General features: G+C 42.5%; 2 protein-coding genes, 1 long non-coding RNA gene and 1 pseudogene across 3 annotated transcripts; 1 reads left to right on the top strand and 3 right to left on the bottom strand.

Annotated features, from left to right (window-relative positions):
- Positions 1–1558: 1558 nt before the first annotated feature.
- LOC136546794 (uncharacterized) lies at positions 1559–5552 on the bottom strand. Its single transcript, XR_010781431.1, has 3 exons — positions 5330–5552; positions 2252–2319; positions 1559–1815 (listed from the first exon to the last, which is right to left on the bottom strand). It is a non-coding gene; the product is annotated as an uncharacterized lncRNA (long non-coding RNA).
- Positions 5553–15864: 10312 nt separating this feature from the next.
- Positions 15865–18846, bottom strand: LOC136544350 (ubiquitin-ribosomal protein eL40 fusion protein-like; annotated as a pseudogene).
- A 19396-nt stretch (positions 18847–38242) lies between these two features.
- LOC136546793 (uncharacterized) lies at positions 38243–42239 on the top strand. Its single transcript, XM_066538765.1, has 4 exons — positions 38243–38601; positions 38700–39968; positions 40847–41180; positions 41975–42239. The coding sequence occupies exons 2-4, from the start codon at positions 38924–38926 to the stop codon at positions 41988–41990; spliced, it is 1395 nt and encodes a 464-aa protein (XP_066394862.1). The 5' UTR covers positions 38243–38601; positions 38700–38923; the 3' UTR covers positions 41991–42239.
- A 2381-nt stretch (positions 42240–44620) lies between these two features.
- LOC136542339 (protein CHROMATIN REMODELING 4-like) lies at positions 44621–57898 on the bottom strand. The gene is made up of 11 exons (XM_066534725.1): positions 57328–57898; positions 55920–56165; positions 54992–55093; positions 54216–54896; positions 53479–53529; positions 50731–53358; positions 49999–50153; positions 49341–49455; positions 48117–48184; positions 47389–47995; positions 44621–47084 (listed from the first exon to the last, which is right to left on the bottom strand). Exons 2-11 carry the CDS (start codon positions 56136–56138, stop codon positions 45078–45080), a joined length of 6633 nt encoding a protein of 2210 aa, XP_066390822.1. The 5' UTR covers positions 56139–56165; positions 57328–57898; the 3' UTR covers positions 44621–45077.
- Positions 57899–72089: the final 14191 nt, after the last annotated feature.

Here is a 72089-nt window from a genome sequence, read left to right as displayed (position 1 = left end):
TCGGCTAAGCTAGGACTCAGTTATTCTGACTAAGTGATCGTTGTAATTCTTTGATCCTAACACCAGATACATTCTTTACCTACTGTCAGACTTGGGGACTACAATTTATACATTACACCTTGAGGCGCATGTATCAATACTAACATCCTCTTTGATTAAGTCATGGATGATGATCATCTGACTTCGCCAACGAAGCCTAAGTGTGTACACTTCACCGAAGGTCGATGTCTCTGGTAAGCTCCGCTGCTGTTTTCTCCGTCGATCAACTGGTCGGACTGCTAGCTTCATGACCTTCGTCGCCAACCAGCTGGTCGGACTGTTCGGCGCTCACTTCACCGCCGACCAGTTGGTTGGGCTACTCAGTGCTCGATTCTTCATCAACCAACTGGTCGGATTGTCCGTCGCTTCATCATTAGCTGCGCTGGGGGCTCGCCAACTAAGCTGGGGACTCCTCGGCGTTCAGATTGTTCATCGCTTCATCGTTCACTACGTTGGGGGCTCGCCAGCTAAGCTAGGAACTCCTCGGCGTTTGGATTGTTCGTCGCTTCATCGCCAACTAAGCTGGGGACTCAGCGTTCGGATTCTTCGTGCAAGAGTCGCCAGCTAAGCTAGGGACTCCCTTGGCAGTCGGATCTTGCTATGTCTTATCGGTGTGCTATCAGCTTGCTCCATGATGTTCGGATCAGGGTGCTGATCTTGGGTAGCACGTCTAGGTCTTGATACACACATGTCAGATGATGTCGACAAGCTTTTAGATTTATTTTCTTTGACCCTGCTACAAGATTCATTCTTCATCTTACAGCAGGCTCGGGGACTAAGTGGCTACACTTCACCTAGCGGTGAATGTAGTGCTCTTTTCTTAATTTAACCTCCTTATTGATTAAATCATGGATGATTCCTCGCAAACGGAGTCTAAGTGGCTACACTTCGCCTAAGGTGGAGAATTTTTAAATTTTTATCTTGAGCCCCTTACATCTTTTTGGCAAGCCTTATTTGGTTAAGTCCGATATCTGCGTACCAGTTAAACTGGTCGGCACTTCATTCTATTGATTGGATTACCAATTAAACTGGTCGGTACTTCATTCTGTTGATTGAATTACTAGTTAAACTGGTCGGATTGCCAGATTTACTGTCTGACTCCAAGTTAAAATGCTCGGACTTGCTCAAGACGACGTTGCTCAACGGATACAAGACACTCGATGACTAGCTGTGGTGTGTATAACCCTAGGTACGCACGGCAATAGACATGGGCCGCACCACCAGGGGAGGTTCAACCCATAAGATTAAGACCTACGGTGCTCGGCTCTGATCGGCTGCACCGCAAGGCAATCAGAAGACAGCTTAGCGATGAAGGAAGATCTTTTCGGATATGATAGATATCGTATTCATTGTAAATACTTACCATATAACCGAATAGATCTAGGCCTAAACCAACTTGTAACCCTACCCCCCAAACTATATAAGGCGGGTAGAGACCTCACTCGAATGGATCACATATTTAATATAATCCACCAAAGACACAAGACGTAAGGGTTTACGTCGATTAGACGGCCTAAACATGTCTAAATCGCTTGTCTCTGTGCTTGTGTCACCATCTGGCTCCTATTAAGCGCACCTTCACCGATTCATCTACTATCATGGGTATACCTCTCGGTAGACTGCCGGTCCTATATTTCGTCGACAACACCTGTGATAGAAATGTTTTGACAAGGTGATTCAACAACTGATACATGACGCTTTCAGATGGCACTCCAGAATGTCGCTTTCCAAAGCTCACATGGTAAACTTGGAGATGAACTTCTTCTTTGACCTCAGCTGAAAAGTAATATTAGAGGGAAAATCAAAGAATGGACAAAAAAAAATCACTACACTGTATGGTTCAACAAATTGTTCTAAAACGGACATGGTTCAAAAGAGTAGATTTAGATAGACTAATTAAGAAACTAGAACAAGCATTACATGAAAATAAATGAGCTTGGATAGTAAAATCCATTTACATCTAAACTGGTACAATGCTATTGATATAACTTGGACACGGTGATGCCATTTTATATCCACTCTTACACCAGCATCATATGATGACTGAGATCATAACATGGGCGATGCAACAAAACCAATAACATTTTTTTCTCGAGTACGCAAAAGTTTTGTGCATCATTGTATTAAGGTAGAAGAGTAAATCTAAGAACATCAATAATGTTCGCTTACTTATAGAACACTTGAATGGCAGGGGAAAACAAGGGTTAATTACCTCAATTGCTGCGGCCACACTCCTTCTTGCGGCAGTTTTTGGACCTGGGGGGAAGGCGCGCATAGCACCTGCGAAGACATTACAGGCACAGTTTTAAGCTAAAGAAATAAGTTGAAGAGGCACATATCCTCAAGTGCTAATGAAATATGAAAGCATAGACATAATAACACACGAGTAAACAACGCAAAACTTAGTAAATGAAGAAACATGTATAAATGGTAATAAAACAGTGAATAGATAAATTTGCTGTGTTTAACTAGAAGCAACTGTACATGTCTTATGATTCATCACTAGATTTGACAATAACTATACAAACAAGGCGTGGCTGTGTAATAATGAGATCAACTATCTAACTGAAACAAACAAGCCAGAATCAAAGGGCATGCATTGAGCTCCATTTTGCACTTATCATATCATACATTTCATTGCATCAATCTCATTACATTTACTTCATTTGCATGCAGTGAACACAGAGGACCGGAGTACCGGACCATATACATGAAACGCTCGGTTACCTCGATCTTAAACAAGACATGAAGACAACGCACCACACATACTGTGCCAAATTATATCATTTATTTACAGAAGAGATCAGTAGAGTTAGCAGAATTAAGGTCTCAATACGTACTTGCGGCAGATCATCTTGCTCTCATTGTGCTTGCGGGCAAGGTTGATGAGGTCCCACGGGACGCTCATGAGGGGATAGCCTCCTCTGCCGCCGCCGCCGCCGCGGAGGCGGAGTACTAGGTGCAGCGTGGACTCCTTCTGGATGCTGTAGTCGGCCAGGGTGCGGTCGTCATCCAGCTGCTTCCCGGCGAAGATGAGCCGCTGCTGGTCCGGCGGGATGCCTGGCGTTCGACGCGCTTCTTCACTTCCGGACGTGGCTCGCGCTCCTCCACTTGCTCCCCTTGCCTTATCCTCATCCACCTACCTCACGTCGCTCAGCCCGCTCCATACGGAGACGCTCGCCGCCGCTCCCTCCCGAGCCGCTCACGGTGCCACCCCGCCCGAGCCGTGCGTCCCCCGCCCGTCGCCCCTCCCTCCCTCCGCGACCCCCATGCCACCGGAGAGGAGGGCGATGGTGGCGGCTTCCGGCGAGCTGCCCCTCTCTCCCTCCCCACCTCCTTCCTTCCCTCCGCGACCCCATGCCACCAGAGAGAGGGCGACGCCGGCGGCTTCCGCGAGCCGCCCCTCTGTCCCTCCCCCCTCCCTCCTTCCCTCCTCGACCTCCATGTCCTAGGAGAAGACGGTGACGGCGGCAGCTTCTGGCGAGGTAGGTGAGTCCTTCTCTGGATCTAAGCCCTCCTCCTCCACCTCCTCCTCTAGATCTGAGCCCTCCTCCTCCTCCTCCTCCTCTGGATCTTAGGGATACGGTGGTGGCTAGGGTTTCGGCGAGCTCTCGGGGTCAGATCTCGTCGTGTTGCAATAGTTTTTTTTGGATGTTGCAACATATGATTTTGAATATTGTAATGAGATTTTTTTGGGTTGTTGCAATAGATGTTTTCGCGATGTTGTAGTAGTACTGCTTGAGATGTTGCAGTATGTTTCAGTTGCTTCAATTTTATGTTGCAGTAGTTGTTTCATGTTGTTGCAAGTGTTTTTATTTCGAGCGTTGTTTCATATGCTTTCACACCAGTGTTGCAATAATATGTTCTAAATGTTTCAGCTCGTTCAGCCTATTGTTGTAGCAGTTAGTTCGGTGTGGTTGCAATAATATGTTCATGTTGTTTCAGCTACTTCATCCTAATGTTTCAGCTGTTGTTCCTTGTTGCAATAAAATGTTCATGGTGTTTCAACTGCTTCATCCCAATGTTGCAGCGGTTGCTCCTTGTTGTTGCAATATATATGTTTCATGGTGTTTCAGCTGCTTCAGCCTAATGTTGCAGTAGTTGTTTCGTATTATTGCACGTGTTTTATTCTAGGTTTCTATGTTGTTCGGCCGGGGAGGGGCGAGCCGGGACGGACGGGGGCGCGTGGTTCGCCGGGGCCTAGCGGGCGGAGGTGCTGGGGCTGGCGGACGCGGGGGTGCTGTGGCCATGGGGGCCGTTGGGCATGTTGCATGCTTGTCGCGGGCGTGGGGCGGACGCGATGGGCTGCGTGGCGATTTGGGGGCGTGCGGACTCACGCAATAGAGAGGCTAGCAGGGCTCTTCGTAGGCATTGCGGGTCGCCGGTTCATCGGTGTTATTGGGGCTCTTCGTTCGATGAAGACGCAGTAGCGGCAGTTCGCGCGGGCGCGCGATCTCAGGGCGGCGGCGGGCGGTCCATGCTGCTGCCCCGGTCTCGTACCATCGCTAGCGGGTCCGCTCCTTGCGCGCGTCGCCGGGGGGCGTGCTGGAAGCATCCGGTGCCGAATTGGGGAAGGGGCGCGCGCTAGGGGAGTGCGAACTGGGAAGCGGACGATGGGGTCGAGCGCTGAGGGGCGTCCGGACACTAGCGCCCAGATCGAACGTCCGGGCGCTAGCAGTTCCGAATAAATTGGTTAAACAACAGTTTCCATGGCCGGTTGGTTCGCTACATTGATTAAAATCCGAGTTGGGAAACAGGGATCTGATCAGTTCAAATAATCTGTGGAGTTGCCAAGAATTCGATCATGCCACCCCCGACTATATTAGCCCCAAGAAGCGCAAAGTAACTCAAAAACGCAACCAAGCCCTGTGCTTGACCGGATCAAAAAGAAAGTTTTGGTTTTTTAGTTTAATCTAACCAGATCGAAACATCAGAGTGCTCTGTTCTAACCCAAAATCATCAGGATCGGACACGGCGCACGATCAGTAAACCCAGAACATGTGAAATTCCAAAGCGTGCAAGGGAAAGTAATAAACATATGAAAAAAGATCAAACTTTCAAGCATTAAATGGAGGAAGTTGCAGCCGCGTAGTCACACAAACGGAACACCGAAGAGAGACACAGAGACGAGGGCGCGATCAACCCAACCACATGCTGACATGCACATCGATGATCAAGTAACTGGCTACAAGAACACATCGAGACCACAGAAAGGAGCAAGCTTTCGACTTTGGAGCAGCGGATAGGAGACGCTGAAAGGAGCAAGCTTTCGACTTTGCTGCGAGTTTACCTTCCTTTCCTGGATCTTGGCCTTGACGTTGGCGATGGTGTCGCTGCTCTCGACCTCCAGCGTGATGGTCTTCCCCGTCAGCGTCTTCACCAAGATCTGCATCTCCGCCGGTGGGTTGCTCGCTCGCTCCCTCCTGCTCTCCCTCCCCTACGGCCGGGGCGACAGTTGTGTTGTGGCCTGTGGGGGTGGCGGCGGTAGCGGAGTGGAGCGGTGAACTGGTGATGGCCAGGGACGGACACGTCGTCTCCTTTTTGTAGGGAGGGGAGAGGGATGGGAAGAGGGTAACGCGGCCTCTACGGAACAGTAGGCTCCCCTCACGGTCACGGCCGGGGAGTGGGGGAGTGGGGGGGTGACAGCGCATGGCGGGAGTAACGCGCGCGCAACGAACCCCCCCGGAACGGCATGGTCGCCGGCCGTAAGTAGGCAACGCAACGGCATAGACGAAGGCTGTCCGGGCTTTTCTGGGGCCGGCCTGGAGCAGGGGCACGGCCCAGGAAAAACGTGCTGGCCCAGTAGAGCAATGTAGTAGTAGTTTGTACACACTTCGAACTTGCGTCCGTTTCATGCCATTTGTCCACGCCAAAGTATCAGATGTAAATCAACCAACCTGTATAAATTTGAAAACTATCCATCAGAATCACTAGATGTTGATCTAATGGATAGAGTGAGAGGTGAGATTTTTTTGCGCTTAAGCCCCCCATCCGCCGACCTTTTTTGCGTTTAAACCCTCTCACCCCATCTATTGGATCAGCATCTAGTGATTTTGATCGGTAGTTTCTAAGTTTACACATATTGATCGGTTTGCACTTCCAACTTTGTCCACTCAGGTCTCGGGCTCGGCATATATTTTGCATTGTTTGAGTTGCTAGCTCTGGATAAGATTTGGCACCATTTCACCACCAAAGACAATAACCTCCTACGTACTAGTTGCTTGTTCTCAGAACATCTTGAATCCTTCAAATGGAGTTGGCGCCGCACATGTGCTAGCTCTTGAGCAAGATAAAGGATGAAGCACGAACTTGGGCGATTTTTTTTTTGATAGGACGAACTTGAGCGATTACAGGTGCACAACATCTAACAACTTTGTTTATGTAAATGTATTTTTTTTATTTAAAAGAACTATTTTGTCTTTTTTCTAATACCCGCTTATCAATGAAATAAGCACCGTCACGTACTTGTTGTTGTTGTTTTTTTAAAAAAAAAGTACATCTCGAACCCCCCTCTTTCTCGACGAACTAATCAGCCAGCTCTCAAATAAGCTTAATATAATTACCCAGAGTCGAAGTACCCTTGTTGTGTACAAAAACTCTACCAAATTTGGTGCCAATCAAAGATCAACCAAAGTTGAAATCCTCCAACCCTTTTTTGTCTTTCGTCTATTCTCGCAATGCAAGTTGTCTGCGCTGCTCCGTGTAGCTCGCTCGCTCACTCACAGATAACAATTGTTTTTTGTAGACTTCACAGCATATACGTACTCACATTGATGGTGTTCGCTGGTTGGTTTCTGGGCTGGTTTGGACTGGCTGGTGCTGATTTGTTGTGAGAAGAAAACACTGTTGGCTGGTTGAATAAGCCTGGCTGAAACCAACCAGCGAACAGGGTGTTGGAGTGGAGCCAACCAAGCTGTAAAAAGGACCTGTTCCACACCGGCGCTTGGGGCAAAAAGTTTCATTTGATTAGATGATCCTCCAATCCTGTGCGTTACACATCAAATGTTATGACCATCCTATGAAAGAACACAATGACACTATGCATTGAAAGTTTTGTTTGATTTATCAACCCAAAGCACTTTACATAATGTGTGCAATTCAGAAATTATCATGGTTCAACAAGTACAAGGCTTGCTTTCAACTAGCCGATTATGAGCCCCTTCGTCCGTCCCTGGAGGCCATGATCTGCCCAGATCCGTCTTGTGAAGACAAAGCCGCCGTCTCAACTGCATTGAAGTGCCAGCCAACATGAGATATTTGATCCCGATGTAACTGATACAATGGTTGTTCAGCTTTATTCAGTTTGTGAACTGAAAGAGGAAGGAACGACCAAATACATGCGCAGGGAACAGGCCAACAGGGGCTCACGCTCACTTGACAAGGGCACACCTGCATTAGTGATTCCTATTCATCTTTGCATCAACCAGACGTCCCAGCAAGTGCTATCTGAACTCATGTACAAAAACGAGCCATTGCGTAGTATTGATCGGACACTTTGCAGCCGACCCCGTTCGCTCGGCTGAAATTGGCTGAAAACAGTGTGTCCGGATGAATTGTTGTGAGAGAAAAACACTGTTCCGGCTGAAAAAAGAAGCCGAATAAGCCGAATTATAAGATAAATCGAACGGTGTGTAGTATTGATCGGTGTAAACTTGTGTGGCGTGTGCGGCCCCTCACCGTGCCAGTACAACATTACCTCCACGGGCAAGTTCTTTGTCAAGGAACTAGTGCACTACAATATAATGATCAGACAACTCCAACCAGCATTGAAATCACATTCGGGTGAGAGTCATTGTTATTATATTTGAGAGTAGTTGTTGTTATATTAGCAACATACATGTTTGGCAGTGATATATATACTAGGAGCTAGCTATGACAACGAGGGGCGGACCCAGTACACAAGGAGCAGGGGCATGTGCCCCTACTCAAATTCTGGTTTTCAAAGAAAATATACATTCTATTTGTAGGTGTGGTGCTAGCACAAGATTTGAGATCACCAGAGACAGGGTTTTTGGTTTTGGTCGATCTAATTCCTCAATTCTGTGCAGCTCGCTGCTGCAGGTAAAGCGAAGAAAATTTTCACTCGCTATTGTTTGGACACCAGCGAAGAAAATTTTCACTCGCTGTTGTTTGGACACCACAAATGGTGGTGGCAAGAAACGTGGTGCAGCCCAACATTGTGAAGATCAGTGGTCTGTTGCTTAACATGTACATATGCAGAATAAGACATTTTTTGGAAACCCGAAATTTTAGTGGGGGCATGTGCCCCGGCTCCTTATGCAGTGAGTAGGTAGCCAAAATAATGAATGAATGAGCGAACAAGTATAGGAGAATTCAAACATTTCTTAACATGTTTCTGCCATGCAACAGAATGGCATGAATTTTTCGAATAGCAAAACAAGGTTTGATATCAAGTGGGAAATAAACAAGGTAAACTAAAAACCTGGTAGCAGGTGTCGACAATTATTCAGCTGACGGATGGCACTTTCGGACTTGCTAGCTTTCCAAATGGCTCACATGAGCTTCTTCTTTGCCGTCAGCTGAAAAGAAGAGCAATGTTCCGAAACTATCAGATCAAAGGACTGATACATCATTATCATTATTGATTATTACAACTTAATAATTAATGCTGTCGGCAGCTAATTATTTAAACCTGCCTATGCACAAACTGTTGTAAAACGCAATTATGGATACTGTGTAGCATAGTATGAAATGAAAACTTGGACTAGGGATTTTATTTTATTGATGCCGATGTATTAATCAACTTCTAGACTAGAGTTACCCTAAGTCAAATTATTTTAAGACCGACCAAATTTATGGAAAAACATTAATACTTATGACACTAAATTAGCATTACTAGATATATCATAGAATATACTTCATCTGTTTTAAATTATAAGTCGCTTTGACTTTGTTGATACGTCTAGATGCATAGCAAAATGGATGTACCAAAAAAGTCAAAACGACTTATAATTTGGAACGGATGGAGCATATTCATAATATATACTTATTTAGTATCAAATGATGTTACACTTTTCTATAAAATTGATCAAATATAAGATATTAATTTGATTTAAGGTGATTCTAGAAATTGATTCATTTTTGGAGAGAGGGAGTATAACCGGAAGGACCACAATACCAACTCAGAAGTACCGGGCATTTTTTTGGTCAAGGACAACATAAAGAAGATGCTAATGGATTGAAAGGGACCGTGACGTCTAAGAGGGGGGGGGTGAATTAGGCAACTTAAAATTCTACTTCTAAACTATGGCCTTTAATTTCACGTAGTCAAAACCTATGAAGTAAAGTAATCTATCTAAATGTGCAACTACGGTTTTGCTATGTGTGTTGCTATCTCTATTGTAAAAGGAGTTATACAACCTAGGTTCCAATCCTATCAACTAGCCTATCACTAAGCTAGGAAAGTAAAGCACACACCAAGATTGCAATGTAAATGCGGAAGCTAAAGACTAAGGTAGAGATATGCAAACTCCCATCGACGACTCCGGTATTTTTACTGAGGTATCGAGAAACGCGCAAGCTTCCCCCTAGTCCTCGTTAGAGCCCCTCGCAAGGAATCCATCGCAAGGGCTAAGCTCTCGGTCGGGTAACTCCGTGGATAGCCTCGGGCCTTTTCCACGTGCAAGTGGGTCTCCGACGTGCCTTCCGGCAACCCTCTCCCAGATGCTCCCCGCCGTCTTCACAATCAAGCTTCTGGCCGAACCGTCGCGGGCCTTGTTCCCTCCGGTACACGGTGGTGGCCACACCACAAATACGATTGGTGTGATCTCGCAAGACTACAAGCCCCTCCGATATACAACAATGGTGCGCGCAAGCACCGAGTGGTAAGAGGTATGCAAACCTCACTAAACACTAGGCCTAAACCTAGAGCAAGCGCATAAGCGGTGGTATAATCAACCTAAGCACTTCGCAAAGCACCTACGCTAATCACCTAATGAATCACTAAGCACTATGCAGGTGGAGATCGCTAAAATAGTGTATCAACACCCTTGGTATGTTTTCTCAACTCTCCACATCTCAAATGGCCGGTTGGAAGGTCTATTTATAAGCCCCACCGAGAAAGTAGCCATTGGGGCAAACCCAACTTTCTACTACTGACCGGACGCTGCTGTCGTCCTGACCGGACATGTCTGGCCGTCCCGACCGTTAGAACATGCGTGTTGATCGGACTCTAGGCCAAGTCCGGTCTCACTCGATCGGACGCGTCCGGTCACGCTGGCGCTACTCTGGAACCTCTCTAGACTCGATCGGACGCTGTACTTTGTGCATCTAGTCATCCAGTGCCACCACGTCCGGTCACGCTGAAAACATTGTCGTGATGAAGAACAGTGTTATTGGTGCGTCCGGTCACTGCTTTGCTCAGCGTCCGGTCACAGCTGCTGATGCCTGCTGTTGCCGAGCAACTGATCGGACACATCCGGTCCCTATAAGGGCCACGTCCGGTCACCTCTGTCGAGCTTGTTTCTTCGTGATCTTGCATCTGGCTTGGTTCCCATCTTCGTGCTTGGACTATGCTTGATATCTTGGTTCTTCTCTTGTGGTTCTAGGGTCTTGCTTATGGTGTTGATCGTGGGATCATCATGTCGCCTTCGTCCAAGTCACGTCTTGTACCCTATTGAACTATAAAACAATTACTTGCAAATTTATTAGTCCAATTTGGTTGTGTTGGTCATCAAACACCAAAATCCAAAGTAAATAAGCCTAGGGTCCATTTTTCTTACAATCTCCCCCTTTTGTGATTGATGACAACACGACCAAAACAAGCAAATAAAAAAAAATTTAGAACTTAAAAATTATTTACTTGCTAGAATGCAATGCAAAGGGCAAGGTGATATGATGCTAAAAGATACCATATGTAAACATCTTTGGAAACTTATCTTGCCCTTGCAAATATCCCCATGTGGCATTATGGATTTAAGCCTCCCCTAACTCCATAATCCACTATCCTTCCTTTCTCGGACCATTACCACTTGTAAATTATTATGATTGGGCTTGCTTTTGGTCCTATAAATTCTCCCCCTTTGGAATCAAACACCGAAAAGGAAGATATTAGTAGCACAAGGGAGGGTCAAACTTTGTGATCCTTTGTATGTGAAGTGGAATAGGTCACAAAATTTGACTCTCACATTACATAGACTAAGCCCCCCCTAAATATATGCATACATATGATGGAGAATGTAGTTTATGCATAATTAATAAATTAATGCTCAAGGGAGTTTAATCTATATAATGCATGGAGAAAGCATATAAATACCAAAGTAAAATCAACATGATAATATCGGTTTAGAAATACCACATGTGGAAACCAATTTGATTTATACCACTTGCAATAGGTGGTGGATATTTGAAGTATAATGCTTAACTCCGAGGACTCTATTTTCCTTGCAATGAGACTACTACACACATGATAAGCTTGAAAAGGTGTTAGTCTCAAAGTATCCAACTTGTAGAGTAACCTCTCCATAAATTTGTGCACACAAGTATGGAATACTTGTAGAAGACATGCACATTGATTTTAGAATAAAAAATACCACTTGAAAGATGATATCACATGAATGTGAGAATCATTTTCGAAAGTGATATTCGGGAGAAATTATCTACAATTTGGACTTTGGCACATATTAGATGAACAATTATAAAACAAGCTATGTGCCGTGCTCCTAAATAATTTAAACCATGTAGGTTTGCTCTAAGGGTTAAGAGTGAGACCGAGCAAGCCTACCATAAGATATACCTAGTGTATGCATGACAAAGGATTTAAGCATGCAAATACAAACATAGGCATGAAAATGAACTAGATGCTAATTGAAATTACAAGAATTTAAATCTAGTTACCTAACATGAGAAGGAGAATTTGGGTCCATAGTATTCACTAACCCACTTGGCAATTGACATGATCCAATCTGATGCACCCCATGAAATGCACCCATACTTTGCCAAGTCTCCAAATTCCTCGAAATCCATGGGACTTCTCACTTCTCTTTCGGGATCCAAACCTTCTTGGTGCTCTTTATGTTGGAAATGATCTCCTTTGGCACCCAAATACATTTGGCCCCATTGTTAGCTTGCTTGTTCACCTTGATGGCCACCACCTTGTTATTTTTCTTCTTCTTCAAGAGATAAGGTGTGGAGGCTTTTTTGTCCACCTTATTGGTGTAGGTGTTGGTGAGCTTGCTTGTTTGCTTTTTGTTTTTCTCTTTCTTCTTTTCTCCTCCCTCATTCTTCACCTTGCACTCATAGGACTTGTGGCCTTCCTTGTGGCATACGTAGCAAACCACGATTTATCCTTCATCAAGCTTCTTTACTTCCTTGATGGTGTTACCTTGATGAAGTTGGGCTTGCTATGTCTTGCCTTTCACTTGAGTCAAGTCCTTGGTGAGGCGAGCCACTTCTTGTTTGAGTTGCTCATTCTCCATTGCAACATCTTGTGTGCATGTTTCTACAATAACTTTCTCAACACAAACTTGGTTACACAAGGGTGAGTCTAAACATAAATCATTACAAGAAGTAGAGGCATCCTTTTTAGGCATGTCAAAAATTTAACCTTTCTTTTTAGGTGCCTCGATGGGGGTTGTACCGATGGCTTCAAGATTAGCAACTTTATTAGTTAGCTCATCACAATATTTGCACATGATTTCTATTTTAGCGAGCAAACTTTTATAATCATCTTGTGAGCTAGCTAACTTTTCCTTTAATTTTTCATTTTTCTTTACAAGTTGCTCATCATTGATTGTGCAATTATTTATGTTTGCACTAGTCTCAAGTTGCTCAATTTTAGTAGATTGCTCCATATTAAGATTGGTAAAAGTTTCATATTGTTCAAGCAAAGTAGCATAAGCTTGTTGTGAGCTATCTAGTTTTTCTTTTTATTTTCAAGCTTTTTTTGTTGACTAGTGCAAACTTTAGTAAAGTTAAGATTTTGTTGCATAATTTTATCATAAGAAGGTAGCTCATCATCACTATCACTGTCATTGTCACTATCACTAGGGATTGGCTTTCTGTTACCTCATGCCATAAGACACACACATGAGGTGCTTGATGATGAGTGCTTGTGCTCGCGCCTCTTGTAGTAGTCTTCTTCTTCACTTGAAGAATCGTCCCATGACCTTATTGATGTGGGGGCTTTGTCCTTGTACGCCTTCTTCTTTTGTCTTGGGTGTGGTCTTGTTTGGACAAACTTTCACAAAGTGTCCCAACTCGCCACAACCATAGTATCATTTCTTTCTTTGCTCATTTCTTTGACTGGTGAAGATGAAATCTTGAATTTGGATGGGCACACCCTTAACATTGAGTTTTTGGATCATCTTTTCCACCTTGTTGATAAGCTTGATAGATTCTTCATCAAGGTCGGAGGTGGAGGAGGAAGATTGATCATCATCACTTGATTCTTTGTCATCATCATCCTCATCTTCTTCTTCATCTTCACTTGAGGAGCTTGAGCTTGAGCTTGTCTCAACTTGCTTGCCCTTCATCTTCTTTTTCTCACTACATGTGAGAGCTTTGCCTTTGCTTGATGAAGAGGCTTCTTCTTGACCCATCTTGCGTGATATTTCAAATGCCACTATCTTGCCAATGACTATGGCCAGGGTCATAATGCTCAAGTCCTCCATGTTATAAAGGATGGTGATGATGCTTGCATATTTCTTTTGTGGTAGCACGGGGATGATCTTCCTCATGATGTCCGCATCATCTAGCTTTGTTAATCCTATTGAATGGAGCTCATTGATAATTAGATTCAAACGAGAATACATATCACGAATAAGCTTATCACTATTCATTTTAAAGGAATCATAATTTTATTTAGCTAGACAATATTTTTACTCACGGACATTAGTTGTGCCGTCATGGAGCTCTTGGAGTTTTAACCAAATTTCATGTGCTGTATTTAAAGTGAACACTTGGTTAAACACATCCATGCTAAAAGATTTAAACAAGCAATTTTTATCTCTAGCATTGAAATGAATTTCTTTTTCTTCACTCTTTGTGGGTTTATCGGGATTCTTAATGGATTTCATCCCGTCACGAGCGACTCTCCAAACACCCAAATCTACTGCCTCAAGGTGACAAGCCATTCTAGCTTTATAGTAGGGGAAGTTAGTGCCATCAAAGTGTGGAGGTCTAGAGGTATCCATCCCAACCACTCTAAATAGCGTCGGCTCAACGGTGGTGAAGCCAAAGGTCCAAATTGAGCCAACCGGCTCTGATACCAATTGAAAGGGACCGTGATGCCTAAGAGGGGGTGAATTAGGAAACTTAAAATTCTACTTCTAAACTATGGCATTTAATTTCACCTAGTCAAAACCTATGCAGTAAAGTAATCTATCTAAATGTGCAACTATGGTTTTGCTAGGTGTGTTGCTATCTCTACCGCAAAAGGAGTTATGCAACCGAGGTTCCAATCCTATCAACTAGCCTATCACTAAGCTAGGAAAATAAAGCACACACCAAGATTGCAATGTAAATACAGAAGCTAAAGAGTAAGGTAGAGATATGCAAACTCCCGTCGATGACTTTGGTATTTTTATCGGGGTATCGAGAAGCGCATAAACTTTCCCCTAGTCCTCGTTGGAGCCCCTCGCAAGGGCCAAGCTCCTGGTCGGGTCACTCTATGGATAGCCTCGACCTTCCCCACGCGCAAGTGGGTCTCCGACGTATCTTCCAGCAAGCCTATCCCGAATGATCCCTACCGTCTTCACTATCAAGCTTCCGGCCGAACCACCGTGGGCCTTGTTCCCTCCGGTACACGGTGGCGGCCACACCAAAAACATAGTTGGTGTGATCTCGTAAGACTACAAGCCCCTCCAATGCATAATAATGGTGCACGCAAGCACCGAGTAGTAAGAGGTATGCAAACCTCACTAAACACTAGGCCTAAACCTAGAGCAAGCGCGTAAGCGGTGGTCTAATCAACCTAAGTACTTCGCAAAGCACATACGCTAATCACCTAATGAATCACTAATCACTATGCAAGTGGAGATCAGTAAAATGGTGTATCAACACCCTTGGTATGTTTTCTCAACTCTCCACATCTCAAATGGCGGTTAGAAGGTCTATTTATAAGCCCCACCGAGAAAGTAGCCATTGGGGGCGAAACACAGCTTTCTGCTACTGACTGAATGCTGCTATCGTCCTGGCAGGACGCGTTCGGTCATCCCGACTGTTAGAACATGCGTGTTGATCGGACTCTAGGACGAGTCTGCTCTCACTCGATCAGACGTGTCCGGTCAAGCTGGCGTCGCTCTGGAACCTCTCTGGACTCCATCGGATGCTGTACTTTGTGTGTCCGATCGTCCAGTGCCGCTGTGTCCGGTCACGCTGAAAACATTGCCGTGATAAAGAACAGTGTCATCGGTGCATCTGGTCACTACTTCGCTCAGCGTTCGATCACAGCTGCTGATGCCTGCTGTTGCCGAGCAACTAATCGGACGCGTCCAGTCCCTATAAGGGTTGCGTTCGGTCACCTCTACTGAGCTCGTTTCTTCGCGATCTTACGTCTGGCTTGGTTCCCATCTTCGTGCTTAGACTATGCTTGATATCTTGGGTTTTCTCTTGTGCTTCTATGGTCTTGCTTATGGTGTTGATCATGGGATCATCATGTCACCTTCATTCAAGTCACATCTTACACCCTATTGAACTACAAAACAATTACTTGCAAATTCATTAGTCCAATTTAGTTGTGTTGGTCATCAAACATCAAAATCCAAAATAAATAAGCCTAGGGTCTATTTTTCTTACATGGATCAACAAAATAGTGAGTGTTCTTGATATTACAATGGTGAAGTGATGACACTTGTGGCAGAGAAATTAAAAAATAAATCTCACCGCGTTGCTATGGCCACACTTCTTGCGGCAGATTGCGGCCTTGGGGTGAAGGCGTGCATAGCACCTGAAAATCAAATCAAATACATTGGAAAAAGAAAACTTTAGATCGATTCAACTTCTTATCAGCCAAACTTTGCAGATAGAAGAACAGCTAAATTTTGCAATATTTAGCTGCTGGAAAAGAAGGCAACTCCACAAACTAAACGATTCATTGTAGGCTAAACCATTTAACAATACCTACGATAACAAGTACTAGATGTACAAAATCGAATGAAAATCTAACATTATGAAAGTATATCAAGATATAAAACTACAAATAAATATATTTCACATTTTCAATTCATGTGTTGGATTGGAATATATGTATGTAAAAATAATCTAGCACATGCATATGGTGACCACTACATTGAAGCCAATTTAGCAGATTGTATCATGCATTGAGCGGCATTATTAATTACACATCACAGTTTCGTATAATTGCGTGACAGAGCTAATTAGCAGGTTAACCAGATGAGTATTAGACGATAAGGGTCAGACAGTTTAAACATATGAGTAGATGATAAGGATCAGGCAGAGGTTACACGTACTTGTGGCAGGTCATCTTGCTCTCATTGTGCTTGCGGGCAAGGTTGATGAGGTCCCATGGCACACGCATGGTGGGGTAGCTGCCACGGCCACCGCCACGGAGACGGAGGACCAGGTGCAGCATGGACTCCTTCTAGATGTTGTAGTCAGCCAGGTGAAAGCTCTAGTTTGGTTTTGGTTAATTGATGAAACCCAAAGTACTAACCTAGTTTATCAAGAAGATTATGAGATAGGTAGCACTACTCCAAGTGATGAAGCAATGACGAAGATCATGACAATGGTGATAGCATGGTGATGATCAAATGCTTGAACTTGGAAAAGAAGAAAGAGAAAAACAAAAGGCTCAAGGCAAAGGTATAAAATGTAGGAGCCATTTTGTTTTAGTGATCAAGACACTTAGTGAGTGTGATCACATTTAGGATAGATAGCCGTACTATTAAGAGGAGTGTAACTCGTATCGAAATGCGGTTATCAAAGTGCCACTAGATGCTCTAACTCATTGCATATGCATTTTGGATCTAGTGGAGTGCTAACACCCTTGAAAATATTTGTGAAAATATGCTAACACATGTGCACAAGGTGTTTGCAGGGTTGAGATGGATTCGACGCTTTTGGAAAAATAAAATGTCTATTTTCTATTGCGTCGGATGCAAAATTCTTGGTGGTTGACACATTTGAGCAAGGGTGAAGAAGTTAGAGTTGAAATGGAGTTGGTTGAAATGATGCTGGCGTCGGTCTACTGACTGGACGCTGGGCCACTCAGCGACTAGACGCTGAAAGGCTACGTCCGGTCGAGCTGTCAGACGGCACAGTGGGTAGGGTTGAGCACCGGACGCTGGTCTGTGTCCGGTCAAGGTGGATCGGATGCGTCCGATCGAAAAAACATGCCTCGGGGAGCTTGCTGGAAATGACCGGATGCTGGGGCTTCAGCGTCCGGTCAGTTTTGACCGGAGCGTCTAGTTAGCTTTGTAGCCGTTGAAATCTGACGAACAGCGTTTGAAGCAGGTGACGCGTGGCGTCCATCGGGCGACCGGATGCTGAGGGCCAGCATCTGGTCGGTATGACCGGAGTGTCCGGTCAGAGTGTGTTTTGCCTAGTGAAGGGGTACAACGGCTCTATTTGATGGGGGCTCTATTTATAGCCCCATGGCCGGCTCAAGGGATAAGTCTTGCACATTTTCATTGACATAGCATCCTTGTGAGCTTAGCCAAAGCCCTCCCACTCATCTCCATCATTGATCCATCATCTTTGTGAGATTGGGAGAGAATCCAAGTGCATTGCTTGAGTGATTGCATCTAGTGGCACTTGGTGTTCGTGTTTCACTGTGGATTTCGCTTGTTTCTCTTAGTGGTTGCCACCACCTAGATGGTTGGAGTAGCGGTGAAGGATCGGCACGAGTTGGTGATTGTTCATGGCTGCCTTCGGTGATTGTGAGGGGAGTTGTACCTTCCCCGGCGGAGCGCCGAAAGGTAACTCTAGTAAATTGCTCGTGTCATTGAGTTACCTCACTTGTGGGTCGGTTCTTGCGGTGTCCAATCGTGTGGACGAGGTTTGTGAAACACCTCTTAGCCGCCGAACCACCAAGTGTTGGTCGACACAACAGGGACGTAGCGTGTTGGCAAACATGTGAACCTCAGGAGAAAATCGATTGTCTCTTGTCTTTGGCATTCTCCCGGTGATTGGCTATATATTCATCTTGTGATTGGTTCATCCCCTACACGTCGGTATAATCACCTTACTCACTTATTTACATTCTTGCAAACTAGTTGACACAAGCTCTTTAGTGTAATTAGAATTGAGAGCTTGCTTTATTATTTATATTCATCTAGTTGAGCTCTTTAGAGTAGCAAGGTTGAGAGCTCTTAGTGAGTGATTACATAGCAAGTTTGTGTGCCTAAGTAATCATTGCAACTAGAATTGTTGAATAGGTGGCTTGCAACCCTTGTAGAGCTAGAGCAAGTTTGCATTACGCTATTTGTCATACTAATCAAATTGCTCTAGTTGATTTGTAGATTTTTAAATAGGCTATTCACCCCCCCCTCTAGCCATATTAGGACCTTTCACCAGGGTGTGCCTGTCATCCAGCTGCTTCCCAGCGAAGATGAGCCGCTGCTGGTCCGACGGGATGCCTGCATGAAAATTAAAATTCAAGCAAGCAAGGAAGTCAACAATGTCCACTTTGGGAAAATTGGCAGGGTAGTTAATGGATCTATCTAATAAACAAGAAAAAGGTTGAAAGAGAGGCCGATCGAGGAGGCAATGGATAGATGGATCACCTTCCTTGTCCTGGATCTTGGCCTTGACATTTTCGATGGTGTCGCTGCTCTCGACCTCCAGCGTGATGGTCTTCCCCATCAGCGTCTTCATGAAGATCTGCATCTTCACCGGCGGCAGCGCGCTTGCTTCCCTTGATCGCTTTGCTCTCTGGCAGAACTGGCGGTTAGGTTTGCGGTGGTGGGAGATGAACTAGCGAGGTGATCAGATGATGGCGGCACGGATGTCCGCGTGGTCTCCTTTACAAAGAGTAGTGGTGACGGATCGGAGTTGTGGGCGCCGTTATGGGAACCCCTCGTGAAATGACGGTGAAATCCATAGGCCAAGGCACCAGCGACGCTTCAAATCCGTGCGATGCATGCGAGCATCGGTTTGGGCTGCCTCCCCCTCCCTCGGACCCCAGCGATCGATCGTGCCCTGTGGCGCTCTCTCTCCGTCTCCACCCTCTCTGCTCTTGCGTACCTGGCCAATTCAACATGTTAACGTGCACGTACATCAAAAACAGGCTTCAATCTACTTTATAGACCATTTTCTGTCTTTTCTACCCTCTAAAACCATATCGTCGCTCTTCACTGGTGGAGAGGCTACATTGCTACCGCTATCTAAATCCATGATAGTTCTATCAAGAAAATATAAGAAAATGATATTATTGGAATGGCTTTCTATAGGGATTGAATTTTAGATAGGCTCTTGTCTCAAAAAAAAGTTTAGATAGACTCTTGGAGTTGATCAACGGCTGCATCAGGTGATTGTATCCATAGAACATCTACGTAACATAGATAATAAATAAATAGGAGTTAATATCATTCCTATTGCCATTACAAAAGTGATTAGTATTTTTGGCATTAACATCAATTTAGGACTAGTAATTAGTCCAAAAAATACTACTAATTCTGCAACAAAACTGCTCATTCCTGGCAAGGCAAGAGAAGCCATTGAAAAGCTATTAAACATGGTAATTTTTTTGGGCATTGGGATAGTTCTTTGAGATAAATAAGACGCATTCTATCACAAGCCGTTCCCGCGAAAAAAGTGTAGCACCGATAAATCCATGAGATAATATTTGTAAAATAGCTCCATTTAGTCCAATGTTGGTTATGGAACCAATTCCTATAATTATGAAACCCATGTGAGATATTATTATTTTTTTGGACATCAGACGCTCTTACCTATATCGCGGGCAAGATATACTTTTTGATATGTTTATTTTTCTCCTTTGATGCAAGAGATCCAAAATAACCAATAAAAGAATATCTCCAAGTTCTTTACCCTCTTCTGTGATTTATGATTATTAAAACTAGCAAATGTGCCTATGCGTTGCAATAGAACCCAATACTATAGATGTCGAACTCTATGTCATCTCTAGATATGAGTTATTATAATTTGTATGAGCATGGTTTATGAGTCCGAGTCATATACACTGTATGGAGTCTTACCTTTTTATTTCTTGTCCAATATTATACTCATTTCAGAACAAACATATTAATGACATATACGTAATTGTACAACAATAAAGAGAAGAGAATTTTTTTATTGTTCTTGTTATTGTTGTTGTTGTTGTTGTTGTTATTGTTGTTGTTGTTGTTGTTGTTGTTGTTATTATTATTATTATTATTATTATTATTATTATTATTATTATTATTATTATTATTATTATTATTATTATTATTATTATTATTGAATGAAAATGGTAAGAAAACACGAAAGGGGAGATGGTGGTTTTTTTCTTCCAACCATATACTTCATCTCATTTTTCATAATTAGGCTCATATATTTTATGGTGTAACCTATTTATTTTCGCTCAAACTCAAAACCAACCCAACCCACCCACCGAATTTTTTGTTTTTTTTGCCCTTTTTTTGAAAGTTTTTTCACAAATTTGCCCTATGAGGTATGCTTTCAAAATTTAGACCCTCGTCTCAGCATCGACTTAATTGGCACCGAGTTTACACATCTCGGCACCAGAGCATTTGGCGTCAAGGTCTTGGGTCAACGTAGGCGTCGACGCAGACGTGGCGGTGACATGGTAGCCACCTTGAAGCCGAGGTCATTGGCGCCGAGCTTGGCGCCAGGATTATTGGCGCCCAGGTGGTGTTTTAAACCAGCGCCCAACCTTCCTAGCCAAGGCTTCTTCCTTTTCTTTCTCCTCCCTCTCGGGTTTTTGCTCTTCCTACTTCACCCTACCTCATGAATCGGCATATTGGACCTTGGAAACTTTGATTTGATTCATAGATCTTCGAGAGCAATGTATCCTCGCTCCCCTCCTAGTTTTTTCAGATCGATTCAATATATATTAGTTGGATTTTTCAACCTAAGAATCGTCATTATTTAGGTTTTATGCAAATTTTAATATTTGCATTATACAACCGTAGGATGCCAAGGCATGGAAAAGCTAGCAAACCAAGGTAATCTTAGCGCATGTTGTTATATTATGTGTTCATTGTTGTGCATCAAATGAGAAACCCTAGGTTTAGGGTTTAATGTTAATTGCTTTTGGTTCTTAGAACAAAATTGGTTAAATTGTAGTTATGGCCGGATGACCAAAAATGCCTTCGACCTATTGACTCTACCTAGTGGTGTTTCAGTGCCCATGTGCTTTTGCAGCGATCCTTGCAAGGTAGCCAAGTCCGATGAAGAGGACACGTATAGGCAGAGGTATTGGATGTGTTCCAATTTTATGTCCATGTGCTTTTGCGGCGATCCTTGCAAGGTAGCCAAGTCCGATGAAGAGAACATGTATAGGCAGAGGTATTGGATGTGTTCCAATTTTGCGTTTGAGCCTATACTTCATCAGCGCCGCATTAACAAGATGGTGACGAATTAATGTTGTGTAATAATTATTTTGTGTCATATGAAATCTTTCATGATTTTTTTATTTTGTAACAATTGCATTTATTGCAGACCCCTCCACCGCTCTGTGATTTTGAGCAGTGGATCGACACTAAGATCAAGCCTAAAGACAAGGAATTGATGCAAAAACTGTTACGGTGGGAGGTAAAGGATAAGGAGATCATGGAGAAGAGATGCAGAGAGGATGCTGCAGAAAAGGAGCACAAAGAGGAGGAAAGGAGATGTGTTGCTGTGTACAGGGAGGAGAGGGAGAAGAAGCTTGAGCGTGCGTGCTGAGCGAAAGCAGCGATAGAGGAGAATCCTAGTGCCCTAAGGAAGGGAAAGTGGCCTCATTGTACTCAGTAGTCTCCATGACTTGCTAGTTCTATAGTTTATTCATGAACAATATTGTCTACTCTTGGACTTTTCATTGTGTTGTCATGTAATGCACTTTAAGTATGGGCGTACTTAGGTCATGTACTGCATTATTTAGTTTATCGGCATGTACTTCTAGTATTATTGTGTCGTTTACTGTGTCACAGTATTGGACTTTTCATTGTTGTTTTCATTATCTATGGTCATAATATTTAGTTTAACATACTTTAGGTAGAAAATTTTGACATAATTTCTCCTATTTTTTATGCAATCCATACACAAATATAACATGAATATTTAACCTCAATACAACATGTTCAAACATACAAATATATGCCACATTCATCTCAAACCATAAACATAAGCATATTAATAGTCCACACAGTCCATAATTATAGTCCATAGTAGTTCATACAGTCCATAATAATAGTCTATATAATCCATAATAATAGTCCATATAGTCCACAATAGTTCACAATGAAAGTCCACAAAGTCCATAATAATACATAATAACATCTACCACAAACTCTACCACAAACCCTCGCCGCCTCCTAGTCTTACCCTTACCCTTGTGACCAAGAGCATCTATGCCTAGAGTGAAAGGGTCAGGTGTACGGTGTCGCTTAGTGCCTACAGGCTATGTAGGCTAAGTTGAGGGAGCGTCCTGTAGCTGAGACTGTCCAAGTTCCTCGTGTCTTTGGTCCACCTCCTCGTTGTCCTCGTCCTCATCCTCGTACGCAATGCCTATGGACCCTGTAGGTGCTTGGCTAGACGAACCTAAGCCTCCTCTACCTACGGAAGGAACGTGCATGTCTTGCGTCATGGTTGTCCTGCAACCACAACAAGTAGCCACATGGCGTAGCCGATGTGATAGTCTTTGTTGTACAAAATCATGTTAACTGAAAGAATTTAACATTTTAATATTATACTTGAAAGAATTTTTAGAATCTTACATCTAGGAAGCTATGGGTGTCGTCGTCCCTAACTCTTGGACGAAAGCGCTCAATGTCTTCAATCGAGCATTTGAGGGTGTTACCCTACAACAAAGTTCTCAGTAAGATTGTATTGGTATGCAAGTCAACATAGAAAAATAAGGCAATTGACTTACCACTCTGTCCAAGATTGGTCCTGCCTCCACCTGCCTTCCTACATGAGTAGTTTGGTCGTACGCTGTGTCTTCGTCAGAGGAGGACTTGATGTTGGCGTAGTCATCTTCTATCCATTGTGGCATCAGCCTGCAATGTGTCACACCTTGGTACCAAGCTTGGTAGCACCTGTACGCACGGTTCATGTGCGGCTCATCGTTCTCATCCACATTGACATCCAATAGCTCCTACTATTCAATGTAGTAGTGGTGGTGCTTCTTCCAATTAAAAATCTTTCTGTTCTTCTGATGATCTAACCTGCATGTCATGTACGCCATCATTGGTGAAGTTTTTATATGAAGTAATACAAATTTGTCCAGAAAATTTCGATAGTTTGTTTTTTATGCAAACCAAACAAAAATATGACATGAATATATGCATTCCATACACGCACATTCATCTCAATCCATATACATGTGACCATATTAAAAGTGCATGTACATCATCATTACTTCATCTTATATAGGAACTAATGCAAATGGATTATAACGGGACAATTGAAATAGCAGAACACTTACTTGTGTAAGTCAACGCTAGTCGAGAACGGATCCATTGGCCAAAGCTATCTCACTCCAAATTGGCGTGCAACTCTATCTGGCAGGTGGAACTTGATAGCATAGAAGCAGATTAGAGGGCACCCCATCCTATAGAAGTCATAGTCGCACCCACACATGTTGCTCAATCGAAAAGGAAGTGCCCTCTCTCCATCATACGACTCCCATGACACCTGCAACATGTTGAAACAAGATGTTAGATGCTATACTAAACCATTTCAAACCAGCATGGGAAATAAAATTTACTTACACTAGAGGCCATGAGTGTGTCTAGCTCATTCGTGAACTTAATGTACACCTGCTCTAACCTCACATGTGGAACTCTAACCTAGTTCCAAAGATATGCCCACGTTGGCTGCCAATGTGGAGGCTAACCTCGGAATTAGTCACAATGAGCCAGAACCTCAGGATGGCCAACTGGTAGATGAGCCCACATTCACAAATGGAGTAGATACACGCATCCACCAAGTGAGGCTGAGGACGAAGTCCGATGACACGCCTCGCAAAGCTACCGGTAAAGAAAAGCCAACACTATAGAGCCTCAGCTGTACTGACTCGCCTAGTCCCAGTTGAAAGCTCTAGTTTGGTTTTGGTGAATTGATAAAACCCTAAGTGCTAACCTAGTTTATTAAGTGATCATGAGATAGGTAGCACACTTCAAGTGGAGAAGCTAATGAAGATCATAGCATGACAATGGTGATGGCATGGCGATGATCAAGGGCTTAAAACTTGAAAAGAAGAAAGAGAAAAACAAAAAGCTCAAGGAAAAGGTATAACTTGTAGGAGCTATTTAGTTTTGGTGATTAAGACACTTAGAGAGTGTGATCACATTTAGGTTTGATAGCCATACTATTAAGAGGGGTGAAACTTGTATCGAAATACGGTTATCAAAGTGCCACTAGATGCTCTAACTCATTGCATATGCATTTAGGATCTAGTAGAGTGCTGACACCCTTGAAAATGTTTGTAAAAATATGCTAACACATGTGCACAAGGTGGTTGGCACATTTAAGCAAGGGTGAAATAGTTAGAGGTGAAATGGAGATGGTCGCAATGACGCTGGCGTCGGTCAACTAACCAGATACTGGGTCGCTCTGCGACCAGACACTGAAGAGGCTGTGTCCGGTCATGTTAACCGTCAGCACAGTGATTAGGGTTAAGCACCGGATGTTGGGCTATGTCCGGTCAAGCTTGACCGGATGTGTCCGGTTGGCAAAAACTCGCTTTGGACCCTTACTATAAACGATCGGACACTGAGGGTCCAGTGTCCGGTCAGCTCTGTCAGAGCGTCCGGTCAACATGTCGACCATTGAGATCAAACGTTCACTGTTGAACGAAGGAGACATGTGGTCGCCATCGAGCGATCAGACGCTAAGGAGCAGCGTTCGGTCAGTTGGACCAGAGCATTCGGTCAGCCCGTGTTATGCCCAGTGAAGGGGTATAATGGCTCTATCTCCTAGGGGCTTCTATTTAAGCCCCATGGCCGGCTATAGCTCATACCTTTTGGCAATTTTCATTGATATAGCAACCTTGTGAGCTTAGCCAAAGCCCTCCCACTCATCTCCAACATTGATTCATCATCATAGTGAGATTGGGAGTGATCCAAGTGCATTGCTTGAGTGATTGCATCTAGAGGCACTTGGTGTTTGTGTTTCGCTATGGATTTTGCTTATTACTTTTGGTGGTTGCTGCCACCTAGATGGCTTAGAGCAGCAAGGATCATTGAGCAGAGGGTGGTGATTGTCTCCGGCTCCGATCGTGGTGATTGTGAGGGGTTCTTGACCTTTCCCCGGTGGAGTGCCAAAAGGTACTCTAGTGGATTGCTCGTGGCTTGTGTGATCCTCATCTTGTATTGGTTGTGTGGCACCCTATTGAGGGTTTGGCATGTGATGCTAATTAGCGCATGAACCTCCAAGTGAGTGAATCGCCACAACGAGGACTAGCTTGCCGGCAAGCAAGTGAACCTCGATAAAAAATCATTATGTTCATCCTTTGATTCTGAGGTGATTGGTCTTCATTGTTATCCACACTTGTGATTGATTAGTTCATACATCTACACGGTAGTATAACCTTCTTGCCTACTCTTTACATTACCGCAAACTAGTTATCAAGCTCTTTAGTGTAACTAGTTGTGAGAGCTTGTTAGTTTGGTTAGTGTGGCTCTTTAGTTATCATTTGAGAGCACACCAACTTAGTGTAGTGATATAACTATTGTGTGGATATACTCCATCTAAACTAGAATTATGGTAGGTGGCTTGCATTTTGGTAGGCTAGCGCAAAACTCGCTTCGCCTCATAATTGTCTAATCCTTTTGTTAAGTGTTGTTGTAGAAATTTTATTAGGCTATTCACCCCCCCCCCCTCTAGCCATTAGGACTTTTCAAGTGGTATCAGAGCCAAGGTCACCATTATTTGAGGCTTAACAATCTTCGGTGTTAAAATAGCTCAAATCAACAACACCAAGAAGCCACCCCAATTTGATGGCTCAAATTATCCCTATTGGAAGGCTAAGATGACAACATATATCAAGTCAATCAATAGGAAGATTTGGAAGGTGGTAGAAACAAAAATTAAGATAGAAGATGAAGAGGCTCCCACCCCCATCAAAGAATTGCTACTCTAAAATAATGACATTGCTCTTAGTGCCATCCATGATGCTTTGGATGAGAGAACATTTGAGCAAATCAAGAACATTGAGAGAGATCATGAGGCATGGAAGAAATTGGAAGAATCATTTGAGGGCACCAAGGCAATCAAGGGTGCAAAGGCATATATTCTCAAGGATAAATTTGCTAGTTTCAAGATGAAGGAAGATGAGAGTGTGCCAGACATGTTCCATCGGATGGAAGTGATTGTAAATGATCTCAAGGCACTTGGTGAGAAGATAGAGGACAAGGAATTCTCAAATAAGTTCTTGAGATGCTTACCCTCAAGATTTGGTACATTGGTCACTATTCTAGTGAGGTCCAGTTTGGATACAATGACACCAAATCAAATCTTGGGAGATATCATGACCGATGATGCTTATAGAGATGATGATGAGAAGGAAGAAAAGAGGGAGAAGAAAGATGACAAGAAGGATGACAAGAAGAAGAGCATGGTATTCAAAGCCACATCATCCAAGGGCAAAGCAAAGCAAGAAACATCAAGTGAAGAAGATGAATCTTGAGATGATGATGATGAGAAGATGGCTCTCTTTGTCAAAAGATTTGGCAAGTTCATGGTGAAGAAGGGCTGCCGTGCAAGAAGAAAGAAATCTTCATTCAAGAACAAAGAAGAGTCAAGAAGGTGCTTCAAGTGTGGAAGCAAAGATCATCTTGTTGCTCAATGCCCATACAATAGCGACAATGATGATGACAACAAGAAGAACAAGAAGAAGGACAAGAAGGAAAAGAAAGAGAAGAAGGACAAGATGGCATTCAAGAAGAAGAAGGGTGGTTCATATGTAGTCACTTGGGATAGTGATGCTTCCTCAAGTGATGATGATGATGATAGTGATGATAACAAGACCACCAAGAAGAAGGTTCTTACAAGCATTGCTATCAATGAGAAGCCTTCTCTCTTCGAATCTTCATCATGCTTCATGGCTAAGGCCACTAAGGTATAATCTTGTGATGATGAAAGTGATGAAGAACATGTTGATGATAATGAACATGAAAATGAAAATGATAGTGATAGTAATGATAATGAACCTTCTAAGGATGAATTATTTGACATGCTAGAAGATGCTAGAGAACACTTTGATATCAAGAGAAGGAAATGCAAAAGCTTGCGTAAGGAACTAAAAGCCCTTAAGCAAGCCTTTGATGAGCTCAATGCATCTCATGAGAAGCTAGAGGAAGCCAATGAGAAGCTTGGCAAAGCTCACAAAAAGCTTGAAAAGGCTCATTCCTCTTTGCTTGATGAGCAAAATAAAAAGAAGCATATTGAAACTTGCACTGTAGATTTAACTTGTGATATAATTGATGAATCACTTTCTATGCCTATCATTGTTGCTCCTACTAACCCTTCTTGTAGCACTTCACTTCTACCTCATCTAGTAGTGATGGTCTCACTTATGATGCCTCACTAGTGGTTGAGAATGAGAACCTCAAGAAGGAGGTCACTAAGCTCACTCACACCTTAGCTAAGTCTTATGGTGGTGAGGACCGCTTGCTTATATACTTAGGTAGCCAAAGAGCTTCTCTCTACAAAGTGGGATTGGGCTATACCCCCAAGAAAGGCAAGGCAGCCTTTGCTCCTCACAAGACTAGTTTTGTGAAGAATAATGGTCGGTTTTGCACTAGTTGCAAGCAAGTGGGTCACAAAGAGCAAGAATGCAAAAACAAGAGCAAAAATGCTAATGTATCCTCCATTAAGCTTGATTCATGCTATATGCTTACTAAGGGTACAAATGGTGTAAAGGCTAAGTTCATTGGTAAACCATGGATGGGCTCAAAGAAGAAAGCCATTTGGGTACCAAAGAGCCTAGTGACTAACCTTCAAGGACCTAAGCAAGTTTGGGTACCTAAAAAGAATTGATCATCTTTTATAGGTCAATTACAAAGCTGGAGGAAGGCATTGGGTTCTTGATAGTGAGTGCACTCAACACATGACCGGTGATGCAAGAATGTTTAACTCAATCAACACCAATAGCAATGATGGTTATGATAGTATCACATTTGGTGACAATGGCAAAGGCAAGGTCAAAGGGCTTGGTAAGATTTCAATATTCAATGACATGAGCATATCTAATGTGTTGCTAGTAGAGAGCTTGAACTTCAATTTGCTATCCGTGGCTCAATTGTGTGATCTTGGATTCAAATGCATATTTGTGGTAGATGATATAGAGATCATAAGTGTAGATGGCTCTAACTTGATCTTCAAAGGCTTTAGATATGAAAATCTATACTTGGTTGATTTCAATGCTAGTGAAGCTAGATTATCTACATGCTTGTTCACTAAGTCTAGCATGGGTTGGTTATGGCACAGAAGGCTTGGTCATGTTGGAATAAAACAATTGAATAGATTGATTAAGCATGACTTAGTTAAATGCTTGAAAGATGTCATGTTTGAAAAGGATAAGCTTTGTAGCTCTTGTCAAGCTGGCAAACAAGTTGGAAACACCCATCCTAAGAAAAGCATAATGAACACTAGTAAAGCATTTGAGTTATTACACATGGATTTGTTTGGGCCAACACAATACACTAGTATCAGTGGTAATAAATGTGGCTTTGTGATAGTGGATGACTACACTAGATACACATGGGTATTCTTTCTAGTGGACAAAAGTGATGTATTTGCAACATTCAAATCATTTGTCAAGGGCATTCACAATGAGTTTGAAACAACCATCAAGAGAGTTAGAAGTGACAATGGTAGTGAGTTCAAGAATACTAGAATTGATGAGTTATGTGATGAATTTGGAATTAGACATCAATTCTCGGCCAAGTACACTCCATAATTAAATGGCCTTGTTGAGAGGAAGAATAGAACACTCATTGATATGGCAAGGTCTATGCTAAGTGAGTACAATGTGAGTCAATCATTTTGGGCCGAAGCTATCAACACGGCTTGCTATTGTAGCAACCACCTCTATTGTCACCGATTGAAAGAGAAGACACCATATGAGCTCTTGAATGGTAGAAAGCCCAACATTGCATATTTTTGGGTCTTTGGTTGCAAATGCTATATCTTGAAGAAAGGCACTAGATTGGGCAAGTTTGACAAGAAATGTGATGAAGGATTCCTACTTGGCTATTCCACTACAAGCAAAGCATATAGAGTTTGGAATTTGGATAATGGTACTCTTGAGAAAGTTCATGATGTTGAATTTGATGAAACCAAGGGTTCACAAGAAGAGAATGAGAACTTAGAAGATGTTAGAGACATTCAACTTTCAAATGCCATGAAGAACATGGATATTGGTGAATTGAGGCCTAGGCAAATAAATGATGATGAAGATGATCAAGTGTAAGTACTCTCTAACTCAAATATGCAAGATGATACTAATCAAGTTAGTGCAAGTGGCTCTTATGACAATGAACAAGATCAAGTGGCTAGTACATCATCTCAACCAAATGATTAAGAAAGTGCAAGCAATCAAGTTCCAATCCTCCAACCTACCAATGTTGCAAGAGATCATCCATTGGACACTATCATTGGTGATATTTCTAGAGGTGTACAAACAAGATCAAGATTGGCATCATTTTGTGAACACTTCTCATTTGTGTCATCCATTAAACCAAAGAAGATAGATGAAGCTTTGAAGGATGTTGATTGGGTAAATGCTATGCATGAAGAATTGAATAACTTCATAAGAAATCAAGTATGGAAGTTGATAGAAAGACCAAAGGGACACAATGTGATTGGAAGATTACCTCAGGCACATGTCAATTGTTGGGAAGATCACTTGTTTCATGGTCATCAAAGAAGCAAAATAGTGTTGCATTATCAACCACCGAAGCTGAATACATATCCGCCGGTAGTTGTTGTGCACAAGTACTTTGGATGAAGGCCACTTTGAGTGATTTTGGAATCAAGTTCAAGAAAGTGCCATTGCTATGTGATAATGAGAGTGCAATCAAGTTAACCAACAATCCGGTTCAACATGCAAGAACAAAGCACATTAATGTCCACCACCATTTCATAAGAGATCACCAATAAAAAGGGGACATTTGCATTGAGAGTGTAGACACCGAAGATCAACTTGCTGACATATTCACCAAGCCATTGGATGAGAAAAGGTTTTGCAAGCTAAGGAATAAGTTGAATATATTGGATTTCTCAAATATGTGTTGATGCACCCCCCACTCATATGACATACCTCTCCTTCGAGCAATCTAAGGTAAAAGTTGATTGGCATGACATACATCTTTGCTAAGGACATGATTAGTGCATCTAGTCACATTTTCAATTTTATTAGGACCTTTCAAGTGGTTCTATTTTATTAGGCTCATTCATGTAAATCAAATGATTTTGATGTCTATATGGTATCACTATTGCTTTTATGCTTGACTTGATCTAGTGATGGCATATGACATGTTTATGGGCTCGTAAACCTAGTGTTTAATCTAGAAAATGAGCTCTAAGTGATTTAACTCAACATGGTACAAGATAACCCTTATTTGGAGGTGTGAAGAAGCTTGTCCTTGGATCAAACCGAGTTAAATATCTTTGATAAATGATCTAGACTAGATCAAATTTGGGAAAATGATCCTCACCCTATTGATTGACATTGATAGTCTCGACCCTACAAGTAATACTATCTATATTTTGAACCTTTGTGGTCATTGATGACAAAGGGGGAGAGAAACAAAGATAGTAGCAAAAATAGTGAAAAAAGGGAAGAAATATCATAAAAGGAGAGAAACATAAAGATATACTTGATATATGACATAGGGAGAGAGATGTGACAAAGGAAAGGGATCAACTAAAATTTTTTAGCACACAAGTAGGGGGAGCAAGCTCATGAACTTGTATGGTGCATTTGAATATGCATTTCATATGTTTGCTTGCATGGCACACGTATTAAATTTAAACATCCATGCTTGTGTGATGTATGCTAGTTGTAAGATTGAATGATGAAATGAAATCACTAGATAACTTTCATTTTCAAAATGTTGTTTCCAAGTGGTATCAAGCTAAACATGATGCTAAGGATGGTATAATGGTGCACTCTGATAGGTATCACGCTTCAAAGGTCCATCTTTTATACCTTAGCATCATTTGGTAGACATTGACTCCTATATTTCCTATCCAAGCATATGTGCAAGCTACAATCCAAACTCTTAGCACATATATAGGAGGGATCAATTGCTACCATTTGGGGTTTATGAAATTTGTCCATATCCTTTTACACATGGTAAATATGCTTGGGCAAGCAATATGGAGTCAATTGAATTTTAATTCATATCTTTGTATAAGGGTTATCATCAATTACCAAAAAGGGGGAGATTGAAAGCTCTAGTTCGGTTTTGGTGAATTGATAAAACCCTAAGTACTAACCTAGTTTATCAAGTGATCATGAGATAGGTAGCACACTTTAAGTGGAGAAGCTAATGAAGATCATAACATGACAATGGTGATGGCATGGCGATGATCAAGGGCTTAAAACTTGAAAAGAAGAAAGAGAAAAACAAAAAGCTCAAGGCAAAGGTATAACTTGTAGGAGCTATTTAGTTTTGGTGATCAAGACACTTAGAGAGTGTGATCACATTTAGGTTTGATAACCGTACTATTAAGAGGGGTGAAACTCGTATCGGAATACGGTTATCAAAGTGCCACTAGATGCTCTAACTCATTGCATATGCATTTAGGATCTAGTAGAGTGCTGACACCCTTGAAAATGTTTATGAAAATATGCTAACACATGTGCACAAGGTGATACACTTGGTGGTTGGCACATTTAAGCAAGGGTGAAGAAGTTAGAGGTGAAATGGAGATGGTCACAATGACGCTGGCGTTGGTCAACTGACCAGACGCTAGGTCGCTCTGCAATCAGACGCTGAAGAGGCTACGTCTAGTCGTGTTAACCATTGGCACAGTGATTAGGGTTAAGCACCGGACGCTGGGCTGTGTCTGGTCAAGCTTGACCGGATGCGTCCGATTGGCAAAAACTCGCTTTGGACCCTTACTATAAACGACCGGACACTGAGGGTCCAGTGTCCGGTCAGCTATGTCGGAGTGTCCGGTCAACATGTCGACCGTTGAGATCAAACATTCACTGTTGAACGAAGGAGACACGTGGTCGCCATCGGGCGACCGGACGCTGAGGAGCAACATCCGGTCAGTTGGACCGGAGCATCCAGTCAGCCCATGTTATGCCCAGTGTAGGGGTATAACGGCTCTATTTCGTGGAGGCTTCTATTTAAGCCCCATGGCCGCTGTAGCTCATACCTTTTGGCAATTTTCATTGACATAGCAACCTTGTGAGCTTAGCCAAAACCCTCCCACTCATCTCCATCATCGATTCATCATCATAGTGAGATTGGGAGTGATCCAAGTGCATTGCTTGAGTGATTGCATCTAGAGGCACTTGGTGTTCATGTTTTGCTATGGATTTCGCTTGTTACTTTTGGTGGTTGCCGCCACCTAGACGGCTTGGAGCAGCGAGGATCGTTGAGCGGAGGGTGGTGATTGTCTCTAGCTCCGATCGTGGTGATTGTGAGGGGTTCTTGACCTTTCCTCGGTGGAGCGCCAAAAGATACTCTAGTGGATTGCTCGTGGCTTGTGTGATTCTCATCTTGTGTTGGTTGTGCGGCACCCTATTGAGGGTTTGGCGTGTGATGCCAATTAGCGCGTGAACCTCCAAGTGAGTGAATCGCCACAACAAGGACTAGCTTGCCGACAAGCAAGTGAACCTTGGTAAAAAATCATTGTGTTCATCCTTTGATTCTGAGGTGATTGGTCTTCATTGTTATCTACACTTGTGATTGATTGGTTCATACATCTACACGGCGGTATAACCTTCTTGCCTACTCTTTACATTACCGCAAACTAGTTGTCAAGCTCTTTAGTGTAACTAGTTGTGAGAGCTTGTTAGTTTGGTTAGTGTGGCTCTTTAGTTAGCATTTAAGAGCACACCAACTTAGTGTAGTGATATAGCTATTGTGTGGATATACTCCATCTAAACTAGAATTGTGATTGGTGGCTTGCATTTTGGTAGGCTAGCGCAAAACTCGCTTCGCCTCATAATTGTCTAATCCTTTTGTTAAGTGTTGTTGTAGAAATTTTATTAGGCTATTCACCCCCCTCTAGCCATTAGGACCTTTCACTAGTCAGTGACACAGTATCCCCTGTTGTGTCGGTGAAGATAACATAGGCAAACAGGTGTAGGATCCACACCCTACAGTAGTACCCAACTGTCTTGTCATCTGCCTCCTTAGGGCACTATGCGAACTCTTGTCGGAGCCAGGAGATTAGAACTTTAGAAGTGCGAGCCCCTTGCTCACCAACCTCATGCCCAAGGAAGGCCTCTACTCATGCTCTCCAACCTTCTGACCTGCATGGCCCAGTCACTGCGTTGCCATGAATCCTCAGACCTAGCATCTTCTGACAGTCCTAGAGCATGACTATCATATCTCCGAAAGGCAAGTGAAAGTTGTGAGTCTCTGGCCGGAACCTGTATTTTAGACAAAACAAGATTACATGTTAGAAAGGTAAGCACATGAAAAAATGCGTACGAATGGAGGCAATGGTTGAAGATAATACCTGTCAACCAGCATAGTTAAGGCTGTTGAGTTGAACGTGGGCAACCCACGACGAACCTGAAAAGAGATGACATCTAGGCTAGCTCTTTGTAGGAAAGGAGTGTACATGTCGTCATACTGCATGTCCAAGAACTTGTTGTGGATTCTAGGATGAAGGAGCAGAAGGTCCTACATGAAATAAAATATAGTCTCCCGTTACTTCACGAACACATGTATGTTTACAAAAATTTGAACAAGACGTATAGATTATTACCTGCCCCTCTGCTATGAGACGTCCTCGGTGGGTCTTCTCGTACATGGGGTCGAGCAGGTGGAATTGTGCCATCCTACAAAAAAAAGTCAATGAAATAGAAATTCAATATACAATGAAACATAAACTTGGATATGTACAATTGACACAATTAGAAGCATAAATTGAGACATGCATAATTAATGAAATGAATACGATAAATATGAAATAATAAAAACAACCAATAGTCGCACCTCACTAATCTACTAATGGTAAGTGCGTGAATCATGGCCCAGTCTACCGCACTTGCCACACTCGTACTGCTCGGGGTCAGTAAGAAATGGGGTTCCTCTCCCATGCCATGTTCTTCTGGGTATCTAATCCATAACCATCCTATGCCTCGTCCTCTTCCTAGATCCATGCTTGTTCCAACGGTAAGCTAGATCCGCAATGTACTTTGGCCCATCATCTAGAGGCCACTCTATAGGGTCTTAGAAAGGCATGAAGCGGGGGCTCTATGTGTGCACAAGCCTATCGACACTGAATTCATGAGGTATCCTGCTCTCGATATTATAGTTGTGATGCCTAGCTGTTGCCATCAAATGAGAACATAGAAAGTGATACTGCCTTGGTTTACCACAAGTGCATGTGAAATCTTGGAGGACTACCACATGCATCCTTAACTCTCGGACCTTGCCGTTGGACGTTGTACCACCCCTATGCTCGACCAGATAAGTCCCTATGGCATGGTCAAAACATGTAACCTCATGTGTGCTAGCCCTTTCATTTGCCTTCTCTAGGCGTGCCTTAGATTTTGGAGCCCATATCTCTCCATCTTTTTTTGCATGGGCGTGTCTATCATTGAACTAGGCAATAAGCTTGTAGAAGGTGAATTGAACGATTGCATTCACGGGTATACCATGTATCTCCAATAGTAACTTATTGAATGACTCCACCATACTACTGCACTGAAACTCGTACCTCCATCCACCAACGTCGTGAGCTCTTATCCATTTCTCCAAATCCCTCATCAAACCCGTGAGCCATTGTCTACCTTCTGCATTCGATGCAGTTCTAACCTGCTCTAACTTTTTTTGAAAGTACTTGTCCTCAAGCTGTCGAGCAGCCTCCTAGAATATATCAAAGTTATCCTTCACACCATCCTTCTAGAGTAGATTCTCAGCAAGGTGTCAAGTACACCAACGATGGTGCAAAGGTGCATACCCCTCTATCTGCTCTTGCATGGCATTAAGTATGCCCTGGTGCCTATCAGATATGACGCCAACCTCCTTGCTAGGCCCAACCACATGTATCCGAACTAGCCTCAAGAACCATCCCCAACTATCATTGTTCTCCTTCTCAACCAAAGCAAATGCCAAAGGAACCAACTTGTTGTTCGCGTCACAGGATATGGCTATAAGAAGTGTGCCCTGGTATTTGCCAATCAAGAACATACCATGAATGGACAAGACGGGATGAGAGTGCCTAAAGGCCTTGACACACTGAGGAAAGCACCAAAAAGCATGAAAGAATATCTACCTCCCATTATTCCATGCATTTGGTTTTGGGATGTACTCATAATGCATGTCTGGATTCACCGCTTTGATTGCATTAAAAAGTACTGGTAGCTGCTCATACCCATCCTTCTAGTCTCCATACATTATCTTCCACGCTTGCTGCTTAGCCCTCCAAGCTTTGCCATAAGTTATCACATAACCTCCATACAGTGCCTCAATGGTCCTGATAATTATCCTAACCTTCATGTGGGGTTCTCCCTGTAATATTCCCATCAACCGCTTGGCAATAAGGGTAGATGTCAACTGCCGATGCTTCAGTATGAGCACATGGTCAGCACAATTGTGTGGCCCAACAACTTTTATGATCTTTGACTTTTCGGTGACCTTTTGCTTCCTTGCACAAATCCTCCATGGGCAGCGTTCCTTGTCACACATAACTGTGTAACGGCGCTCCACATATGAATGTAAGGCCTTGTAAGGTCTCTTTCATATCACTGCAAACGCCTGCAACCACCTCTTCAATGCAGGAAGGTCCTTGAATACCCTACCCTTCTCAATTACCATGTTAGGGCTAGCCTCAGGACCTTCTAGAAGCTCATCATCACATCCTTCTACACATGCCTGATCGAAATGAGCAAGATTGTTGAACTCATGAACTTTTGGATCATGGCAACCGAGAAAGATACGTCTTAGCATCTCAACGTCACTCTCCATCAGCTCTCCAACAGGACGATCATCATCAGAATCAAGAGCCCTTGTCATCTCATTTGGCTCCGAATCATTCATAATTTCAATACTATTAGAGCCACGAAATCCATCTCTATAGTGCACTTGCGCAGCAACAGGGGGGCATATCCACATTGTTAGGAATATCTCCTTCAATATAAGTAGAAATACGAGAAAAGAATGAGAAAAATAGATGTAAGGAAGAGGGTAAGCTCCCAATAATGATGCGGATAAGACACTTACTCAGATGATTCTATGTCAAAGGGATCTCATAAGGAGGATCTACAACAACATTATGAGTCCAACAAGCATCTCCAACTACCTCATTGAGGGTAGATTGAGCATCAAGAACTGTAGGTGCAACCTTCATATCCATATCAGGTACTGGGACAGGAGGGTCAAAGTGTGCCTGCTGACCCATTTCTAGGGAAAACCCATGAGGGATGCGATCAAGTACCACCCGACGCACAACCACATCCAAACTTTGAAACTGGTTCTTCATAGTCGTTCTCATATAGTTCTGCCACTGATCTGCATACCCAATTGGGATCATCTTCTTTAGGATGTTGGGAGGGGAACCTAGATGAAGTACACCCTCAACTATGATGCCATCATCTCTATGGCAATATAGCTCCTCCTGAGCCCTTGCAACCAACTCACTAAATGAAGGCTTCCCATTGAATAACACAGGCACGCTTTGCATCTCAACAAACTCAACATATTCATAGCGATCTCTTTCCATGGTGCCTCCATGATATATGCTCACTAGGTTGTCCATCTAGTTCATACACATAACGAAACACATTTTCTTTAGTCCAATATAAATGAAACATACTAAGTACAAGGTCTCTAGTACGTCATAACTAACTAAATATATACTATCAATTCACTACTAAGTACTACTAACTATGTCAAATAACTATTTAACTAACTATGTAACTAAGTATATAACTATTTAACTAACTATCTAACTAACTATGTAAAGCATCCATCAATCTACCTATCTATCTAAATATCTTTCTACCTATCTAAATCACTACCACATTAACTAACTAACTATTGTCAAATAAGAAGAAAATTAATAAACTAATGTACTTTGCTTCACTGCAGGGGAGGCACAGCCAGTGCACGGGAGATGAGCCGGTCGTCAGGAGGCAGAGGCGGCCGACGGGAAAGTTGTCGTGCACCCCTGGCGCGCTAAGGCGCCCTCCTGGTCGGCCACCACGGCGGTAAGGAAGGCAGGCACCAGGCCCCGGGGCACCTGGGCATGGCCCTCGCTGCCCTTTTGCCGATCGGCCGTGGCCATCCCTGTGGACGGCGGCGCAACAGGGGGGCGGGACGGCACGAGCGTGGGCGTAGCAGGGGGGCACGGTCATGGGTCGTCCAGCGTAGCAGGGGGTGGGGCGATCGCGGGCAGGGCGGGGTCGTCGGCGCTGGGGACGCGGGTGGCTGAGGCAAGACGGCGTGGTGGTGCGCGGGAGGCACGACGGCGATGACGGACTGAGGGAGAGAGAGGGAGTCAGGCCGAGTAGAGGGAGAAGGAATGAAACGATAGAGACTGGGGGGCCCATTAGTCAGCTGGCTAGGCGCCAAGATCTATGGCGCCGTGCTAGCTGCCAAGTCAGCCCTCCACGCCACCGTGGCCCCAAGAGCTAGGCGACAAAGACTCCGGCGCCGAGACGTGTAAGATAGACGCCAATAACGACGGTGCCGAGGTGAGGGTCTATTTTTTGAAAGGATACCTTCAGGGGCATATTTGCGAAAACTTTCAGAAAAAGGGCTAAAAAACAAAAAAAAATCGGACCCACCCACAAGGCCCAACTGGCGCGCCAACCGGTCAGAGAAGCGCACCGGCGTCGGCGTGGATGGCCGCAGCGGCCTGCGGTGGCCTGCAGTTGATGGGCCAATCTAGGCCGGCCCAACTACGCGTCCTCGTTCGTCTGCCTCCGCTCGATGCAGCAGCGACTGCAGGCGGCGCTCGACAGAAAACAACACGGCGGCGACCGGATCTCGCCGGGAAAATTGAGGGGTGAAGGGTTCCGGAGTTTGGTATGACCTCCCTACCTCCCCTTTTAGTAGGTACGCCGCTGCTCCAACGTCCAACCTCCAGGTCCAGGCACTAGGTCGCTCCTCCCTTCTCTTCCCGAAGGCTCCTTGTCCATCGTAGATAGCCTCCACTTCGCCGAGGTCGCCACTTCCACGTATCCTTCTCGCCTAGTCGCCGCAGTCCTCCTACCCTGCTTGCCCCGAGGGGAATGGGCATCCATCCTGACCTGAGTGGATTCTTCTTTTCTTGGTAAGAAACCCTTTGCTTTCTTTGATGGATCCTTGGTCGGTCGAAGATCTTTGTTTTGCGGATTGTCCAAATCTCAATCTTCTTCTTCCTCCACGCAGGTAGTCGCGCAGATTTGGTAGCCGCGTGACGTAGTTGTGCTTGAGTCCATTCGGACATTGTTCTTATTTGATCAGTAGTCCTTATGATCGAGATCGATCTTACTTGACTCCATAAGACGTATTGGGTATCTTTTACTCCAACATAAGACTGGGAGTGAACCCGCATGCCCCAAGCCCGCCCTTCCACTGAACTGAACTAGCATCCTCAAACGTCATCAATTCTAATGGATGATGCAGCAGGAAATATTCTTGCATTGCTTGGCCGCGTGCATCTAGTTGATCTCACAGCCTCTGAGGGCCTGCCTTCTGACAGCTATAAGATGTGCGTATCGACTCTGATGCAGTCGCTGGCTCAGTATTCGGCAGCCATCATTCAGCTGTCACCAGCTGATGGTGCCTTGTTGAGGTCAGGTTTGGACTCGGCTCGCTATTTCTTCCACCAGCGAGGGTATAATTCGAACGAGGCTGTCCACTCGGATGATTCCCGTGAATGGTGTAAGACCTCTGGTTACTATGTTGATCGTCAGATGTGTCTGGAAATGTATGATTACAGGCCTGGTATTACTGCAACAGATCCCAGCAGTGAAATGGAATTGCCTCCGTCAGGTTTGCCTGACATATTTTCGGTGCTGGGTAAAGTTTCTCGAGATATCTTGGATGCAATCAGTTTCTCATTGAATTTGCGTAGCTGTGCATTTACTGAGATACTTGACAACATACCCTTGAGAAGCCAGGAAGTATCATCTTCTGTTCTTTCAGCATGTTGTCATTCAAGGCCATCATTTGAAGGAGCACATCAGCACAGCATTGCTTCTCAAGATAATGGTCACTTGCTCATGTTTTCTGAGCAGGAGCAACAGATTGATAAGACTTTGCTTACCCTAGTTAAGCCAGATAGGTCAGGCCTATATGTTAAAGACTTACATGGACGCTGGATTCTTGTTGATGGGGATATTGGTCCACACGATGTTGTTGTCTATCCTGGCCTTGCGCTTTATCAGGAAACCGCTGGCTATGTAAATCCAGCTGTACATAAAACAGAGGTTGACAACATACATGGATGTATGTTTGGGCGATGTTCTTTGATGTTCAAGCTCATGCCTAGATCAGTTGCAAGGCTGAGTGGTTCAGAGATGAGAGCTGCTGGCCATGGCGTTGATGCTCAGTTTCAGGTCCCCATACCAGTTAATGATTTCATGCAGATAGATCATTTTGCTGATCAACTGTTTCCTAAGACTGAACCATCATTACACACAGAACAAGATTCGGGTAAGTTAATGCCTCTGACTCGTTGCTATATGCAAATATACTTTTCATGTACTCCCTCCAGTCACAAATAAGTGATGTTTGGGTTGTCCTAAGTAAACAATTCCAAACTTTTGTTGCATATTATTTATTATGTATTGAGTTTGGATATTTTATAATGATATACAGGTATCTTTATAACAAAAAAAAAAGTATGCTCGCTATGTTTCAGAAAAAAATTATAACAAAAGTAGTAGTCAAAGCTGTGTTTTGAAGACCATGTTAATGTCCAAAACATCACTTATTTGTGACTGTAAAGAGTACATGAAAAAGCTGTTGTTGTGTCTCATGTCATGATATCTTCTCCCTCATTAAGTTAGAGTGCCTGATACTATGTGTATGGCCATCTGTTGGTTACTTGGTTCTGGAGAAAACTGCTTTGTGACACCAATTGCGCTGCCTGTCTCGTGCGTGACCATTTGTATAACCAATGCGTGATGTTTCCAGTACATATTGTTGTGAATATGTTCCCAATATTATACAAATTTATAATAAGATGTGGTCCAAAACAAGTGCAATTATGTGTCCAATCCTGGACAGTGTAAACACCCTAGTCTTTTATACGAGCATGGTCTCATATTGTGGGTAACACAATAATATATCAAATGTCTTAAAGTTTGGCATGAATGAGTTAACCCCATGGATAGGCAGCTTAATCAGTGTGTACTAGATAAGGCTTTCTTTATTTGTACTCTTCACTGTTAATGGTTTTGTAAATCTGAAAGTGATTGATCATGTTCATGATTTATTTGTTATTAAACTTTTGGCCACAGGCCTTACAGAACTGTATTCTTTTTATTGGAATAACATGTATTGATGGCTTACTCAGTTGTTTGGTGTAGCATCATTCAACTCTGTGATGAATAAAAAGAAGGGAAATGCAAGAACAAAGCCACTCCCTCCTTCTAAAAGACTTCGCCTAGAAGCACAGAGGGTCCTGAAGGAGCGTGTTCAGGACATTGCAGATAAGAAAGGCATCAAGCTGAGATTTTGCAATCTCAAAGAATGTGAAAGCCACATCCAGTCGTTGGATAGTCCGTGTGAGAACACTAGAACTGAAATTGGATGGCCACAAGGGGTTCCATTTGTCCATCCACATGACCTCCCAAACAAGGCAAAGCTTGGGTTTTTGGAAGCTTATGAACCTGGATGGACGGCTTCCCAACAAGAAATGGAGTTAAGTTTTACTGAACCATGATGAGTGCATTCTCATTTTAACTTTCTAATTGGTAAAGGTACAATAGTGCTACTTAGGTTTCAGAATTGTTTTTTATGGTACAACATACAATCAGGAAATTTACTTTTCAAGTTTCATCTCTAACCTACCCAATCTTGCTTGGGTTTTCACCAAAAAAGGATTTGTTATTGCTGTTTAACGTACAGGTTGGACAACCGCTTGGGACATTGGGAATTAGAAATATTTATTTTCTCTGTTTCATCAGTCCACTTGCATTGTGAATCTCACCCTGATCACTCTAACCTGTTTCCGAACCAAATTGTTCTACCATTCCATTGCACCCTGGCAAAGTCTGAAATTTGTACTGATTCAGACTTGTGCTCTGTCCTGGAGTATCAGCCACTCCAAAAAAAATTGCACTTGGATGGCACCTACCTAACCTTCCAAATGACATTCTTAACAGTGTAGTGACCCAAGATTGTCCAATTCAGAGTGATTTTGTTCTGTGTTCCTGTATCACAGTGTGCATTGGCCCTGAGCTTTCCCTTGAGTTCAATGTTCTAGCAGCAGTTGTTTTAAAGTCACACTTGTGGTTATGTTTCATGCGGAATGGCATAAAGGTTTGCCATGATTTCTTAAGCAATCAAGCCCTCGAGAATTCGAGACTCGAGAGGTCCGGTTGCACTGCTGTGATATTGTTGAGTCTCTATTTCCCTATTAATGATTATTGTGCAAAGAATTTGTTGGGCTTTTACAAGTTACTAACATAGCCTACTTGAACTCTCTTCTGCAGGAGCCAGCCTCAGTGAATTTTGATGTATTACCAACCTTGGATATGTTTTGAATTTCAGGGTTGGTCAACAATTCATTCCTTCTACATGTTGCAGAAGTAGCAATGTATACTGACACCAAATAATGTGGATACATACATGTAGTGTTGAGAACGTGTAAATGCAACTACCTGCTGTTTAGATTGAAAACGGTGCCTATTAATTTCTATAAGCTCAAGGTTGCAATAATTTATTTACCTTTTTTTTTTTGGTGTATGAGAAGAAGAGTAAAATGAGAGTATTTTTGGGGGGTGTATGAGAAGAAAAGCAAAATGAGCTGCTTCAGAAAGACTTAGATGGGTTAATCCACAATGCATTATAACTAAAAATTGCTTGTAAGTTGTAACCCAACTCCGCATTCTCATGTTGATGTGGGGGCAGATGCCATTTTGCCCGGCTTCTTTGCCAATCCAGAAAGAAAAGAAAAAGACCTTCTGACCTTTAACTATCGTTGTGGTCCAATTTAGAGCATCTTCAAGAGTTTTTCTTGAACCCCTCTCTAAATCATCATTTAGAGAGCCATTTAAATAAAAATCGCTCTCTATATTTTCACCTTCCAATAACTTTTCTATATCTTGCACACTCTAAAAAGCCATAGCTTTTCTATATCTTACAGACTCTAAAAGGTCATTCTTGCTCTTTATCTTTGACTAGCGAGAAATCTAGAATAGAGAATGACAATATTTAGATATCTAATTAAAGAAGTTGGAGGTTATTTTTCGCTAAAATCTCTATTCCTATCAATAAGAAAAAAAATATAGAGAGGTTCTTAGATCGTGTCTCCTTAAACTAGAAAACCAGATGTTTTGGCTCCTTTAACTATTGAAACCAGTTGTTTTACCTTTTTTTTTATTTATGGTTTTCAAGGTGGTTTAGTCTCACGTGATGCCACGTCCTACGTGGCACCACATCAGCCACGACGAGGTAAATTCGACAAAGTTGATAACAGAGATGGGTTAAATAAACTTTTTCAAAAAAAAAGTTAAATAAAAATCTTTAGGAAGCTACCCATTTTTTTGTAAAAAAATACAAAATTTAATATTCCAAAATCTGGTCTTATCATAGAAAATTTACTTTAGCTTATAAAAAATGAAACTAGTTTTAGATATTTTCAAAAATCATGCTCTATATTATGGTGCATAGATTGGAATTATTTGGAACTTATATGGTCTCAGTTTGTGTTTATTTACTTTATATCTCTCATTATCTATTATAATTAATATATCAGTGATAACAGAAATAATATCATTTAACCACCTCATAGTTAAACTCCAGGTGAGTAGATTCAACCACAGGGAATAAAACCAGCTAGCAATTTTTTGCTAACTTATTACCACATCATTCTCATGTGTCAATTTTGTGCTATTAATTTAAATCTCATCAGAAAAAATTCATATACAGGTTTCCAAACAAGAAGGAAAAAACATCATGTACGATGAAATTATGTTTGTTTGTGGTCTGGTGATATATCTATCTAGTAGGACCTATATAGGAGTCGACACCAATCAAGTAGCTAGATTGTTTAGTTACTGCCAAGACCAGAAAAGGTCGCAGCCATATCCGTATTCCGGGTCAAGTTGTCACCTGTGTTCATATCAAATAGGATTGAGTATAAGGTGGTTGCATGGCACTTATATTATTGTCGAAGTCACTTTAAATTGTATGTAGTATGAATCGTCGATATAGACTAATTATAACATATATAGCAAGAGTATATACTACTAAATATAAAATAAAATGAGATCATATAAGATCAAAATAATTGTAATCTATGCACTATAATATAAAGCATAATTTTAGGATAAATCTAAAATTGGTTTCATATTTTTCTACAATAGAATAAATTTTATATGATTTTTAAGATTAAACTAGATTTTAGAATTGAATTCTATATTTTTCAAAAAAAAATTGAGTAGTTTTTTTTTTAAGATTTATTTCTGAAACTTTTTTTAAAGCCTATTTGACCCCTAACTCTAATTTACCTCACTCATGGCTAATGTGGCATCTGATGTGACGCCATGTTAGAAACTGCCTTAAAAACCATCCATGGAGAAAAAACAGCTTCAATGGCCGAAGGAGTCAAAACATCTGGTTTTCTAATTTGAAGAGGTAAATTGCACAACAATAGTTGAGAGGTCAGGAGGACTTTTAAAAAAAACAAAAGCAAATGCACTACAATAGTTGAGGTCAGGACTTTAAAAAAAAGCAAAATGGTGAAGCTCAGCTCCGACCTTCTAGCTTCTATGGCCTGTCTCAGTAACAAGTTTCGTAGAATTGTTTTAAGACTATCATATCGTATATAATGAAATAAAACATGAATAAAATACCCACTATCAATGGAGTTTTATTCTATGGTTTTATAGATATTTAATTTCATAACTTATAGAGAGTTGGTAATTATGTTAAGAGAGTTTCATCCTCGTAAAACTCACTTCCTCTCTCTTCTTTTTTTTTAAAAAACATTGCGACATTAACATAAATGCTTATATGACAGCTTATTAAATACAAACTCACACAAAGACCGATATAACGAAATAAACACAGCATCTCAGCTTCTCTTTGCCGAGGCACGTAGGCCAGCCATAAATGCATCCGCTACACATAACAGCTGGGGACAGTGAGTTCCATGTTCTATCCGGCTACCACTCATGGCAGGGCAATATCATCATCATGACATCATGTCTACTCTTACAGCCACCGCTAGACAGACGGCAAATTACTAAACCATATACGCATAAATAAATGAATAGTGGTCTACAGTCTACACACCCAACCAACACCATGTTAGCAAAATATACATTTCTTGTATACAGGTTTCCAAGAGTTGCTCCCGACGGACTAGTGCCCAACTACTACTGCTAAGAAGTACCACTAGTCCTTGGATTTTATCCTATCTGCACTCTGCACTAAAGCATTACACAACATGAGATCATCAACACTGGAAACATTGGGAGAGGGAAAATCCCAGTGTTTTGCTGAACGGAAGAGAAAGGTATGTCGAGCTAACTGGCTCGAGTCTAATGCTCATCTGAGGTCATTTCATCCACTCTATCTTCGTTGGCTGTTTTAACAGAAAAAAAAACTTGATGCGACGACCGCATCCGTGTCCGCAAGAGGAGTGAGTTCGTCCGTCGGCTCCGCCAGGTTCCCGGTGCTTTCAGTGTTGTCTAGTGGAACATCCTCTTTCAAGTCACTGCAATCACATGCCACAGGCGTGCCAGCTGCTCTGCTGCTTGTTCCAGGTGCTTCATCAACAAGTGGGAGTACAGAAAATGCCATAGCTGAGTTATCTGATCCTTGCAATCTGACTCCAGCGTCAGGAGTATCCTTCACTGGTGATCCAGAAGATTCGCTAGCTTTGTCATCTACTGGAGAGGAACTAGTTATCTGACAACCAATTTCAGGAGCCTCCGACTTGGCTGCAAGAGCTTCTGAACCATCCATGGTTTGGTTTGATTCTTCAAATGTGGGAGGTAACTCATCTTGCCCCTTGCTGCCAGCTAAAGATGACAACGATGCAGAGTTCAAGTTGAGTGAAGGTGCACCATCATTCCAATCGACAGAAGGGGCGGCTGTAGCTTCAATGGACGGGGGTGCTGGGGTAGTGACGCAATCACCTTCACCAGATCCAATTTTGGAATGCTCTACATGAGAGGTAGATTGCTGAGCCTTGCGGAGTTTCCTTTTCTTTGAATTAATCCTTGGATCTTTTGGGCGAGAAAGAGGGGCCCCCAGGATCAAGAATGGAGGTATTGATGGTTCTTGTTCTCCAAGAAGAAGGCACACGGACTGAGCAATTGCTGAAACAGTTGCTGGTAGCTCGCGTTCAGGTGGCTTAGATGAAGGAGCACGTACAGCCTCCTGAAGCCAATGAGGTAACTTGTTTGATTTTAAACCTCCAAGGTCACTAGTATTATCAAGCTGAGGATTTGAGTGGCCTATGTGGTTGAGATTCATCTCGATGGGTTGTTTGCTTGACCTCACACGACGCTGCATCTCATGAAGCAAGTTGATCTGTCCATCCGAAAAACCAGAAAGAAGAATGTTCTCACGGGAACTTGACCTGATTTCACTGTGCGGAATGGAACTATTGTTTTTTCTGTTTATGGGAAGTGAACCAATGCTATCAGTCATGAAAGGATTTGGCATAAATGGCGGGATTGATCCAACATCAGATTTCTCCAACTTGTCAAATGCACCGCCAGGAAAATCTCCACCATAACTTGATCTATGCTTGAAATCCTGCCATGGTATCTGAGGTGTGCCACCCTCCCCTGAGTTAATGTAATTAGCAGCCTCAATATGAGGAAATCTGGATAGGATATCACTAGAACCTAACTGAATATCAGTTAAGTGGGACTGCAATTTAGGCTGCTCCATCCTCATTTTAGAGAAATTACTTTCATTCAGCGCCCGAGACATCATTGCATCAGATATTCCAGGGAATGTTGTTGAGTTAGAACGTCTGGTGGCTGTAGACATAGGTTCATCAATAATCTTTTGCTCCTCCAAAATCCATCTCGAGGCCAGCTCTTCACTAGTTCGGTTGTTCAAAAACTTCATCTTTGGATCTCTAAGCATAGCATCCCAATTTCCCCTTCCATGCCTACGAACTCCTATCCACAGAGCATCAAGTTCATCCTCTGACCAATAATCTAGTTTTGATCTCTTCTTCAAGAATTTGTTTGAGGCATACTGAGCACGCATCATTATGTTGTCCAAGACTTTCTTGTGATTATCAGGCATAGCCGAATGGATTGGTTGCCCTGGGCTAAGACCCAGCCCAGGAAGTAGACCAGACATAAATGACTTTTGCTTTGAAGTACCAGCAATATCTGCCATGAAGTTTGGTAACAATGAACTATCTGGCAACTCTGGGACAGAACTACGAATATAATCCTTATGAGCACCCAGTGACAGGTTAGGAAATATATCAGGTACAGGCTTAATATGCTTAAGTGGAGTGTTGTCTTCCAGACTGAAGTTTGGAAGACCCAGTATCCCTTGAAACGATGCAATGGAGGGTCCAGGATTTTCAACAGGATCAACCCCCTTCCCTGATATAGGAGGAATCTGCACATAAGAACTAGTGTTATTTTTCCTGCTTGCTAATACCGCTCTTTACTTGATAAAAAAAATATATAGGTATGCTCCTCTTGAGAATGATTTATTTGCTATATTAATACTACTCATAAAATCAAATATCAACAGTTGAGCTATGTTGTAAATAATAAAGAAATAAGAAAGTGAGAAAGAAACTATCTTAAAAGTTTTGACTTGTGAAGAAACAAATGCCCCAAAGAAGAATGATAAAGCAAGAAACTGACTATATGAACAATTAATTGGACTGAGTGCCAGGCTAGGGAAGATGACGTACATGACTGAAGGGAAAATAACTTTCTGGAATCATGTTACTTATTCTTCGCAAAGCCTCCTCAGATGCACCAGGAAAGATGGCCTTATCAGAAGCTGGTTGAGCTTCGTTTCTATGCTCATTAGAATGGTCAGCAGAAGTTGACAGTTGTTTGTTGACTATGTCACCACTAGCCCTTTTATGCTCCTTTATGCTTGGTGCACAAAGTGAGTTTTTGTATGAGTTCACCTGATCAGCATTTGGAGCACAAAGGCCAAGTACAGGTAGCAGGTGATTTGGGGTCCCTGGATTGAAGTCATCGGTGGCCTTTGAGTGGTGCTTGGATGAAGCAGCATTACCAGGAATTCTGGCATAAATATCTTGAGGGATTTCAGAATATCTCTTTGATTTCTTGGAGGATTGCCTCATTTCTCCAGTTGATTCACTAAAACGTTTCGCACCAGATAGCTGTGAAGAATTTGGGTCTTCTATGATTATCAAGGGATTTTCAGCAGGTTCATTAGCAATAGAGTCATATGGAGTCATGAACTCTTCAAGATTATCATCAGCATAGTTCTTGATAATGTGCCGCTGGGCAATCCTTTCCTTTTGTCTAGCTCGAAGCTTTCCACTGCCAAAAGCAGAGGCAGATCAGTGCCTGAAGATGAAAATTGCACCTTTGCAAGCTAGCATATGGGCCGAAATCCCACACATGATAGAAAGCGAGGGAGAGAGTGGAGAAGAGGGCATACTATTTTTCCTTCAAGGCCAGTCCAGCTGCTGTATATTCTCTCTTTGGTTCATCTCCCTCATCAGAGTCCTACATAGCAATATCAGCAAATCATTGCAAGATATCATAAACAGTTGGAAGATAAGCATGAAAGGACAACAGCAAATGAAAAGTAACAATTCATACAAATACCTTTGGAATGTGCAATATTACACAGGACAAATTAATTTACACGCGCTATTCATGTGAGCTATGGAGGAAAACATGAGCCTTCGATTAACCCTATCCTTCTATACTCTAAAATTGACTCCTAAAGCATGTCAATCCTAGTATCCCAGTCCAAGGCATACACACAGAAACCAAATTTGGTGACATGTTTGAGCAACTTAAAAGACAAATGCCTTGATCACAACTTCAGTGCAAGTTGATGTACCCACAATGCAATTCGCTGAATAAATGAGTGCTCACATATTCCATTCAATGTACACATATTAGTCACAGCAATCATTATGAACAACAAAGATTATATGGTGCCCAGGGGGGATGGTGTCCTCTTTAACTAAAATATCATGTTGCAATGTTTCAAAAAAATCATCACAAAAATCATGTATGCAGTACACCAAGTTAAGTTTAATCGTAACAATTCAGTTTGAAATTCATCTTGATGTTTCAAAAAAGACAAGTGTCACTGTCAGCACATGATGAACAGTGCTAGTTGGCTGCTTGTCTATTTTGTGTCTTAACATCTAGGATGAATTTCAAACTGAATTGTTGCAACTATACTTAACTTTATGTGTACTACATACATGATTTTTTCATTGCAACATGATATTAACGAGGGCGCCAACCACCCCTGGCCACCAAATATTCCTCTTATTATGAAGAAAGAAAGGAGTGAGATGAGCCTAAAAATTGTACGACAACACATACTTTTCAGAAAAGTTCACATGGCTTAAAATGACTTTACAATGCAAACAGAGGGATGCCGCCATATTTGAGTGTGTGTTGCTATTAGAGGGTATTCTTGTCACATTTAAGCCCAACACAATATGGTTTCCTTGGTACATTTACCTGGTCAAAAGTGCCATATATTTGAAAACAGAGGGGGTGTTTAGTATCTAGGACTAATCTATGTGATTTTTATCAGTCTTCATGTAGTTAGTAGCAAAGCAGTAAATGAATCATCAATGCTTCCTGATGGAAAGTGAGAAATGTGCACAAAAAGGTCAGTCCAACAGGAAAATACCTCACTTAAAGCTTCATTAGGAAGTGTTGCAAATGTCTCTCTGTAAGAAACAGCCTTCCTTAAACGTTTGCCTCGGCCAAGAGATGCCTCCTCCTCTATTTGATATTGTTCCCATCTGAATAACATTATTATTATTATAGTATTCCTCAAGGTCCAAAGAGAGAAAGAGCACACTAAGCAAGCAGATCAATTATTGCTACAGAGGAACCCAGGCCTTTCCTTGTCTCACCAAACTATGTTTAAGTAGGTAGATAGATTTTCACTGTGAACAATTTCCTAGGTCCAAAGAGATTTTGATGCCCATGCGGGCACCAAATTCTGTCTATTCAGCACAACTGCATCCACCGTACAAATCAAGAATGGTGCATGCACGTACATTTTTCCCCTAAATAAGAAATAACACAAACTTTGCCTCCATTATGATGGCATAAAGCATAGAAGTTGATAAACCACACTTTTGAATTATTTATTATACATGCTAGTGTTGGAGTATTCATTCTTCCATTTGTTTTGCTTTCTGACAAGTATACTTTTAAAAATGAGGGAAGATTTTTAGGTGCATCATTAGGACCATCACATCACATCGCACCTACTTAACTCTCACAGTGATGGGATTGTTAGACAAAAAGATACAAGTTTATATGGTATTGCAAAGTACCTGACACGTAAAAGTTTATCCCATTCATTTTCTTCTGAACGATTAGTAGCGCCTTGCTTTGATTCAGATGCTTGCTCGCTCCCATCATTATCAATAGGTGCAATATCCTCATTGGTACCAGGGTCGTCATTCAGCTCATCGTTCCAATCTATTGACTGTTTAACAGAGGGAAGTAAAGAGAAAAGTGTTAGAAAGATCTCCAATGAGAAACTATGAATAGCACAAAGTAAACCTAGACCACCATATACAAAAAAAAGGGGATAACAGAGGTGATCCACTAGAAGTCAGGTGGTACGTAGGTCCAGGCAGGTGCCTGGGCAGGATAAATCTGCTACATGGGATGGTGTTTCCTAGCACATAGTCAGCACATAGGGGCCCACAAAATGTAAATATATACTCCTTCCTTTCCAAATTGTAAGTCATTTTGGCTTTTCTAGATACATAGTTTTTACTATGTATCTAGACATAGCATATATCTAGGTGCGTAGCAAAAGCTATGTACCCACCAAAACAACTTACTCAGGATGGAGTACTAATTCATGTGATAAAAAATTGAAGATCCAAATTTAGTGGATACTTTGTAACATACGTAATACTGACAACAGATTACATAATTTAACAACAATTTTGACACATGGATAAGAACAAAATCCTGATATCATAATTTATCAAAAGAAATTCATAAATAATCACCATTTAGGAATAAACAATTAGGCATACAGATCAAATTACCTTCACAGTACCAAGCATATCGTTGTCCAAGTCCCCATCAGTGCCTTCGGCCACTGATGATGGAAGGTTTGATCTATCAAGCAGCTTCAAAATAGCATTTTCATCCCAAACAAGTTTGGTAGAACCACCAATACATTTGTCCTCATAAACATCACCTAGGCCACCGGTTTTTCTTCTATGCTTAAATTCAACATCAGCAACAGGACCTGAGGCTTCATTGCTATCTTTATCATCCACACTGTCACTATTCCCAAAGAGTTCCTCTGTACCCCAGCGAATGATATCTTCCACTTCTTTCTGTGATTCTGATTTATTAACGAAAAGTTGATCAAGCATCAATTTCTTCTTGGCTAATTGCAAGATACGCTCTTCAACACTAGCACGTACTACAAGCCTGTAAACCAGAAGTCTGTTCGATTGCCCAATTCTGTGTGCCCTGTTCATCGCCTGTATATCAGCATGTGGGTTGAAATCTGAATCATATATGATAACAGTATCTGCAGTTGCCAAATTAATACCAAGTCCACATGATCGTGTAGACAGCAAGAAAACAAAACGTGTCTTATCCTGGTTAAAGCGAGCAATCGCTGCCTGGCGCTCCGCCACAGATACCGAGCCATCAACCCTTTCAAATGTTTTAGGACCGAATTCTAAAGTCAGATAATCTTCAAGGATGTCAAGAAGTTTTGTCATCTGAGAGAAAATAAGGACACGATGGCCTTCCTTGTGTAATATTTTTAGCATAGAGTGCAACAAAGCTAGCTTTGCTGAGGCCTTTATGCGCATTTCATGCAGAAACTCAGGTGAACCAGATTCAGGTTCAGTTCCAGGAATAAGATATGGATGGTTGCAGACTTTCCGAAGCTGCATTACTATGTTCAATAAAGACTGGTGAGCACCACCTTTTCCAATGTTGCGCAGTACTTGATAGTTCTTTGTAAGCATAGCACGGTAGTATTCAGCCTGGATTGATGTCAATTCAACAGGTACCATTCGCTCTGTCTTTGGGGGAATGTTTTGCATTGCATCTTTTTTCAACCTCCGAAGCATATGAGGAGCTACAAGTTTCTTCAGCTCCTCTACTTTTTCTGCTGTTGTAAGGTCATTAAACTTCTCCTCAAATGATGATAGAGAAGGGAAAGAAGTAGGCTGTAAGAAGTTCAATAAGTTATACATTTCACCAATGTTGTTCTGTAAGGGAGTTCCAGTCAACAAAACTCTGTGCTGAAATGAGAATGAATTAAGTAAACTAAAGAGTTTGCTGCTAGAATTCTTCAGGCGATGTCCCTCATCAACTATAAGAACTTCCCATGAGACAGAACGAAGATATGCAGCATCAACAAGCACCATTTCGTAAGTTGTAAGCAAAACATTAAACTTGTATGATCTCTTTGTTTTGCCAATCTGGCTTGCATCGCCCGCATGCCACTCATACTGGCGAATGATAGATCTTGACCTTGCAGAACCATGATACTCCACAACATTTAAATGAGGAGCCCAAGATGCAAATTCAGCCATCCAGTTGGGCATTGTAGAAAGAGGAACCAAGACAAGACATGGCAAACTAATCTTAAATTCACAACATAGGGATGATAGAAAAGCACAAGCTGACACTGTCTTTCCAAGACCCATCTCATCAGCAAGGATAACATTTTTTGACTTGTACCAGCATTTACGTAGCCAGTTCAAGGCTTCCAGTTGATGAGGGAAGAGCATGCCGCCCTGAAGTTCTTTTGGCTGATCAACTAACACATTAAGCTCCTGTCGGTTTCTTGTGTTTGCGTAATCTTTAACCACATCTTTATCCAAAGCCTGGCATTCAAAATTCTTGAACTGAGTGACCAAATGGCTATATTTCATCAGGGTAGGTTCATCTATTCTTTCCCAAGTGCATTCATCATAAGGAAGACCACACCATTTGATTAAAGCCTCTTCCACTTCATCTACAGAAGCACGAAGAGCAATAACACGTTGTGGCTGGCACCACTGTTCCTTACAAATGTTTATCAAACTCGTTCCATACTTCGCTTTATAGTTTTCTAGTTTCCTTTTTGCTAATATTTTTACCTCGGATTCAGCAACCCAGCTGTTGTGGATATTTGATTTTCCAACCCATTTGATCAAGAACTCATATCTAGCATCATTGTAGTCCTTATCTGTTATTTCTTCTATTTTCCCGTGCTGCTTACTTTCATCTGTATGCTCTTGATTGGTCCTGACCATTGTATCAGCTCTAGTGACTGCAAGTTTGGTATCATCCTTTTCTGCTGGCAAATCAGATGTTGTCTCATCTTCACCTTTTTTGGAAGGTGAAACATTCTCTCTGTCTACTTGATCATCTTTCATTATACTGGTCTCATCACCAGAACATACTGATAATATCTTCTTGGCTTGTTCTTGCTTAATTGACTCCTTTTCATGGGATTTACTGTTACTATCCTTTTGCATTTCCAAACTGTGACCACTATGATTGGCTGATTCATCAGCACATATATCATCCACTGTACCATTTCTAGAAGACTCCATATCATCCACCTTGAGATTAGCTGATTCAAACTGCTCCAATGAAGCATGGGATGTTGCGTTGATTTGGCTCGTCTGAAGCCGACAGCCTAGGATGCGATCGACCTAAGCAAAGGCCACCATATAATGATAATCAGATGAGAATAACACAAATGATAGGACAAAACAGAGGAAAGACTAAGAATGCTTGTATGAAGATGCAATGTAGTGTAAATTGCAACCAACCTGCTGATCCTCCTGGGGAGTCATTATTTTGTCTCCTACCACACCCTGCTCCTGCAACATGTTTGCAGGTACATGAGCGTCACTCTGGCATATTTGTGTTGCAAAATTACAGTGCTAGGACATTGGATAAGAGAGCAGCATCTGATCGGGTATTCATCTTGCCACAAAACTTGAACGAATTGCAATTGTTAACAGATGAGCACACAATAGCTAAACAGGGGTGGGCAGATGCCTAATGATGCTATCACACTAGCAGCCAGAGACAAGAATAAAAGAAGTGTGGCACTAAAATATATGATGACAGAAGGTTAAAAAGGAAAGAAAAAACGTGATCAAGCCAGCTTTATGTTCAGGATGCACAAAAGGTGATCAGAAAGCATTATATGGTATGTTTACCCAAAAAAAAAAAGAATTGTTCGTTCATGATCAAAATTTGAATCTGCGTCCTAAGTTATTCAGTTTATTTATAAAGAGTTATAACTGACCGAAAAAGAGAGGCTTAAGTAATCATAACAGGGAAGTTGTCAATTTCAATGAAAAGGAAAAATAACATGCAGAAAACGAAAAACATAGCACTACAGTAAATGGAGGCAGATCAATGTGAACAACTGATACTAATCTGTCCATCAAATCACCAGTAAGAAACAAAATCAATCTGGACCATTTCTGAGCAAATAACATGGAAATTTTATTTAGTTGATGAATATTTGAACATAGCAAAGTGTTAGCTTCAATACCTCAGAGTGCTTTTTCTCAACAAATTTCACTTTCTTTTTCCCTTTCTTGGTACTGGATGAAGGTGCTTTGCCATCGGAGGGTTTTCTTTTTGGCGGTGACTCACTGTTATCAAGAGATGTCGATGGTTCTGATGAGGAAACACTGTCATCATCGGAAATTGAATATTTAAGCTTTTTTGTGCCAGATCTTTTACTCTCTCTCTGACTATTTTGCCTCCTGCTTTTAGATTTATTTGGAGACAAGTCCATATGGTGTGGATGTTTCTTCAGTTTCAAAACACTTCCATGTTTAACAATTTTCTCTTCTGAAGGTTCTCCAACAAATTCTGTCTTCGAGGGTTTAGCATTCTCTGATAATTCCTTGGTTGAGCGCTTCTTCAAATGTAATATCAGTGTCTTCTTTTTCTCAACTTCATTATTCTTCATACCGGGGTCACCCCCCTTCATTGTGCCACCAGCTGAGTGTTTTCCTTGTTCGTTTGATCCAGTCTTGTCTTGTGTGGAGTTCCTGGTCTTAAAGGAGACTTTTGTATGCGAAGGTGGATTATCTGATGCCGTACCTGCATACATCCTTGTACTTCTTTCATGTTTCGAAGTGTCAGCCTCTACATTACCTAACAGCTTCAAGCTACCTTTTTTTGGACGGCATCTTGGACATTGCCACTTCCCAGGGGGTGCACGCTAGATTGGGGACGGAAGAAGGCAAGGATTAAAAATCCGGTCATTATAATGAAAATTTGTAACTTTTGAACCAAACGAGAGGGCACAATACAAACCTTAAGAGGAGGATTGAGGCATTCCAAGTGGTAAACACGAGGACAGCTATCGCAACATAGCAAATTGCCACCAAGGTCACATTCTACACACTCGAAAAAATACTGAAAGAACAAAAGTAAAGTGATAAGCAAATTTTAAAACCACAACAGAGGTCACATACAAAGCAATTCATAAATAGCTAGTGTATATAAACCTCAAAAAAAATTTTAAAAAAATACTCCCTCTATTCCAAATTATAAGACGTTTTGGTTTTTCTAGATACATACCTTTTGCTATACACTTAGATATACACTATGTCTAGATGCATAGTAAAAACAATGTATCTAGAAAAGTCAAAATTCCTTATAATTTGAGATAGAGTGACTACTATAGTTCTGGTTGATAATTGGAGAAAGATGTAATTGCTCAGCTATTATTCATAAACATTTTTTCAATTGCAGTTGCTAAGAAGTTCCCCACAACCATGTATCATAATTTACTTAGATGTGTCAGTTCAGTATAGTTGCAGGCATGTATATTGAAACAAAAAGCACCATAGGAGCTCCGGGTTGAGTCATATTTCATGTACATGGGAGTCTGACAGACTATTTCATCTGTGAGAGAGTTCACATGTTAATAAAACATGTAAGTTCCCTTTCACTTGGCTTGCTTATACTTGTATTTGTATAAAACTACTCCTGAAGACCTAACTGAAGCCCAGGTGTTTAACAAAAATAATACTATGTGTGCTCCATGAAAAAACGTCTTTTCTATAATGGCTACATTATTAAATCATTGTTTAAGCTTTCTGCTCGTATTATAGAAGTGCGGCACATAAAGGTAGAACAGTATATTAATCAGACACAACATCGTATCTAAAAGATCACAAATAATATCTACACAAAAGACTAAGGTCAACTATGAAAAGTTATTAGGTAAGAAATTTACCCCATCATGCCCTCTTATCTTCTTGGCTGATGGAGAAATGTTAGTGTCATGCTTCAACTTCTTTTTGGTGGAAGCATGGCTCATTGGAGAGTCTGATGTTGGTGAGGTAGCCTCATTCTCGTTAGATGGGCTAACTGTTAACTTGCTTCTTTTCCTTTTATATTTCAAACCCCAGTTTCCATCGGCTGCGCTTTCACATAAAGAGCTCCTCTCCTTCATCTTCAGCACACTTGCACCAGAGACATACTGCAATCAAAATGAGGAGAAACATGTTTTTTGTCATTAGTAACCCAGCTCAAAAGAGACAACGCGTAATAGATAAACTAACCGTTGTGTATTGTAATCTAATATACATATGCGATCACAGGACAAGAGTCAGATCTCAAGTGAGATCAAGCGTGGTTTAATCAAGTATAAGAACACTACGGAGTGCTGATGCATTAGAGCAGTAGGCATTTTGAGGCATAACATTGTACTAAGATGTCAATGAACAGTTCTACTCAAGGTCCCAGACAAAGAAAGGCGGATATTACTCATCTTACTTTGGCTATTGGTTCAATTGAAAGTTCCCTTTTCTCTTTAGAGAATATTGTTGTGGAAGAGCAAATGCAAACATAATGACTACCTTTTACATAGTAGCTTTAAATGAACAAATTTTCATAGCATAGGAAATAAACTGAGTGTGAAAGCTAAACGACAGAAACAAGATCAGCCAGAACTTGTGGGTTGTTGCTTATAAATTTGTTAATATAATCACATTAATTAATACCCAAATTGGAACTTAACATACAAAGGCAGAACACAATAAATAGCCAAAACCAATTAAGGAAGATCACTATAAACCCTTACTAATCAGTTTTGCACAGCTAGCTAGCATTACTCATCTAGCGAAACAATACTTAAGTAGTTACCACAGACATTCCATGTCTTGCTGTTCTCTAAAAGCCCATATGATAAACTGTCATAACCATAACCTAGCACCCGATACAGCTATCACTGGAACCAGATCACGACAAACAGAGGCATCAAAAGTCCACTGCTACTTCAGACCGGACACCCACCCTAATCTTCACCTCTGAACTGAATCCCCCTAATTTTGGAGTTCACAGCATTTTTACCCAAGTGCAGAAGAAACAGAGCTGCAAAGACAGACAGATAGACTAACTCCCAACCGGACCCTGTCAGCAGAAGCGAAGCATCAGAGCTTGCAAAAGCAGCTCGCCGCCTGTAACTAGCTTCACATGCTCATACGGCACAGCCACCACCCACGCCCAAATCCGAATCTCCGTCTCCGTACTAACCCCAAACTCCATCCGCCGGCAAACCATTTCACAACAAAATTCCACACAAAACCCCCATAAACCCGCCCAAAAGTGGCGCCAAATCGCGCGGTAGAGATCCATCTCACCTCCCCGCGCCGCCGAATCGATGCCGGAGCAACGGACGCAGCGGCGGATCGCGCGCGAGTAGCACCTCCGGAGGCCGCGGGGCGGAGCAGAGGCGGCGGCGGCGGCGTTGGGTCGAATAGGGGAGGGCGGCGCTAGGGTAGGGAGGTGGGCGAGGATGCAAATGGGGAACGGGGGCAGGAGAGCGGCGCGGCTATCGAGGGGCAGGGGCACCCATCGCATCGGGGGTTGTGGAGGGGGCGCGTGACGAGAGAGGCGAGCGCTGAGGGCAGCAGGCAGGCCAGAGCGCTTCACGCGTCGCTTTCGGCTGCCCTCCCCGGGGACGGTGGGTGACAGGCGGGGCCCCCGGGCGGCAGAGGGGACACGTGGGGGAGGGTGCGCACGGTGCGCGGGTGGGCGCCGCGCTCCCCGCGGTGGCGTGGAGACGGCGAGGGTGGCCGCGCGCGGCCCGCCGCTCCAGGCGCGGCCGTGGGCGGGGGAGGTGGGATTGGTGGGTAGAGCGGACGGATCATTTGCGTGGGAAGCTCGCGAATTCTTTCGGGGTTTTATAGGTTTTCGAGTCGGGTTTGAGCCTTCTTTGAAGATTGGCTAAAAGAAGATGACTGCTTCAGTAGCCGTAGCCGTACCCGTAGGTGGGGCTTTAACTACCTTTTATATTATTTATTATTTATTATATTTATTATAAAATACTCCCTCACTCTAAATAAAATATAATAATTACATGATTCGTCGGTCAAATAAGTTCAGATTTAACTAAGTATATATAGTAAATAGTATTAATATTTATATCTTAAAATAAGTTTATTATAAAAACACATTTCGTAATTGATTTAATAGTATTTATTTATATTAATTATAAATATTAGTATTTTTCTATATAACTTTGTTCAAGGTTCAAATCATTTGAATCCTTAAAAAATAAGAATTATAATTTTTTAAGGACATAGGGAGTATATTGAAGTGTATAGTATAATCTCCACTCCCTTATTAATAGATTTTTTCCAAACCTATGTACAAGTACTAGTACTTTTAGCTATGTTTTTGTTTTAGTAACATTTTTACGGAAATGCTTGTTTCTGAGCGCGCGTGCTCGCGACGCTCGGCGTGCACACCTGCGTGCCCATCCGATGCGAGCGGGGAAGAAGGAAGCATGTCCGATGTGTGCGGACACCAAGGCCGGTGAAGAAGGTACCGCCTGCGCTCGCCGCCACCGCCAGAGAAGGCTGAAAGCTCTAGTTTGGTTTTGGTTAATTGATGAAACCCTGAGTGCTAACCTAGTTTATCAAGATGATTATGAGATAGGTAACACTACTCCAAGTGATGAAGCAATGGTGAAGATTATGACAATGGTGATGGCATGGTGATGGTCAAATGCTTAAACTTAGAAAAGAATAAAGAGAAAACAAAAGGCTCAAGGCAAAGGTATAAAATGTAGGAGCCATTTTGTTTTGATGATCAAGACACTTAGTGAGTGTGATCACATTTAGGATTGATAGTCGTACTATTAAGAGGGGTGAAACTCGTATCGAAATATGGTTATCAAAGTGCCACTAGATGCTCTAATTCATTGCATATGTATTTAGGATCTAGTGGAGTGCTAATACCCTTGAAAATATTTGTGAAAATATGCTAACACATGTGCACATGGTGATACACTTGGTGTTTGGCACATTTGAGCAAGGGTGAAAAAGATAGAGTTGAAGAGGAGGTAGTCGCGCTGGTTACAGAGTGACCGGACGCGTTCGGTCGCCACACCGGACACGTCCGGTATGACTCAGAAAAACAGTGTTCCGCTGTGAAGTCGATCGGACGCTGGCAGCGTCCGGTTCGGTGTGACCGGATGCGTCGGTCGTCCATGGGTGCTTACTGTACTCGACCGGACGCTGAGGCTCAGCGTCCGGTTAGTCTCTACCTGACGCGTCCGGTCGGCCCTGGTGGCTTACTGAACTCGACCAGACTCGACGGTGGAGCGTCCGGTCAATTGAGTGTCTACGTCCGATGTGAGCGTCCGGTCATCGGCGGTATGCGCGGCAACGGCTATGATGATTTGAACCGAACACGTGGCAGTCTGGGGCTACCGGACACGTCCGGTATGCCGACCGGACGTGTCCGGTATGCCGACCGGACGCGTCCGGTATTCACGACCGGAGCGTCCGATGCTGCGTCCGGTCAGTTGGACTGCAGCGTCCGGTCGGCCCGCGATTTGCCCAGTGAAGGGGTATAACGGCTCTATTTGATGGGGGGCTCTATTTATAGCCCCATGGCCGGTTCAAGGGATAACTCTTGCACATTTTTATTGACATAGCAATCTTGTGAGCTTAGCCAAAGTCCTCCCACTCATCTCCATCATTGATTCATCATCTTTGTGAGATTGGGAGAGAATCCAAGTGCATTGCATGAGTGATTGCATCTAGAGGCACTTGGTATTCGTGTTGCGCTGCGGATTTTGCTTGTTACTCTTGGTGGTTGCTACCACCTAGACGGCTCGGTGCAGCGGTGGAGGATCGGCATGAGTTGGTGATTGTTCGTGGCTATCTCCGGTGATTGTGAGGGGAGTTGTACCTTTCCCGACAGAGCATCAAAAGGTAACTTTAGTAAATTGCTCGTGTCATTGAGTTACCTCACTTGTGGGTCGGTTTTTGCAGTGTCCTATCGTGTGGACGAGGTTTGTGAAACACCTCTTAGTCACCGAACCACCAAGTGTTGGTCGACACAATAGGGACGTAGCGTGTTGGCAAGCACGTGAACCTCGGGAGAAAATCGATTGTCTCTTGTCTTTGGTATTCTCCCGGTAATTGGCTATATATTCATCTTGTGATTAGTTCATCTCCTACACGTCGGTATAATCACCCTACTCACTTATTTATATTCTTACAAACTAGTTGATACAAGCTCTTTAGTGTAATTAGAATTGAGAGCTTGCTTTATTATTTACATTCATCTAGTTGGGCTCTTTAGAGTAGCAAGGTTGAGAGCTCTTAGTGAGTAATTATATAGCAAGTTTGTGTACCTAAGTAATCATTACAACTAAAATTATTAGATAGGTGGCTTACAACCCTTGTAGAGCTAGAGCAAGTTTGCATTACGCTATTTGTCATACTAATCAAATTGCTCTAGTTAATTTGTAGATTTTTAAATAGGCTATTCACCCCCCCCCCTCTAGTCATATTAGGACCTTTCAAGTGGTATCAGAGCCGTGGTCACCGTTTGATTGAAGGCTTAACAACCTCGGTGTCAAATTATGGCTCAAGTTGTGTTCAATCATGTGGGGGGCAAACCACCGTTTTTTGATGGCACGTGCTATGATTATTGGAAGAGAAAGATGAGGATGTATCTTGGTTTAATCAATGATCAAGTATGGGAAGTGACCAAGAATGATTATGCTATCATTGATCCCAATGATCCAACTAACCAAGATAAGATCAACAAGCAATGCAATACAATAGCTCTCAACACCACATACAATGCCATTGATTCCAAGGTGTTTGAGCAAATCAAGAATTGTGAAAGAGCAAATGAGATGTGGAAGAGATTGGAGGAAATATATGAGGGCACACCGGCGGTGAAGAGTGCCAAGTTGTACATCCTCAAGGACAAGTTGACAAGCTTCAAGATGAAGGAAGATGAGAGTATTCTGGAGATGTTCCATCGATTGCAAGTAATTGTTAATGACTTGAAGGCTTTGGGAGAAAAGATCAAGGATGATGATGTCTCTCATCGGTTCTTAATGTGCCTATCTCCAAGATTTGAGATGTTGAGATTGCTCATCATAAGAGGAGAATTGAAGGATATAACCCCCAATCAAGTACTAGGTGATGTCATGACACAAGAGACATACCGTGTGGAAAGGGAGGGGGATGACAAGAAGGAAGAAGAAGACAAGAAGAAGAAAAGCATAGCATTCAAGGCTAGCTCATCATCATCAAAGAACAAGGGCAAGTCTAAGAAAGAATCAAGTGATGATAATGATCTTAGTGATATTAATGATGAAGCTATGGCTCTCTTTGTGTACAAGATGGAAAAATTCATGAAGAAGAAGGGCTATGGTGCAAGAAAGAGAAGAGATCACACCAAGAAAAAAGAGTATGTGAGAAGATGTTATAATTGCAAGAGCCCCAATCATGTAGTAGCAAATTGTCCATATAATAGTGACAATGATAAGTATGAGAAGAAGAAGCACAAGGAGAATAAGAAAGAAAAGAAGGAGAAGAAAGAGAAGAAGATGACCTTCCAAAAGAAGAAGAAGGGTGGAGGCTATGTGGTCACATGGGATAGTGATGGCTCTTCGGATAGTGATAGCTCTAGTGATGATGACAAGAAATCTATCAAGAGAGCACTAGCAAGCATCACCATCAACAACAAGCCCTCCATCTTCGACACTCCATTGACGTGCCTCATGGCAAAACCTACCAAGGTAAAATATGATGTGAGTGATGATGATGAATGTGAAAGTGATGCTTGTAGGAGTGATGATGATGAGGAGGAGTACTCCAAGGAGGAGCTCATGGACATGTGTGAGCAAGTACATACTTGCTTTGAGATGAAGAGAAAGGAGTGCAAGGAATTGAACAAGAAAGTCAAATTTCTTGAGCAATCCCTTGATGAGCTCAATGCAACTCATGAGAGGCTAATGGAAGCCCATGAGAAGCTTGGCAAAGCTCACTCTAAGCTTGAAAAGGCTCACTCCTCTCTCATTGAGCAAGTCAAAGTGGAGGAAGCCAAGAAGGAGCAAGTGATCATATCATGTGATGTGGGACTAATATGTGATCTTATTGATGAATCTTTTCATGAACCCATTATTGTTGCTCCTACTAACACTTCTTGTAGCACAATTATTACTATTCCACCTATGAATGATACATCACTAATGGTGAAAAATGAGAACCTCAAGAAGGAGGTGAATGAGCTCACTCGTGCCTTAGGCAATGCCTATGGTGGAGAAGCCCACTTGCTAAAGTGCTTGGATAGCCAAAGATTTTCTCTTAACAAAGAGGGATTAGGCTATATTCCCAAGAAGGGCAAGGCGGCCTTTGTCACTCCCAAAGCTAGCTTTGTAAAGGGTAATGGTCGGTTTTGCAATAGATGCAAGTAAGTTGGGCATATAGAGCAAAATTGCAAGACTAACAAGAACAAGCTTCCTAATGTATCCTCAATCAAATTTTATTCTTGTTACATGCTTTATAAGGGTGCCAATAGTGTGAAGGCTAAGTTCATTGGTACACCAATTGTGGGCCCAAAGAAAAAGGCCATTTGGGTATCAAAGACCTTGGTGACTAACCTACAATGACCTAAGCAAGTTTGGGTACCTAAAAAGAATTAATCTTCTTTTGTAGGTAAATTATAAAGCCGGAGGAATGCATTAAGTGCTTGATAGTGGGTGCACATAACACATGACCGGTGATCCAAGAATGTTCAATTCAATCAATGAAAGCAAGAGCAATGGGATTGATAGTATCACATTTGGTGACAATGGCAAAGGCAAGGTCAAAGGACTTGGGTAAGATTGCAATATCCAATGACTTGAGCATTTCTAATGTGCTACTAGTAGAGAGCTTGAACTTCAACCTATTGTTGGTAGCTCAATTATGTAATCTTGATTTCAAGTGCATATTTGGTGTGGATGATATAGAGATCATAAGTGTAGATGGCTCTAACTTGATATTCAAAGGATTTAGATATGAGAATCTATACTTAGTTGATTTCAATGCTAGAGAAGCTCAATTGTTAATATGTTTGATCACTAAGTCTAGCATGGGTTGGTTATGGCATAGAAGGCTTAGTCATGTTGGAATAAAACAATTGAACAAATTGATTAAGCATGACTTAGTTAGAGGCTTGAAAGATGTCACTTTTGAGAAGGACAAACTATGTAGTGCATGTCAAGCCGGAAAGCAAGTTGGTAATACACATCCTAAGAAGAGTATAATGAGCACTTCTAAGGCATTTGAGTTAATGCACATAGACTTGTTTGGACCAACTACATATACTAGTATTGGTGGAAACAAATATGGATTTGTGATTGTGGATGATTTCACTAGATACATATAGGTATTCTTTCTTGGTGACAAGAGTGATGTGTTTGCAACATTCAAATCTTTTGTCAAGGGTATTCATAATGAATTTGAAACAATAATCAAGAAAGTTAGAAGTGATAATAGAAGTGAGTTCAAGAATACTAGAATTGATGAGTTGTGTGATGAATTTGGAATTAGACATCAATTCTCGGCCAAGTACACTCCTTAATCAAATGGCTTAGTTGAAAGGAAGAATAGAACTTTGATTGACATGGCAAGATCAATGTTGAGTGAGTACAATGTGAGTCATTCATTTTAGGCTAAAGCAATCAACACGTCTTGCTACTATAGCAACCGGCTCTATTGTCACCCCATGATGGAAAAGACACCTTATGTGCTATTAAATGGAAGAAAGCCCAACATAGCATACTTCCGGGTTTTTGATTGTAAATGCTATATATTGAAGAAAGGCACTAGATTGAGCAAGTTTGAAAAGAAATGTGATGAAGGTTTCTTGCTTAGCTACTCCACTACTAGTAAGGCTTATAGAGTTTGGAATTTGGCTAGTGGTATTCTTGAGAAGGTTCATGATGTGGAGTTTGATGAAACAAATGGTTCCTAAGAGGAAGATGAGAATCTAGATGATGTAAGAGGCACTCAATTGATCAATGCAATGAAGAACATGGACATTGGTGAGTTAAGGCCTAGAGAAGTGATTGACATTGAAGATGACAAGAATCAAGTGCTCTCTAACTTAAATGTGCAAGCTAGTGGTTCTTATGATCAAATCCAAGCAAGCACTAGTGATGACAATATGCAAGATCAACAAATGGCTAGTTCATCATCTCAACCAAGTGATTGATCAAATGCTAGCAATCAAGTGCAAGTGCTTCAACCAACCAATGTTGTAAGAGATCATTCACTGGACACTATCATTGGTGATATTTCAAGAGGTGTGCAAACAAGATCAAGATTAGCTTCATTTTGTGAGCATTTCTCATTTATGTCATCCATTGAACCTAAGAAGATAGATAAAGCTTTGAGGAATATTGATTGGATCAATGCTATGCATGAAGAGCTAAACAACTTTACAAGAAACCAACTATGGGATTTAGTTGAGAGGCCTAAGGATCATAATGTGATTGGAATTAAGTGGATCTTTCGGAACAAGCAAGATCAAGATGGGATAGTAATAAGGAACAAAGCAAGATTAGTGGCTCAAGGTTACACTCAAGCTGAAGGTCTTGACTTTGGAGAAACATATGCTCTGGTTGCAAGATTGGAAGCAATTAGGATCTTGCTAGCTTATGCTTATGCCCACAACATCAAGTTGTACCAAATGGATGTGAAAAATGCATTTCTAAATGGGTACATCAATGAGCTTGTGTATGTTGAGCAACCTCCTAGTTTTGAAGATGAGAAGAAACCCAACCATGTCTACAAGTTGAGAAAAGCTTTGTATGGATTGAAACAAGCACCTAGAGTATGGTATGAGAGATTGAGGGATTTCCTACTCTCTAAGGGATTCAAGATAGGAAAGGTTAACACCACTCTCTTCACCAAGAAACTTGGAAATGACTTGTTTGTAATGCAAATCTATGTTGATGATATCATCTTTGGATCAACAAATCAAGAATTTTGTGAGGAGTTTGGTAAGATGATGGCAAGTGAGTTTGAGATGTCTATGATTGGAGAACTTAGTTACTTCCTTGGTCTTCAAATCAAGCAAATGAAGAATGGCACATTTATGAGTCAAGGCAAGTATATCAAGAACATGCTCAAAAAGTTTGAAATGGATGAGAGTAAAGCTATTAGTACACCAATGGAGACAAGTGGAAGCTTGGACAGTGATGCTAGTGGCAACATGGTGGATCAAAAGATGTATCGGTCTATGATTGGAAGTCTACTCTATGTGACCACATCAAGACCAGATGTGATGTTTAGTGTATGCATGTGTGCTAGATTTCAAGCCTCACCAAGAGAAAGTCATTTGAAGGCAACAAATAGAATATTGAGGTACTTGAAGCATACATAATATGTTGGATTATGGTATCCCAAAGGAGCAAGATTTGAGTTGATTGGATATTCAGATTCTGATTATGCGGGATGCAAAGTTGAGAGAAAGAGCACATCGGGCACATGTCAACTATTGGGAAGATCACTTGTATCTTGGTTATCAAAGAAGCAAAATAGTGTAGCACTTTCAACCGCCAAAGTGGAGTACATTTTGACCGGTAGTTGTTGTGCTCAATTACTTTGGATAAAGGCTACCTTGAGTGACTTTGAAATCAAGTTCAAGCAAGTGCCATTGTTATGTGACAATGAAAGTGCCGTAAAGCTCACCAACAACCTGGTTCAACACTCAAGAACAAAGCATATAGATGTCCGTCATCACTTCATAAGAGACCACCAACAAAAAGGGGACATTTGCATAGAGAGTGTGGGCACCGAAGATCAACTTGCCGACATATTCACCAAGCCACTTGAGAAGAGGTTTTGCAAGCTAAGGAATGAATTGAACATACTTGACTTCTCCAATATGTGTTGATGCACCCCCATTATTTGACATGCCTCTCCTTCGAGCAATCCAAGGTAAAAGTTGATTGGCATGGCATACATCCTTGCTAAGGATATGATTAGTGCATCTAGGCATATTTCATATTTGAATAGGCTCATTCATGAAGATTAAATGAACTTGATGCTTGTATGGTACCACTATTGCTTGTATGTTTGAAATGATCTAGTGGTAGCATATGATATGTTTATGGGCTTGTAAACCTAGTGTTTGATTTAGAAAATGAGCTATAGGTGTTTAACTCAATATGGTACAAGATAATCCTTATTTGGAGGTGTGAAGAAGCTTGTCCTTGGATCAAACCGAGTTAAATAACTTTTGCAAGTACTCTAGATTGAATAAATTAGGAAAATGATCCTCATTTCACATGGTTTCACCCCAACATATCTATAATTTAAGGACACCCCTATCTATACTTTAAGCCTTTGTGGTCATTGATGACAAAGGAGGAGAAATAGTGTACAAAGACAGTGAAACAAAGGGGGAGAGATAATATATGACAAAAGAAGGGGATCAATTAAAATTTTGAGCATACAAATAGGGGGAGCAAGCTCATAAACTTATATGGTGCATTTGAATGAGCATTACATATGTTTGCTTGCATGGCATAAGTTTTAATTTCAAATATTCATGCTTGTGTGGTGTATGCTAGTTGTAGGTTTGAATGTTGAAATGAAAAATTAGCATGCATAGGCTAAGTAACTAGACTTATGTTCATTCTATGGAAACTAGACCCTTGCATGTAATGTTGATCTCACAGGGTATTCTAGTTCTTGTATATGTCTAGTTACTAATGGTGCTAAGGATGGTATATTGGTGCACTCCGATTGGTATCACGCTTCAAAGGTCCATCTCTTACACCTTAGCATCATTTGGTAGAAATTGTCTCCTATATTTCCTATCTAAGCATATGTGCAAGCTACAATCCAAAGTCTTAGCACATATGTAGGGGGAGCAATTGCTACCATTTGGAGTTCATGAAATTTGTCCATATCCTTTACATGTGGTAAATATGCTTTGGCAAGCAACATGGATTCAAATAAACTTTAATTCATATCTTTGTATAAGGGTTGTCATCAATTACCAAAAAGGGGAGATTGAAAGCTCTAGTTTGGTTTTGGTTAATTGATGAAACCCTAAGTGCTAACCTAGTTTATCAAGATGATTATGAGATAGGTAGCACTACTCCAAGTGATGAAGCAATGGTGAAGATCATGACAATGGTGATGGCATGGTGATGGTCAAATGCTTAAACTTGGAAAAGAAGAAAGAGAAAACAAAAGGCTCAAGGCAAAGGTATAAAATGTAGGAGCCATTTTGTTTTGGTGATCAAGACACTTAGCGAGTGTGATCACATTTAGGATTAATAGCCGTACTATTAAGAGGGGTGAAACTCATATCGAAATGCGGTTATCAAAGTGCCACTAGATGCTCTAATTCATTGCATATGCATTTAGGATCTAGTGGAGTACTAACACCCTTAAAAATGTTTATGAAAATATGCTAACACATGTGCACATGATGATACACTTAGTGTTTGGCACATTTGAGCAAGGGTGAAAAAGATAGAGTCGAAGAGGAGGTAGTCGAGCTGGTTATAGAGTGACTGGATGCGTCCGGTCGCCACACCGGACATGTCCGGTCTAACTTAGAAAAATAGTGTTCCGCTGTGAAGTCGATCGGACGCTGGCAGCGTCCGGTCCGGTGTGACCAGACATGTCCGATCGTCCATGGGTGCTTACTATACTCGACCGGACGCTGAGGCTCAGCGTCCGGTCAGCCTTGGTGGCTTACTGGACTCGACCAGACTCGACGTTGGAGCATCCAGTCAATTGAGTGTCTGTGTCCGGTGTGAGCGTCTGGTCATCGACAGTATGCGTGGCAATGGCTATGATGATTTGAACTGGACACGTGGCAGTCTGGGTCTACCGAACACGTCTGGTATGCCGACCAGACGTGTCCGGTATTCACGACCGGAGCGTCTGGTGCTACGTCCGGTCAGTTGATCTGCAGCGTCTGGTCGGCCCGTGATTTGCCCAGTAAAGGGGTATAACAGCTCTATTTGATGGGGGCTCTATTTATAGCCCCATGGCTAGCTCAAGGGATAACTCTTGTACATTTTCATTGACATAGCAACCTTGTGAGCTTAGCCAAAGTCCTCCCACTCATCTCCATCATTGATTCACCATCTTTGTGAGATTAGGAGAGAATCCAAGTGCATTGCTTGAGTGATTGCATCTAGAGGCACTTGGTATTCGTGTTGCGCTGCGGATTTCACTTGTTACTCTTGGTTGTTGCCACCACCTAGATGGCTCGGTGCAGTGGTGGAGGATTGGCATGAGTTGGTGATTGTTCGTGGCCGTCTCCGGTGATTGTGAGGGGAGTTGTACCTTCCCCGGCGAAGCGCCGAAAGGTAACTCTAGTAAATTGCTTGTGTCATTGAGTTACCTTACTTGTGGGTTGGTTCTTGTGATGTCCTATCATGTGGACGAGGTTTGTGAAATACCTCTTAGCCACTGAACCACCAAGTGTTGGTCGACACAACGGGGACGTAGCGTGTTGGCAAGCATGTGAACCTCGGGAGAAAATCGATTGTCTCTTGTCTTTGGCATTCTTCCGGTGATTGGCTATATATTCATCTTGTGATTGGTTCATCCCCTACACGTCGGTATAATCACCCTATTCACTTATTTATATTCTTGCAAACTAGTTGATACAAGCTCTTTAGTTTAATTAGAATTGAGAGCTTGCTTTATTATTTATATTCATCTAGTTGAGCTCTTTAGAGTAGCAAGGTTGAGAGCTCTTAGTGAGTAATTATATAGCAAGTTTGTGTGCCTAAGTAATCATTGCAACTAGAATTGTTGGATAGGTGGCCTGCAACCCTTGTAGAGCTAGAGCAAGTTTGCATTACGCTATTTGTCATACTAATCAAATTGCTCTAGTTGATTTGTAGATTTTTAAATAGGCTATTCACCCCTCCTCTAGCCATATTAGGACCTTTCAGCCGTCGGTGCTTGATTCGCTCGCCTACGCCCACGCCCGCCCTCTCTCTTCCCCAGCTCCGGTGGTGGCTGGTTCTGGCAGGAGACGAAGGTCGCCAGAGAGGGAGAAAAACACAACTCTGGCCGGTATAGAATGGCTGGCTAGCCGGGGGGAGGTAGGTAGGTCAGGCGGTGGGGATGGCTAGCAGGCGGTTTAGGGGAGCTGGCGGCGGTAGTGGCGACCGGGCCAGATCAGGGCGAGGGCGCCATGGTGGGACTTTGTGGAGCTCACCAGAGTTCGCCATGGCTGCTGTGGGAGGCATAGGGGGGAGGGGTAAGAGGAAGAAGGTGGTCGCCACCGGTGATAGGGTCTCGCCGGAGCTCCATGGCCGTGGTCGCCGGCCATGGGAGGTGGTGGAGGCGGGGGCGAGGGCGAGGGTGGTGAGCTAGATCCAGAGGCACGTGGGAGGAAGCGGCGGGGACGAGCGCGAGATGAAGCTCGGTCGCCGGAGCTAGGCAGGCGAGGAGGCGGCGGTTGCACACACGTGCTGAGTCACGCAGTAGAAAGAAGATAAGGCGAGGAAGAAGGTGTGTGGGCGTAATTTGTGGAGCATGCGCCGCCAAGACTAGTAAGGTCCATCGCTCTGTTCGTTTGGACTAATTTGGCTTATAAGCCATGGCTGAAAGTGCTGTTGGTTGGTTTGGTGTGAGAGAAAAATACTGTTCGTTGGCTGATAAGTCATGGCTTATAAGCTAAATATGACCAAGTGAACATGCTGCATATTTTTAAGTATATGCTATAGTCACCGGCCTGCATCGCAATGTCTCGGTCAGTGTGGACTATGGACACATCGTCAATACCAATGATGAAATCGGTGATGATGTCATGTCAACACATTGGCTTTGTCATTCAAGTGACAATGGTGCAGCTTGGTGGCTGGGGAGTACTAATATCCTGCTTGTGGCATGACATACTAAGTTCCTTTATGCTGTATCTGCTCTCCGGATGTTCCTGCGTAATTTTGTGTTATCAAACAAAACTAAACTACGCGTAAAATATACTTCCGCCACATCATACTGCCACCTGGATGTGTGCCTGCTCCGTAGGCCTCCGTGTCCCTACATGGACTGCCTTCCTCCGCACCCATTGGGCTCTAATTTTTTTTCTTCTCCCGTTCGAACTAGGCCACCATGCCTTCAGTATGGCTTCACCCTCAGTGCCGTCGTTCCTGGATGGTGCGACGGCCTCTAGCCTCGCACGCGACGCCACCGCTACAATGCTTGCCTCCGTCGGCTATGAGGACTGCCTTTGCTGTCTCCACTTGCCTTCCTCTGCTACTTTCATTCCTTGCTGCGGAACTAGCTGGGCCATCCTGCTGTGTCAGGCTTCTTTGTCGTCGCCGGCGGGTATGCCGGTTCAGCCTCCCCCTCCTCAACATGGACAACGTCCTACCAGCATCTTGCCCTTTGCAAGGGCACATCTGCAGTGAGGATGCGCTGTGAGCGACTAGATCGCTCATGACCATATCCTCTAACACTGGGTAGATGGGGCTTTACGGTGGGTGAAGGTTAACGGAGCCACCTGGTCGAGCGACGCAGTGTGGTGTTGCGTCCCTGCCGCGAGAGCCAGCTTCTCCTCCTCAAGCCCTCGTGGGATGCAATGCTAGATGCCCCACCATGGATTGGACGACCGTGGGTGATGACTTATGGTCCAACTAGGCTTCTGCTAGCGCATAGCTCTGTCCCCATCCACCATGTCATGACATCGCACCAAAATGTAAGACACCAGCGTAGCCTTCTCCCCATTCCTCCACTGTGGGATTCAAGACTAAAAATTGCCATGTTGAATCTCTGAATAAGTTCCCACCACACTATTAGTTCTGAACTTTCTGAATTTAGTGGTTGCGCATGGAGGCATGTATGATGGATGCTTTTGAGAATTGAGATATCTATATAGATTTAGTCTAGACCACTTTTCAGATAGCTTCATAAGTTGCATACATGTGCTTGCACAGTGTTTGTTGCTTTTCCAGTACAGATTGATGTAGGTAAGGTCATAAGCAGTGTGCAGAGTAGTTGCACGTATAGAATTTGATATTTGATTTACCTTACCATCCTATTCTGTTGAGCAGGAAAATGAATTTTGGTAACAAAGCTGGCCTTTCCCTTTTCAAATCCTATATTGTTTGAGAATTTTTGAACAGGATGGTCCTAGGTTTGGTTCATATGTTCACTACCATTTTGTCAAATTTATTTATTTTCCTCATACCTTCATTTTAGTGTAAATAGTGGCCCCATTCGCTTCGCTGAAAAAACAAGCCGAAACACTGTTCCAGCTAATTTGTTGTGAAAGAAAAATATTGTTCCAGATGAAAAAAACAAGCTGAAAAGTACAGATTATAAGATAAGTGAACAGGGCCAAGTCTGGTGGAAGCAATTCATGGCATGCTCATATGTCATCGAAAATTAATAAAGTGTCCCCTACTAAACTGAGAGTGCCTATATTATGCTATGTGGTTGATTCAGTCATCCACTACCATGTGCCTGTAAAGTAATTTGTTGCTCTCCCTCTATACGCACGACAGAGACAGGCGCCGAAAGGGCTCCCCTGCTGCTGCACTGTAGCCACGGCAGGGGCAGACACCGAAAGGCTCCCCTGTTGTACTGTAGCCACAGCAGGGGTAGGCGCCAAAGTCAGACCTGTTATCATATCTAGTCACTGTAGCAGCATAGCACCTTGCATGTCTGTATACTAGGATTAGATGGGTAGAGTTGTATATATAGCTTCCCACTACAACTCGGTAAAGAGAGAGAGTTCAGTTTTGCTATCTCCTTTGCAGAGCTTCGGCCAACGCTGATACTTGTGTTGTGTGTTTGTGCGCTCTGTTCTCCCTCCCCTCTTCTATCTCTAGCCGTAGTGTGTGTGTGAGAACGCCGGTGAGCGGTCGGCCTACCCGTGAGGGAGATCTCGAGACCAATAACATATATCGGAGTCATACAAGCACCATCATCGGACTAACCACTGGCGATGATGGATGGTTCGGGGATGGGCAATAGCAGTGGCGCTGCTATGGTTGCCCAGCCACGATAGGAGGTCATCATGCGCACGATGCGGGAGGTTAGCGGCACCAGTTGACCGACGCTGACTCACACCAACTATGGCGAGTGGGTTGTGACCATGAAGGTTAAGC

Source organism: Miscanthus floridulus, chromosome 3, assembly GCF_019320115.1.
Source record: "Miscanthus floridulus cultivar M001 chromosome 3, ASM1932011v1, whole genome shotgun sequence".
Classification (NCBI taxonomy): Eukaryota; Viridiplantae; Streptophyta; class Magnoliopsida; order Poales; family Poaceae; genus Miscanthus; species Miscanthus floridulus.
Note: the sequence above shows the minus strand (reverse complement) of the source record. Positions and strands in the feature narration are given on the sequence as shown.

Coding starts and splice junctions, on each gene's coding strand:
- LOC136542339 (XM_066534725.1), bottom strand. CDS start 56,138: ATGAAGGAGAGGAGCTCTTTATGTGAAAGCGCAGCCGATGGAAACTGG. Junction 47,996..48,116: donor CTGGCCTTGAAGGAAAAATA/GTATGCCCTCTT, acceptor TGCTTTTGGCAG/TGGAAAGCTTCGAGCTAGAC. Junction 47,085..47,388: donor GTTATTTTCCCTTCAGTCAT/GTACGTCATCTT, acceptor TCTTATGTGCAG/ATTCCTCCTATATCAGGGAA.
- LOC136546793 (XM_066538765.1), top strand. CDS start 38,924: ATGGATGATGCAGCAGGAAATATTCTTGCATTGCTTGGCCGCGTGCAT. Junction 39,969..40,846: donor ACACACAGAACAAGATTCGG/GTAAGTTAATGC, acceptor TGTTTGGTGTAG/CATCATTCAACTCTGTGATG.